Here is a 71,608-nt window from a genome sequence, read left to right as displayed (position 1 = left end):
ACAAATTACATGTCAGGAAACTGAACAGACATGGAGACACCCTTCCCACCACTTCCCTGTAGTCCATTACCCTAAGCCTCAGGGAAAATTACCGCCCAGCCTGCTGTCTTCTTGCAGTCCAGTCAATAAACTGTTCTTACTCTGTTCCAGAGGGGGATTTCATTCCCTGCCCACTGACCCTGTCCCCACTACTGCTAATCCACTGCAGTAAATAGTGAGTTGGGTTTCTCCTACTCATGCCTGGATAGTGAGTTGGGTTTCTCCTACTCATGCCTTGGAGAGTCATCTTCAGAGTCATAGGTAAGCTTGATGATTCAGAACCATTGCTGTAGAAGGACTGTTTTGCTGTTTAAATACATCGCAGTGCATCTAAAACTTTGCTTCTCTGCTACTATGAATAAAGTAGCGTTTCCTTACCATTTGTCTTAGGGTTTCATTGATGTGAAAGGCACCATGACCAAGGCAGCTTTTATAAGGACAGCATTTAGTCAGGGCTGGCTTACAGGCTCACAGCATCAGTCCATTATCATCATGGTGGGAAGCAAGGCCGCATCCAGGCAGGCGTGGCTCCGGAGAACAAAGGGTTCTACATCTCGCTCCAAAGGCAAAGAGGAGAAGACTGAAGACTCTCAGGCAGCTACGAGGAGGGTCTCAAGGCCCACCCCACAGTGACACGCCTACCCCAACAATGACACTCCTAATAGTGCCACTCCCTGGACCAAGCACATTCAAACCACTAAATCGTTCTAGATCACTTTTTAGGTTCTGTGTGTGTGTGTGTGTGCACGCGCGCGTGTGCGTGTGCATGTGTGTGTGTGTACACTAGAAAATACCTGTATCACACTGCTTTGCTTTATTAGATGTTGCTATAACATTTTTTCAGAGTAATTATACTGAAATGTTACATTTTATTTATTCAGTTAAGTAAACAAAACTCTTTGAAAGTGTAACGATCCACTCTGAAGAAGTGTGACAGCTCAGGTGCTCTAGCGTACAGCTCGCAACAGCTCTCTGTAATCTAATGTCACAGAGGTCTGTGCACTAAAGAGACCTGCTCATTCACCATGAAGATCTTAGGTTATTAGTCCAAAATGTAGAGGAGTAAATATTTATTCATTCACTATGCAAACAGGAACACAGCACCCAGGCTTTGTGCGACCATGACACAGCTTGTTTTTCCGTTACTAGCATTTCTGTTACGATAAGGAACAGGAATAGATGCTCTCCTCCAGACTATAGTTCAGTGCTCTGTTGCAGTCAACACATATATATTAGAGAAAGCATGTGGAGCCTGGCTTAGGGAAGGGGGAAGGAGGAAATCAGCTTATGCTATCTGCAGATGACATGAGCTCACTCCTGAGAAAACCTGGAGAACCAAAGTGACTAACTCCACAAAGCATCAAAGCAAAAGAAGACAATGTAAACCTTTCCAAGCAACAGCCTTCATATGTCAGAAGACTCAAGGCAAGAGGGAGTTAGAAACACCGGAACCTCAGTGAGAGAGTCAAAGCTCCTGGTGGCAGAAAGGAGACTTGGGACACAGGGGACTGTGCTTCGGTTCCAAGTAGGAAACTCCACATCCAAAGATGTCAGTTCTCATCTAACTAATAGACAAGGGTAATGAGAGGCAGCCGGGGTGGTTTGAAGGAGATGCCGCCACAGGTGCATGTTTCATTGCTTGTTCCCAGTTAGTGGAACTGTTCCAGAAGAATTAGGAGGTGTGGCCTCTTTGGAAGGGGTGTGGTACTGGGAGTGGCTTTGTGGCTTCAAAAATCCCACAGTCTCTCTGCCTGCTGCCTGAATATCAGGATGTAGCTCTCAGCTACTTCTCCAAAGACATGCCTGCCTGCCTGTCTGCCTGTAACCATACTCCCCACCATGATGATAAAGGACTAACCTCTGAAACTGTAAGCAAACCCCTAATTAAATGTTTTCTTCTATAAGTTGCTTTTGTGCTTGTATCTCTTCACAACAATAGAAGAGTAACTGAGATGCCAACCAAAGAGCAAGGAGCATTTTCATCAAGCTATGTAAGTTGACCAGTCATCAGAGGCCACATAGTGTATGACCATAGATACAGAAAGGCAGAAGAAGAAGGAGGAAAAGAAAGAGGAGAAGGAGGAGAAGGAGGAGGAGGAGGAGGAGGAGAACAAGAAGAAGAAGAACTAGAAGAACAAGATCAAGAACAACAACAAAAAAGAACAAGAAGAATCAGCAGCTCATAGTGACACAAATGTCAGTAATTGTGCAAGCAGGGACAAAGATGGAAGGCAGAATAGTGATTGATGATAATGGTAGATGTATTCATTTAAGAGGGACAAATTACTCTTAGATAGAAGTGGTTGCTTCAATGTCCTGTGAATATACTAGAACTATTGATTTGGATATTTTCAGTGGCTGATACATATAACACACACACACATATATATATATATGATATGTATATGATATGATATTATATGATATATAATGCATGTATATGTTATAATCCCAATAAAACCACTTACATTTTGTGTAGAAAAACAGCCAGCCATACATAATTTGGAAAGCAATAAAAAAAAATCAAGGCAGGGCTAACTCTATGACCTACTAAAACATGGCCTCTACATTTACAATATTAAGGTTTTGGGGTTGAGGGTTGACTCGGCAGGAGGAGCGCTGGCTGTTCTGGCAGAGGACCTGGTCGTAGCTCCCAGAACTCAACTCATGGCTCACAAGTGTCTCTAGTTCCAGCTCCAAAAGATCCACTGCTCTTCTGACTTCTAAAGGCATCGGGCACACGCGTGGTGCACGGACATACGTGCAGACAGGAAATGAAGTAATTTTAAAGACACCCATGCATATTAAAATGAAATAATTTTTAAGAGTGATATCCCTGCTGGGTGGTGATAAGCACACTTGGGAGGCAGAACCAGGCAGGTGTCTGTGAGTTCAAGGACAGCCTGGTCTGTAGAGCTAGTTCCATGACAGCCAGGGCTACACAGAGAAACAAAACAAAAGAGTGATTCCCCCATGCCTGGCAGAAGAGAGAGTGCTAGAGATACCCAAGAAATAAGTGACTCAGCCTGCACTCGCTAAGCCTGGGAGAGCTGTGAGCCCAGCACAATGCTGGGCTCCAGGGGAGGAGAACGGTACATGCCCTGTAGGAAGGAGCTTCTAGATGTCTGTCCTTAGGGCTGCCACTAACCCACAGACGTGAATTATAATGAGGCCTTGCTCTTGCATAGGCCCAGACCTCTATTAAGGGATACACCATACACCTTGGGTGAAGGATTGCGCTTGGATTTACCCCCAGTCGCCCCCCAGGCCTTTGTGCAAAGTGGAAACTGTGCAGCAGTGTGCAGTGCCCCTCACAGTTTCTGCATCGCCTGGGTTTACAGCCCTGCCCTTTCTTCACTGGTAAAGTGAGACCTAAAACCAGAATAAGGACTCAGAGCCGCTGTCTGTGCGCCTAGAGTCTCAAAACCCCACCATGTGTACTGCTCACGAGTCAGAGCTTCTGCCCCACGCCCTGGACAACAGGCCGGGCCCAAGAACTGGAGCCTCCACCCGGTTTCTGTACATGCCCCAGGCAGATGAATCCAGGGCTCCCTGGCCAAGCAGGGTAGGAAGGTTAAGGAGACACAGGAAGGTAAAGAAACCCCTTGCCCTAGAACCTGGCTGGGAGTCAGAAACCTCACCACGCTGCGAGCTTGGACAGCCTCCAGAGTCAGCGTCCCCTTTGCCGAGCCTATTTTAAGCCAAGATGTTTAAAGCAACAAATGAGGCACACCAGCTTAAGTCCAGGATGGTGGTGACCTTGGGCGTTGCCACCTTAGCACTCCTTTCCCATCTCCAAACCTAAGCGATTCCCTTCAAAGAACCACTTTCAGAGGGAAACCCCTAAAGGAGCCAGAATGCTACCTCACAGAGATTACTTACTTTCTAAACTTAACTTAAAATTTAAGCCTTGCTTAATCTTTCAATCATTTTACAAATTACATTCTTTGAGTAACTTGGCTTAAAAAAATGCATAATTGCTTCTAAAAAGCCCACAGCCAGGCCCAGGGTGTACCCTGTCCTGTCCTCCCTTAACTCTCGCTCTCGATATTTATCTCCCCCCCTTCCCCTCCCTCTCTCTTCTCTATCCTGTGTGTCCGTCAGAAATATGGTTTTCTCCACCTAATAGACCCACTAATGTGGATCACCCTGGTTCATCATTTCTAGCGCAGTCGAGGATGCAGGTTTACCTGACGACGCCTGGGATCGGTGGGATCCCATGGCCGTGATCGCAGCGGTGCTGGGCTGTGTCTCCCTGAAGCTGATGACAAGATAATCCTCAGAGCCTAGCATCCTTTGAGGGTCATCCCTCTGTCTGAGCTGCTTCTCCAGCCCTGGCCTACCTTTGGTAGCCTTGTTTCTTGTTTCCCCTCCCCAGAGCACCCCTCCACTGAACTCAGCCCCCTCAGTCCACACCCCGACCCCAGACAAATGGACCACACTTGCCGATGGGCAGCAGTGTCCATTCTTGGTGGCCTCGCTTAGCTTGTGCTGTCACCAAAAGTACACTGGGTCCAACCAATGCAGCAGTGGCTCCAACAGGAAGATGTGCTAATCAGTCAGCAGGGATTCCTGAGAAGGTGCTATCCTCCTGATGCTTCCAGCACCCGCCCCAGTGCTGGAACAGCCTGGGCCACCTTGGCCTGGTTTTCCTTATTAGGATAATCACCGAGCTCTCAACTCTGGAGTGATGGAGGCACCGTGCCCTTACAGGAGTGGACAGGCTCTTGGGGTGTCCCCTCACTGGCCAGCACGTCCATTCTTCCTTCCCGGTCTGTTTTCTTTTTAATGCCAGGACTTGGGTATTGACAAAGCTTTGGTCTGCAAAGGGAACTCAGAAAGCACACCCTGCAGATTTCATGGTGTTCTGCGAGGACAGGGCCCCCTTAGAAATACTCCCCCTCTCTCCAGCAGGGACAGGGTGGTGGAGTGCAGTGCTCCCCCTCACTCCAGCAGGGACAGGGTGGTAGAGTGGAGTGCTCCCCTCTATCAGGGACAGGGTGATGGAATAGACTGCTCCCCTCACTCCAGCAGTGACAGGGTGGTGGAGTGCAGCGCTCCCTGTCTCCAGCAGGGACAGAGTGGTGGAGTGCAGTGCTCCCTCTCTCCAGCAGGGGCAGGGTGGTGGAGTGCAGTGCTCCTCTTCTCTCCAGCAGGGGCAGGGTGGTGGAGTGCAGTGCTCCCCCCTCTCCAGCAGGGACAGGGTGGTGGAGTGCAGTGCTCCCTCTCTCCAGCAGGGGCAGGGTGGTGGAGTGCAGTGCTCCTCTTCTCTCCAGCAGGGGCAGGGTGGTGGAGTGCAGTGCTCCCCTTCTCTCCAGCAGGGGCAGGGTGGTGGAGTGCAGTGCTCCCCCCTCTCCAGCAGGGACAGGGTGGTGGAGTGCAGTGCTCCCCCTCACTCCAGAAGGGACAGGGTGATGGAGTGCAGTGCTCCCCCTCACTCCAGCAGGGACAGGGTGGTAGAGTGGAGTGCTCCCCCTCTCCAGCAGGGACAGGGTGGTGGAGTGCAGGACACAGACCATGACCCTTCTCTTCCTTCGCCCATGTCTCTACCCTGTTTCCTCAGACTCTACTGCAGGAAGGGCCTAGCCCTTCTCAACTCCACAGCCTCCCAGCCCCGACTCTCCATCTGCAGGGCGCTCACACGCAGTGCTGCCCGAACCCAGGCCTCCTGCCACAGCCTCCACCCCTAAGATCCAAAAGGAGGGTTTTCTGAGTCCGGGGTGAGGTGCAGGTGTGCTGCCTGTATGTCAAATGTGCGTTTCCAGGGTCCCTTCCTAGGAAGTCTGATGGTCCCCGACTAGCCATTGATATTAGGCATAGACTGTAAAGGGGTATGAAAAACCCTGGTGGTGGTAGTGGTGGCGGTGGTGGTGGTGGTGGTGGTGGTGGTGGTGGTGGTGGTGGTGGTGAGGAGAAAGAAAAAAGGAAGGGTTGCTTTGTTTTGTTTTGGGGGTTATTTGGTTGGGTTGTTGTTGTTGTTTGTTTTCTGGGTTTTGTTTTGTTTTGTTTTGTTTTGTTTTAAGACAGGGTTTCTCTGTGGAGCTCTGGCTGTCCTGGAACTCATCCTGTGGACCATAATGGCCTCAAACTCAGAGATTCACCTGCCTCTGCCTCCTGAACGCTGGGATTAAAGGCGTGGCCATCACTGCCCAGCTGAAAGGTTAGTTTCTAAAACAAACTGGAATGGTCTTTGGTTAATCCAGACAAAAATGTTTCCACAACAGCTGTTTGCAGAGCTGTATGGACTGGGCAGAGTGAGGAGGGCGGACATGCTCACATCCACTTGTGGGGCTGACAGGGTGTCAATCTCAAGTCGCCAGGCCTGGCCGTAAGCACTTTGCCCACAGAGACATCTTGCTAACCTGAGAAAGCACCAAGACCCAACCGCTGTTTAGAGACAAGGTCTTCTGAGCCCAGGTGGGCTGGAAGTGAGGCAGGGGTTGACCTTGAGTTCCTTCTGATCCTCCTGCCTCCACCTCCACACTGACAGATGTCAGGCCTCTGTGTCACCACCTTGGTTTAGTGATGTACAGGACTAAAGGCGGGTCTCCGGCACGGTGAGCGGACACCCGACCAACTCAGCTCCACGCCCAGCACTGGCCTGTTGTGCAGCAGGGTTCCCTGTAGTGTGTAGACTGAGCTAACCCTCTTCCTCCACCACATTCCAAGTGCCAGGATTCAAGGTGTGCACCTCCATGCCCAGCTTATGTCCCTACCTAGAAGCGCCCTTGAGTGCAGATCTCAAGGGAATCTGGGTGGTTGATGGGCCCCTAGAACTACAAAGCTCTGGGCTGAGAACATGCAGACTGTATGCCAGAAGCTTCCCACCCCACCCCCCACTCCCCATTCTGGAAGAATCACTAGGCTCATTCTTCCTGGAGTCCTGGAGTGAGAACTTCCGGATAATCTAGCTGGAATCCTAGCAGACAGGTGCACACAGTCGTGGAGGAAGGCACCTGGGAATAGTCCTCTCCTTCTCTCTTGGAGGAGGGGAGGGCAGACCTGTCTCCCACCCTACTCACCCAACTATGTGTGGGGTGACCATTGTAGGGTGACCATTGTGGGGTGACCATTGTGGGGTGACCACTGTGGGGTGACCGCTGTGGGGTGACCGCTGTGGGATGACCATTGTGGGGTGACCACTGTGGAGTGACCATTGTGGGTTGACCACTGTGGAATGACCATGTGGGGTGACCACTGTGGGGTGACCATTGTGGGTTGACCACTGTGGGGGTGACCGCTGTGGGATGACCATTGTGGGGTGACCACTGTGGAGTGACCATTGTGGGTTGACCACTGTGGGGGTGACCATGTGGGGTGACCACTGTGGGGTGACCACTGTGGAGTGACCATTGTGGGTTGACCACTGTGGGGGTGACCATGTGGGGTGACCACTGTGGGGTGACCACTGTGGAGTGACCATTGTGGGTTGACCACTGTGGGGGTGACCATGTGGGGTGACCACTGTGGGGTGACCACTGTGGAGTGACCATTGTGGGTTGACCACTGTGGGGGTGACCATTGTGGGGTGACCACTGTGGAGTGACCATTGTGGGTTGACCACTGTGGGGGTGACCATTGTGGGGTGACCACTGTGGGGTGACCACTGTGGGGGTGACCGCTGTGGGATGACCACTGTGGGGGTGACCGCTGTGGGATGACCATTGTGGGGTGACCACTGCAGGGTAACCACTGTGTGGGTAACCGCTGTGGGATGACCATTGTGGGGTGACCATTGTGGGGTGACCACTGTGGGGTGACCACTGAGGGGGTAACCGCTGTGGGATGACCATTGTGGGGTGACCATTGTGGGGTGACCACTGTGGGGTGACCACTGTGGGGTGACCACTGTGGGGTGAGCACTGTGGGATGACCACTGTGGGGTGATCACTGTGGGGTGAGCACTGTGGGGTGACCGCTGTGGGATGACCATTGTGGGGTGACCATTGTGGGGGTGACCACTGTGGGGGTGACCACTGTGGGGTGACCACTGTGGGGGGGTGACCACTGTGGGGTGACCATTGTGGGGTGACCACTGTGGGGTGACCATTGTGGGGTGACCACTGTGGTCTCCCAGCTTCATTGGAGCCTGCCCTGTCTAGTTCCAGTGGGGCATCTCTGTTCATTTTGCTGTGATATTTGGTTCATACATCCCTGCAGAGAGAATAGCCCGTGCAGAACCCACAGGGTCAGGATCAGAGGCAGCTAGCAATCTTCCCGCTTCCGGCCCGAAAGAAGGCTAGCATGGAACAGAACCAGAGAAGGAGAGAGAGAACCAAGAACCCAGAACCCCAACCCAGCAGAACTAGAGCCCAAACAGATGTGCCATAAAACCCGGGCCTACGCGCAAGGCTGCATCTGTGAGTGTGTTCACATAATGGAAACCAGAACCAGCCAACTAAAATGCCACGTGTCCTCTGAATCGGTAAGCAACCACAGAACTATATCAGGCTAGGAAGACAGTTGTCTATAGCAGTGCTTGCTATGCAAGCATGGGGACCTGAGTCTGAATTCCCAGCACCCACAGAAAATGTTGAGTGCAGCGCACACACCTCTCATCCAAGAGACAGGAGGGAGCACCGGATTTCCTGGCTACCCGGTCTAACTGAATAAGTGTGCCCCGAGTTCCCACAGAGACCCTAGCTCAAAAAATAAGGACAGCAGTTGAGAAAGACACCTCATGTATGCATGTTTGCATGCATATAAGTATGCATACATTCACACAGTACACACACATAAATACATATGCACACGTGAACAGAGGCACACACATGAACATGTATGTGCACACAAACAAATGAACACCCATGAACACTTGTACATATGCCTGAACACACACACACACACACACACACACACCATCTCAGGTGATAAGCTCTGGAAATGCTGGCTTTGAGAGTGGTTATGGTTATTCAAGATTGACCCAATAAGCTATGCAGACTGCTCTATGGAGTGTTGCTTGACCTGTCAGATCATTTATGCATTGTTCTCAACTCCCACACTGCTTGCTCCTCGGAGGATTTGAGTAACTTTATAAGGGTCTTGGAAAGTTAAAAGACGGGCCTATATTTGTGGACAGTTGAAATAAGAATGAATTATTGTGACGGTTTGAATGGCACCCAGAGGCTCATGTTTGAATGCTTTGTCTCCAGTTGGTTGAACTGTTTGAGAAGGACTAGGAGGTGTGGCTTTGTTGGACGAGGTGTAGCCTTGTTGAAGAAACTGTATCATTGTGGATGGGCTTTGAGGTTTCAAAAACCCCTATCAGGTCCATTCCCTGCCACTCCCCCAATCCCCACACCCCCACCTGTAGACCAGGATATAAAGCTCTCATGCCTGTGTGATTCCTGACATGATGACCACGGACTAATCCTCTGAAACTGTAAGCACCCCATTAAATGCTTGCTTGGGCTTTTGTTTTTGTTGTTGTTGTTTTAAATAAGAGTTGCAGTCATGGTGTCTCTTCATAGCAATAAACAGTAACAAAGACAATTATCCAGGAAAAAAGGCCAATATATCATGAACCATCAATAAGGTTTAATTGTGATACTCACACAGTTATCTGGGCACATCCCGCCAGTCAAGAAAAAAAGATGTGGTCTTACTATCCTAAAACGGAAGGATGCTTTTCCCTGCCAGCCAGTTTGTAAAGTTCAGGCTCTTAAATGCTGACTTTAGCAGAACCACACTTCAGCTTATCTGTATTTCAAACGACACCAAAAATGTCAACATTAATCTAAGTGCTGGCAGTGTTCGAATGTCACCGATGCTGGCAGAGAAATGTTCACATCAGCACTTGCAAGAAAGCACAGTGGGCAGCAGTGAGATTTTCAAAGGAAGCCCAGCCTGGCAGCAGCGGCAGGAGGACACGGAGGTGATAAACTCTGTGGCATCCTCTGCACACAGGGACGGGGTGGAGAAGCAGGGGATATGGGGAAGGGCTAGTGTGGGGTGGGATCTCGGCAGGACAGCTAAGCCCTAGTCCCTGATAATGCAGTGGGGGAGACAAAGCAGGCTCTCTGAGTACATGCTGCCAGGGGACACCAGTCCCCCCACCCCCGCCCCAGAACCATGGAAGGGTGGAGTAGCTGTGGCTCACTTAGAAATGCAGCAAGCTACACACGATTGCTATAAGAAAACCTTGTATACCTGTAGCTAATCTCACCACAAGGTAAGTTTGACGATAACTTTACGCCCATTACATTGATGAGGAAAGTGCTAATTGGCTACTTGCCTGACTTCTCATGGCTAGGAGCCTGGTCTAAAAGCCACCGCTCAGCTATATGGCCACAGCCACCCGATCTACCCTTCTCTGGGGCACTTCTTTGTGAGCTGGGCTAGCAGCTCCACCCTGGGCTTAGGCTGAGCCTTTTCATGTCACCCCACGACCCCTCTACAGCAGTTCAGAAGGGCAAACTAATGGACTGCTCTAGGGAGCTACGACCAGTGGGCACCACGAGCTGATGAGAAACCTGCAGAAGGTTTTGAGAGCCCTTTAGCCCTGGGTCCTGCGCACAGCCGAACAGGAGAACCTGACTTGCCCCCCACCCCCACCCCACGCTGGTCTCATTCTCCCTCTCCTCATAAACCACCTGCAGCAGAACCTCAGCTAGAACTGTGGTGCTTTGAACAAGAATAGATCCCATAGGCTTGTATATGTGAATGTTTGGTGACCAGGGAGTGGCACTACTTAGAAGGATTAGTGTGACCTTGTTGATGGAAATATGTAACTAGGGGGTGGGGGGCGGGCAGGGCTTTGAGGTTTCAGAAGCCCAGGCGAGGCCTGGTGGACCGCTCTCTTCCTGCTACCTGATTCACATCTGGATATACAATCCTTGGATGCTTCTCCAGCACTGTGTCTGCCTGCATGCTGCCGTGTTCCCACCATGATGATAGTGGACTAAACCTCTGAAACCATAAGCAAGCATCAGCTGAATGCTTTCTTTTGTGAGAGTTGCCGTGGTCACAGTGTCTCTTCACAGCAATAGAACACTGACTGACTAAGACATGAACTAAGAGAAGCCATCGTCACCGAAGAAAAAACACCACAGAGAAAACATGCTCTCAGAGCCCCAGCAGGTTCAGACCTTCACTGACGTCACTGGCTGCCACCTGCCAAGACCAGAGAAGCCACAAGGCACAGGGCACAGAGGAATGACTGACTCCAGACTCAGCCAGGGGCAAGGAGTTCCTGGGACTATGGCTGCCAAGTTACACATTTTCTGATGGATGACTGTGCACTTCAAAGACAATCAAGATAGATGTCACCAGCCCCTGGGGCTTCCAGACAACTTGTGGAGGTCTCAGAAAAATGTATTTCAGAGCATTCTTTCGCTCCTGAGCAGTTGTGGGAGTCTACTGAGATGGCCCGAGAAAGGATGCTTAGTTTCCCAGTCAGTGGAGCCCAAGCCTCTCAGTTTACACACACACACACAAAAATGACTCCATGATTCCATTTTCATATTTTAATGCTATTAGCTCCTGTAGCTATTAAATACGCAAGGGGGGGGGGCAAAATACCCCCCTAAAGACCTGAGCTTCACCTTCAGAATCCACAAGGTGGAAAGAGAGAACCAACTCCAGAAAGATGTCCTTCGACGCCCACATGTGCACTGTGGTATTTTACTATGTGGTACATACGCACACAGTGGTGGGGAGGGGGTTATTACACCCAGGACTGAGTCCCAGCCAGACACACTGGGGAGGGGGTTCTTACACATAGGACTGAGTCCCAGCCAGATCACATTGAAAACGTGTTGTTCAGAGCTCCCCGTCTCAGATTTTTTCTCAGGCTACTCTGGCCCCAAGGGAACAGTCTCCATAGGCCAAGAGAGGCATGGAGTGGCCACATGACCTGTTCAGGCCTCATCCCTAGTCCCAACTTCCAGACCAACCCAAGACAGAGAATGCTAGGGACACAGAAGAAGAGGAGACGTGACCAAATAAGTTTCTTCCGACTTCATGATATTTATTATTATTATTATTATTATTATTGACAGGATTTCTCTGTATAGCCCTTGGCAGTCCTGGAACTCACTCTGTAGACCAGGCTGGCCTAAAACTCAGAAAGCTTCCTTCCAAATGCTGGGATTAAAGGCATAAGCCACCATGCATAGCTTTTTAAAAAAGTAATTAAAAAATAATATTTACAGTATTTTAACTTGTTCAGTGTAATAACAACATTGACAATAACTTCAGTAGGAAAGAACTCTCAATTTTATAATGAACATCAATAATGATGGGTCTTGGGAAAGGAGAGGGCTCACGAGATGGAGGAATTTCCGCCAAGCCTGACAGTCTAAATCAGACCCCTGAGTTCAACAGAGTGGAAAGAGAACAGAGTCCGGAAGGCTCGGCTCCCAAGAGAGTCTGGATTGTCAGGGTGATAGTCAGCGCTGATCTCCCTCCCACTTCCAAGTCTCTTTCTTGTTGTGGATGCTGGAAGAAGGGGAAAGAACTGCAGCTAATTAGGATATGGTGGAATTATTCACAGGGACAAGGGCAATTTACACCATGGATAAAAACTCTTCTCCTGCCAGGAGGTGGTGGCGCACGCCTGTAATCCCAGCACTCTGGGAGGCAGAAGCAGGCGGATTTCTGAGTTCTAGGCCAGCCTGGTCTACAGAGTGAGTTCCAGGACAGCCAGGGCTACACAGAGAAACCCTGTCTCGGGGCGGTGGCGGGGGGAAGGGGGGGTACCTCTTCTCCTGCTCCAGCAGTCACTAACCTCCAATGGCCCTTAAGGAGAGGAACAGTTAACTGTTCAAGTCACATTGATTCTACAACCAAGTACCCAGTTGCTTTCATGAGGTGAAACAAAAAACGTAAGGGGATGGCCACCATTGCTGAGAAAGAACTACATGCCTTCTCCTTTAATCTCACTGTAATCCTCTGAAATGGCTACCGGAAGCCTCGGAAGCCTCGTTCTACAAATGCAGAAACTGAGGCAACACGCAACAACACACGCCCAAGGTCACATGGCCGGGGAAAAGCCTCTCCAGTTCTCTCAAAGCTCAAGAACAAGTCTACTGCACCACCGAGGCAGCCCTCTGCTCAGGCAGCCTCATAAACCCTCTGTGACTACGTTCACCATACTCCTCAGGGGGACCGAGTCTGGGCCTCCCACAGCTCCAGGATGAGCCAACCTCACAGAGCTGATCCCCTCCGGCCACACCCGGCTGCAGAGGACTGTGCAGACTGCAGGTGTGAGCAAGGCCAGATGACACACATCCCGTCTACTTGTCTGCTGGGAACAGGAGCAAGGTGTCCAGGCCCTGTGGCTGGAGCCGTGAGCACGCCTTGTCCAGGGCCCACCGGGCACAGAAACCTGGAGGAGGAGGAAGTCTAAGGATGCCAAAGCCGGGTGAGCTGGCTCAGGATGGGTCTTCCGTCCTGTGGGGCTGGGGCACCAAGATGGATGCCTCCGCAAGGGCAGCTGGAGGAGTTAGAGAAGGTTAGACCTCTGTCATCATGGTTACCCGCAAAGAGGACTAGGCCAAGGCTTTATGCAGCATCTGCATCCCACAAGTGAGACACAGAAACAGCAAGGTCTCGCTGGGCCTTTCAAAGCATTCTATTGGCCAAAATGTGACAGAGTGGGCTACACAGTGAGTTCTAGGACAGCCAGGGCTATGCAGAGTGACCCTGTCTCAAAATAGCAAACAAACAACAAACAACTCTTTTATAAAAAGATTATAGAACCAGCTCTGATGTAAAGAAATAAACAATCGATTCCACTTCTTGATAGGAAAAACGATATGTGCCTACAGGGATTACCGGCCACTGTTCTTGCAAACAATCTGCCACAAAAAATACAAGTGGCCCAGTTGCATAGACTTTTCTGCCTTCATTTCTCCTTATTCCTGCCTGGAACGCAGGTGTGGTGGCTGGAACTTCAGCAGCTATCTTTTATCCATGAGGTAATCTGGGTAATGAGGGCTTCACACTGAGGAGAGAAGGAGAGAGAAGGAGGAAGGTTTCCCCAACAGAGGCTCTGTCACACCAGGTACAACTCCACCCAGAGTCACCTGGCAGGCATGAAGATTACTGGTTTCAAGGTTAAAGAAAACAGTGTGCTCAGATGCAAATGTAGACAACCAACATAAGGAATTACACAGACAGCCTCCATTGCAGCTTCCTAGTGTGGGAATTGCACAGACTGCCCCCATTGCAGCGTTTTCTAGAGTGGGAATCTACGGGCCTGGGGGTGCTTACCTAACTTACAAGAAGCCCCAGATTTGAGAGCCCGGCACCACATAAACCTGGGCATGGTGGTGCACAAGTGTAATCTCATCTCCCAGGAGGTGAAGGCAGGAAGGTCAGGATCATGAAACCATATACAGAATTTGAGGCCTAACCTAAGCTCTGAGGGACTCTGTCTTCAAAGCAAGATGAGCTGAAGAGATGGCTTAGTGGTTAAGAGTGACCTCCGTGCAAGCATGAGATCTGAGTTTGGATTCCCAGAATCCACAAAACACTGGGCGCTGTCGCCTGGAGAGCACAGTGGGACTGGCTGTGGTGCTGAAGGGAAAGCGAGCCAGCCCCAAGGCTGCCAGAGCAGGAGAGCTGGCTCTGGAGGCCTGCTGTGTCTCCCCTTGACAGACAAAGTGCTTTGAAGGCCCAGCAAGGCCTTGCTGTTGCTGTGACTGTTCCTCCTCCTGAGGGCATGGGTGACCTAGCCAGAGCAGTGCTGGTGGGCTCACCCTGGAGATGAGGATGAAGGAGAACAGGAGGCTGGCCAGCTCAGGCACCAAGGCCAAGAGCCACGGCTTTGAATTGGCCCCACTAAAATCTAAATCATCTGTGAACTGCTGGGTCAAGTAAAAGCGTCAGGCAGATCCTCCTGACCCAAAGGTGCAGGGTCTCCATGACACAGGGCAACAACAGAACAACTGGAAGGGGTCCCACTGAGGACCCAATATATCCCAGAAGCCAGAGACCTCGAATGACGAGAAGATGTATGGACAAAGAGGTATAATGTGGAACACACTGCAGCTTCCAGGATGAGATGTTTTCTATGCTTTGGTGTGTGTGTGTGTGTGTGTGTGTGTGTGTGTGTGTGTGTGTGTGTTATCAGGAGGTTGCAAGGGTTAACGGTGGACACCAGGGAACTGGGAAGATGAGTGAGATTGGGGTGCACGGTGTAAAACTCACAAAGAATCAATACAACTAGGTGCTGTGGCACACACCAAAAGTACTGAATGTGTGGCATGGGTGCAGAGCCATGGCCACAGGATTCACTGGCCTGCTGGCCAAAATGAAATAGTTCAGTGATCGATTCGAAAAATAAAGTGAGCTAGGCAGTGGCGGTGCACGCCTTTAATCCCAGCATCTGGGAAGCAGAGGCAGGTGGATCGCTCAAAGTTTGAGCCCAGCCTGGTCTACCAAGGGAGTTCCAGGACAATCAGGGCTACACAGAGAAATCCTGTCTTGAAAAACCAAAGAGAGAGAGAGAGAGAGAGAGAGAGAGAGAGAGAGAGAGAGAGAGAGAGAGAAAGGAGGAGGAGGGAGGGAAGTGGAGGGAAGTGGAGGGAAAGGGGAGGGAGGAGGAGGGAGGGAGAGGGAGGGAGGGAGAAGGGTCCAGAGATAAGAGCTCTGGCTGTCCTACCATGAGTTCCAGGTTTGACCGTCCAGCACCACATAGCAGCTCGCAAGCACCTGTAACCCCAGGTCCAGGGGACCCAATGTCCTCTTTTGAGGACACCAGGTATGAATGTAGTGCACAGACAAACATGTAGTCAAAACACTCCTACACATAAAATAAACAAATCTTTAAAATAATATAAGGTGAAGAAGAGATTGAGGAAGACATTCTGACATCAACCTCTGGTCTCCTCCACATTCACAGGTGAATGCACACATCTACACACAGGCATCACACACACACACACACACACACACACACACACACACACACACACACAGTACAAGGCCATCCTCAGCTACATAGCAAGTTCAAGGCTAGACTGTTCCACTTGGGTGATATTTATAATATATATTAGCTCTAATCCTGATTGATGGTGAATGTTCTTTATAAGAGGACCCATTCTAAGTTCAAGTGTGAGGAATCCTGGGGTTACAGGAGAGACAAGGCAGCGCCTCTGTGCTTTCATATGCATATCGCTTGAGGAGAGACTCGATCATCGATCACAGCGGAGCTCGAGCTCGGGAAGGGCTCCCAGCATGGCGCCTTTTAGGGGGAAGCAGCACAGAAAGTTCAAGACTCATCAAACGCACGCTCCCACCCCTCAAAGCTTTCTCACGGTCAACACCCCACTCTCAGCGCTGTCCTCTACCGCCACCATCTGAGTAACTTGTCTTCTCCTTCCAAATCCACACAGCAGGCAAACATCTGAAGCGAGAGCGGGTGTGCACGGGGACCCTCCCAAGTGCCCAGTCAAACGAGAGAAGCGAGCTGGGTGTTGCAGACGAAAACCGGGCACACCGGAATGAGTCTGCCGCCACAGAAGCCCCCCTTCCCTCAAGCACAAGGGAAAGGACAGCTGCCCAGCACAACAGGTTTCTTCTGAAGAAGTCCAGCTTGGCTCGGCTATTGTTTCACTGGTTTTCGTGTAAAGTTTGGCAAAACTTTTAGATATATTTTAAATTATTGAAATATTTTTATTGCCCCTATCTATTTTCAAGGAACACTTAGCTATCTAAAAACAAATGGACCCTTTCTGAACATATTTAAATATAATTAAGCAGGTACGGCGGCTGCACAGACTATTACTGAGACTTCCTGTAAACAAATTACTCACTGCGCTGCTTTGGTAAGCCCTTGGGGTCCTGACGTCTAATTTTTTAACACTAATGGTTTTTTTAAAGAAATTCCTCGAGGCACAGAAAAACACAGTACCTGGTGGCGGGCCTCCAAATCTCCTAGAGCTCCGCGTCTTCCCCTTCCGCGCTGCCCGGAGCAAACCTGTTGCCTGCGCTGCGGTTTCCCCTGCCCGTTCCGCTGCTTAAAGCCCCGGCGGTAACGGGGGCTTCCCGGCTGCCCGGGCTGCGCTCCCCTGCCCGGCGCTGGCGCAGGTGCGGCTCCAGCCGGCTGCTTGCAGCCTGTCCAACCTCCCACCCCGCTGCGTGTCTCCATTCTTTGCCTCCCGCGAGCAATCTAAGTGAGCTTCTGCTCCCATCCGCGGGCTCTGGAAACGTCCCTGGAGCAGGTCCGTTCCTCACTTTCCGTAGCTCACTGACCCAGGCTCTGGCACTGCTCGCCATGGAGACATAATTCTTCGCGTCCATTCTAATACAATAGCCGCTCCCCAGTCCCCGCACTGCCGGTTTACTAGAGTCGCTATTTTTACTGTTCATACCTCAGCCCCTTGGCAGAAGGATCGGTGCCCGCAGCCGGGATCCTTCTGCACTCGGACTGACTGCCCCAGTCCTCCGCCCGGCCCTGGCCACTACTTGGGGTGGATGCACTGGGTGCCCGCCGGGGATGCGCGGTGAAGCTGGGGCGAGCTTGCCAGGATCGCGCTCGTACCAGGATTCTCTCCTGGATCGCGCTCGGACCCTAGAGGATGCTTACCTGGTTTGCATTCGGACCGGAATTCGGGCCCCCAGAATTGCACTAGGACCCGGGCTTGAGCTCCCTGGATTGCACCTAGACTCGCCTCCCGGGTCCGCCCGATCGAGAGGCTTTGCTCGGCAGCAAAGGAGTCCGGGACTGGGCGGTCAGCAGGGCGACCCGACCAAGTTATCCCTCCCTTTCCATTTAAGGGGAGCTGCCGAGAGTCTGTGCACTGACCTGGAGGGGCCTGGGCGGTCCGAGTGACTCCTCCGGGCCAGTTTACCCGCCCATCGGCCAGGGTCTCCCGGGTGCTCTCCGTTGCTTTTCTTTACGGAGAGAATTTGCGCTGCGCGGAGATCCACGCGAAATAAAACTACTTTTCCCTCTGCTGGCGACTGTCGGGAACTGCATGGCAAGTGAAGCTGGGCGGTTTGCCTCTCTGCTGGCGGTTCAGCTTAGGATCTTCCCTCCAATATAGGGTTTGGACTCGCGCACTTCCTTTAAGCAGTTTATTTTATTGTACTGTGTTTCGTTTTATATGCCATATTAAAACAAAGCAACTCATTTTAGGCCTTAGAGTAATTTCTCCACCTCACTTTATGTTAATTTTTTAATGTAGGAGTGTTTTGCCTACAGACATGTTTGTTTGCGCATTATATGCATGTCTGGTACCCAAAAGAGGGCATCGGATCTCCTGGACCTGAAGTTATAGATGGTTGTGAACTATTTGTCTGCAAAGCCAGTTTCAGGACAGCCAGGGCTACACAGAGAAACCCTGTCTCGAAAACAAACAAACAAACAAAACAAAAAGAAAACAAGTAACAACTCAAAGCAGAGCAGGCGTCTGGCGTCTGGATACCAGAGCGGAGAGACATCGGGCGGGGCAAGGCCAAGGAAGAGTGTATTTCCCTTCGTTTTTGCTCTATGCGTTAGTGAAACAAATCAAAGAGTCTGGAAACAGATGTAATGTGGTCACTCACACTTCAATAATCTCAGGCTGTGGCAACAGGGTAAGATCAAGGACTGCCTGGATGACATAGTTTGGGGCTATTCTGGACCACATGGTGTGTCTCAATCACAAAAATGAAAGAAAGAAAGAAAGAAAGAAAGAAAGAAAGAAAGAAAGAAAGAAAGAAAGAAAGAAAGAAAGAAAGAAAGAAAGAAAGAAAGAAAGAAAGAAAGAAAGAAAACCCACTTTGTTAAGATGAAGCGATACTGCATTTATCCTCTGGACTCGTCATGAAGATGAACGAGTTAGCAATATAAATTATCCTGTTAAGAAAAGTACTTGGGCTGCACGTAGTAGCGCACACCTTTAATCCCAGCATCTGGGAGGAAGAGCCAGGAGAAGCCCTGAGTTGGAGGCCAGCCTGTTTGTAGTTACAGTACAGACAGGGCTACACAGATACATAGAGAAACCCTGTCTCAATGAGGGAGGGAAGGAAGGAAGGAAGGAAGGAAGGAAGGAAGGAAGAACGGAGGGAGGGAGGGAAAGAGGAAGAGAAAAGGCACCTGGCAGTAACGCTCATTACAAATTGCTTCCCATTTTATTGTGAAAAGACCAGGGTCAGTGGTAAAAGACCTTAACACAACTTGCTGTTCATCTTGAAGAAATATCACATGCTCCACTTTACAAAATTAATCATGCTTAATATGAGCTAAAGAATGTGTGTGTGTGTGTCACTAGCATGGTGAATGCCTTTAATCCCAGCCTTCCGGAGGCTGAGGCAGGCAGGTCTCTGAGTTGCCAGCCTGGTCTACATAGCAAGTTCCGGGACAGCCGTAGCTATGTAGAGAGACTGCTCAAAAGATTAAATTAAATTGGTAAAGTGCATCCGTTTAAAAAAATGTGTGTGTGTGTGTGTGTGTGTGTGTGATAAAGCACGCTGGGGCTAGAGAGATGGTTCAGTCATTAATGATGCTTGGTTGCTTAGTGTTTAAGAGCACTGATTGAGCCTGGTAGTGATGACACACGCCCTTAATCCCAGACGGATCTCTCTGAGCACAGGTCTGGCCTGGTCTACAGGCTGTCCGGGAACTTGCTACACAAAGAAACCCCGTCTCGAAAAACAGGAACAAAACAAAGAAACAAACACCCGTTGAGTGTTCTTGCAGAGGACCTAGTTTAGTTCCCAGCACCCACATAGCAGCTCACAACTATTTGCAATTCCAGTTCCAAGAGATCAGAAACCGTCTGAGTTTCCCAGGCACTGCACCCAAGTGAGGCACATACATATAACCAGACAAAGCACTCAGACGCATAAATTCCTTCTTAAAAAAAAAAAAAAAAAGAAAGAAAACTAGAAAGTAAACCGCCTGGTGGTAGTTAATCGATTAACCTTGTTAAGCTACCCGGAAAAATCTTGGTTACAAGCGCAAGCCAGTGAGGCCGGTGGAGCCCTGGGAGCCTGGCACCATTCCGGGTACAAGAACTTCGCTGTTGGTGTAGTGGGGCTGGGGACAGAGACCGGGGTAAGAAGACAAGACACAAGTCGGAAGCCAGATGACTCCAGACGCGACGCGGAGGAGACCGGAACTCCTGTGCCGCGGATGCGTGTTTCCGGAGGGAGTTTGAGCGCAGAGGCCTCGGATAGTTACACGGAAGAGCCGACTTCCGGCGTGGAGCTCTTTCGCAGCGTCTGCGCGCCTGAGCTCTCGAGCAATGCGGCAGAAGTATTATATTGAAGCGGCTGCTCGGGGCCTGGTGGGAAGCTGCCCGGGCCAGGCCCGCTACCTCCTGTAAGAGAGGGCCGGAGGACGGACGGGCGGGCGGACGGGCGGACGGGCGGCCACGGTGCCCGGCCTCACCCCCGTTTTTCTTTTGCAGATGGGCCTACAGTTCGTCACACGGTAGGAGAACGCGGGCTGCGGTGGCTTCGGCCCTTGTCACCCCAGTGGTACAAAAGAGAAGGGTGATCGACTTGTCTCATTTTTTAAAAAAAAATATGTCCTAGGCCTCTCTCAGTTGCATGAAAACCCCACATTATTTAATGTCCTAATCCTTAGCCTTAGACACATTGGTCAGTCTTTTTTATTCTGAAATGTGTTTTAGCACCTTGTCTGTGTTTGTCTGGTCACCGGGTCCGTTCCTGATGCGGGGGAAACCAGAAGACGGCGTCGAATTCCCTGGAACCGCACTTAAAACGGGTCCTGAGCCCCTATGTGGGTACTTGGAATTAATCCTGAGTCTCTGCAAAGAGCAGCCAATACTCCTAACTCCTAAGCTATCTCCCTTGCCCCTTGATCTGCTTTTATTTTTACATTTTATTCTATTAAGTGTATAAAATTTGCCCTCATGTCTGCAGCGGTTGGGAGCCTGGAACCTAGAACTGGATGTACAAGTGTAAGCTGCTCCAGCAGGGTGCTAGACATTGAACCTGGGGCTCTGGGGGTCAGAGAACAACTTTTGGGAGTAGTTTCTAACCTATTGGATGGGTTCCTGTGGATGCAACTCGGGTTGTCTAGTGTGGTAGAAGTGCCTTGACCCCCTGAACCAATTCAACAGCCCCACACTGGTCAGGGTTTTAGTAGTTCCTGCCAGTCTTCTAGGCATCTACCTCTTATTCCTGTATCTCAGCATACTGTGTTGGTTTTCCTAATCTTCCAAGATCCCAGAACTCAGTTCTTAGATTTTTTTTTTTTCCATTCAGTCTTGAGATGAGATAAAATATACTGAGACCTTCCTGTCCTCAACCCTCATTTTTTAAATGAGTTCTCACCTTAGTAAACAGTGATCTTATTGAAGATATTTCTTGACACCCTAACACCACCTCTCCTCCTTGGTCCACCTTGTACCAACAAATCACGGTGGCTTTAAAATACCTCCTAAACTGACCCACTTTTTAAATCCATTGCTTGCAACCTGGTCCAAACAATTAGCACTTCCCTCCTGGATGACTGCTGGCTGCCGGAGGGCATTCTGCAGTCTCTAAGCTGGAATGCCATGCAGCCTCTGTGACGTACTTCTGGCTGGTTCACTCAACTCCAGCCATAGCAAACCTGCTTGCTGCTGTGTTCCTGGGCTTCTGCAGATAGATGCCTTATCGTGCCTGGAATACTCCTTACTGCCCTCGGTCTTTTCTCTCTACAATCCTCATTTGTGAGGCTTCCCTAGACATCCATCTTTAAATTACAATAACTTTACCAGCCCCTGACCCCCTTCCTTAGTCCCATCCCTTGGCCCAGCATCAACATGTGATGTTTTGTGTCATCTGGTTGTACTGATGGCGAAGGGAAGGGAGGAGGGAAGAAGAGTCCTGTGCAGACTGCTCTGTGGTAAATGTGCTGGTAACTAAGCAACAAAGAAGCAAAGAAGCAAGGGGCCATCAGCGAGCTGCCTGCCTGCTGCTGACATAGGGGCGGGGAACTGGAGAACTCTGTACAGGGCATTATTGCCAGTTTGCTTTTACAAATTTTCATATCTGAAGTTTGTCTCAAGAGTCTGTATCAGCTGATACCCTATGTGGTTTTTTCCCCACTTATGAGGCTAGTTGTTTGAGGTAACAAAATACTCTGACTTGCAACCCGTGCGTTGTTTGTTTGTTTGTTTGTTTGTTTGTAGAGGATAACAGCACTTTTCAGGAGACATGTCCACACTGCTTCCAACTGTTGGTTCTGGATAACTCTAGAGTACGCCTCAAGCCCAAAACCAGATTGACACCAAAGATACAGAAACTTCTTAATCGAGAAGCAAGAAATGATACACTCAGTTTTAAAGAAGCAAAACTGTTGAGAAGGTATAAAGAGTCCACAAGTGTGCTGGTAAGGCTGCGGCTCCTGTCCGGACAGCAAGCTGTCATGGTGTCTTCTTTCCCTTAGGGAGAGACAGTCTGAGCAGGACAGAGGTACAGTTGCAATCTGGACCGTCAGAGTGCACACATAATGTCTCTGTGACAGTGGTTCACCAAGGCTTCTGAAAGCCCTGCTGTCCTACAACTTGCTTTGTTGTCCAGACTAATTTCAAATTCAGGGTCTGCCCACCTCCCCAGTGCTGGGATTAAGCGTGTGCATTATCACACTGGCTGGTTGTTTTCATTGATAATTCCCCCAAGCCAAGGACTGATGCTCTTACTTGCTCTCGCCTCACTGTCAAGCACAGTGTTTCCAGTTTTGAGAACTCCTTGCGTTTAGCAGTCTAACTCACAGGCTCAGTCACCACGTAATAGTTTCTTTAGTAACAGATGCTTTCCTCCTTTCTAACCTTGGGTATGACGCCCCAGGGTCAGCATGTGTTCGCCCAGCAATGTGCTTAGTGTATAAAATAGAATAAAACAAAAATTCCCAAGAGCTTACTAGATGGAAACCAATACCAAATATGTTTTATATCTTGTGTGCTCTGCATGAGCATTACCAACTTGCTCAAGTGTATGTGGGCACTGAGATAAAGTCTTGCTATGTAACCCAGACTGGCTTTAAACCCACCGTGTAGCCTAGGCTGACCTCAGCCTACTGCCACAGGAACATATTAGAAAACAGTGCAATATACTGGAAATATATTTCCAACAGTTGAAAATGTTCCTATAGGAAGATTTTCAGTGTTCTGATGGTTTACTTTGCTGAAGTTTATACTCTACTGTATTTAGTTCGAGATCACCTGAAAGAAAGGCCCATCAAGGGTATGCTTTCCTGACTTTCATAATCTGCATGTAGTGCTTTCCTAAAAACTGTAAGGCAGCAGAGTTCCATCTCTGCAGATGCTGGAGCTACCTTTCTGTTGCTGTGATAGAACACCTGACTACAGCATCTTATAAGAGAAAGTGCTTAACTAGGCTTCCTGCTTCACAGGGCTAGAGTCCCTGCTGGCCAAGAGGAGGAACAGCGGAGGGCTCATATCCTGATCCACAACCTTAAGGCAGAGAGAGGCACTGGGAGTCACCTTCTTTTGGAACCTCAAAGCCTGCCCCCAGTCCAACTTCCTGATCTTCCCCAAACACTTCTACTACCTGGGGACCAACGGCCAAGCTTGAGCCTGCGTGGGCCATTCTCAGCCACATCACCACAGAGATCTGTGCTTGAATTTCTGTCCGTTTGAAATCTGAGTACCTCTCACGTAACTAGCTTCCATGCTGCTGAGACACAGGCTGTGTTTAGATACAGAGTGGACCGTGTCTTACCAGTGCATCCTCCGGGCTGGAGAGGAGGCTCAGCGGCCTCGAGCCCTTGCTGCCTGTTTCCCCCCCCAGTGGCCACTCCCACAGCCATACTTTCTGTGCCTCTAGCTTCTTCAAGGGACCAGTTATGTACATGGTGCAGATATTTTCATGCAAGCAAACATTTGTACACATAAAATAAAAATAAATATTGATGGAAACGGAAGAGTTTTATTAGACTAGCATTTACAGAGTCACTATGGATTCAAAGGTGCTACCTAAAATGTCAGTGACTGGCCATGGTTTATTGAGAAGAGAACTAAAGTTCCCCAGCTCTCCTGCTTTTACAAAGAACATCCAAATGTTAGTGAATACCCTCCTACCCCTACTTCTACACAGATTGGTTTCATAATGAGTTCATTATCTTTTAAAAATTATTTTATTTTTGAGATCGCAATATGATTTCACAATTTTTTTCCTGCCCTTTCCTCCCTCCAAACCTTCCAGATAGCCCTCATTCCTCTCTTTCAGATTCATGGCATCTTTTTTCTTTGCTACATGCATGCATGCATGTATGTATGTGTGTATATATATATATATATATATATATATGCGCACATATATTCCATCTGTATATGCTATGTATGTTTTCAGGGCTGGCTGTTTAGTATTGGATAGCTGATTGGTCTACTCTCCCCTGGGGAGAACTGTCCCTCCTGCTCTCCACATTTCTTAGTTACCTATAGTTCTTTCTATAGGATTAGGGTCTCTGGGTATCTCCCCCACCCCAACCCTGTTGTCTTTTTTTTTTTTTAAATATTTATTTATTTATTATATGTAAGTACACTGTAGGTGTCAGATCTCTTTATGGATGGTTGTGAGCCACCATGTGGTTGCTGGGATTTGAACTCATGACCTTTGGAAGAGCAGTCAGTGCTCTTACCCGCTGAGCCATCTCTCCAGCCCCCCTGTTTTTTTTAAAAGTATTTTAGGCAGTTTTATTGTTTTGAACTTGTCTCTGTTACCTGATTCCTCCTGGTAGATGGTGCGCTCCAGGGGATAGTCTCTGTGCTAACTTGTCTCTGTTACCCTTACATACGATTGAGGAAAACACGGTTATTGGGTTACATTACCAGAGAACTCATGGGACCAACTTCTTTTCTGTGGTAGCTGATTACCTGTAGAACATGCAACAGAACAGTGAGACACCATGGCCAGAGTAGAAGCTTCCTGTCAGCACTGAAGAGCAACGCTGCCACTGCTGCCCACAAGGCCAGCCTGCAGACGCCACAGAGAATGGCTCCAGGTTCTGCCGACCTTCGTCAGAGTGCGCATGGTTCCAGAGGCAAGAACCCCTCCTTGACCATCAGGTAGGCACTTCGTTAGCTGTTCCTGAGTACTCCTGAGTACTCTGTGCATTACAAGCGGGGGCCCATTCTTCTCCATGCCCTTTAGCTGTCTTGATAGTTCTAAGCCCCACTTTTACATCAGTGCATATGGCTCCTGTGCAGTTTCCCAACACCTGACAAACATCTGCAGCCAACTTCCAAGTCTTCCCTTCCTCCTGCTTCTTTTTTTTTTTTTTTTTGGTTTTTTGGATTTGGTTTTTCCAAGACAGGGTTTCTCTGTATAGCCCTGGCTGTCCTGGAACTCACTGTGTAGACCAGGCTGGCCTCGAGCTCAGGAATCCGCCTGCCTCTGCCTCCCAGAGTGCTGGGATTAAAGGCGTGCGTCACCACCGCTCGGCTATTCCTCCTACTTAACTCTGATGAACAAAATGTCCTTTTATGCATCCGCACCTACACTGGCAGAGGGACTGGCAGCTTCTACACTGTAGTTTGTTGCCAGTTTCTCTTTCCTACTGTCTGTCCTGGGCCTCAGTAACCTTTTGTCATGACTGGGACAGTGCTTCCCTGATGAAAACCTGGCTAAAGTGCAGCTAGTTGTTAGCAGTCTTTAACCCTGACTCTACTGCGCTGGGTAAATACAAGACCATGGCTTCCCAGCTGTACTGGCTGGTTTTGTGTGTCAACTTGACACAGGCTGGAGTTATCACAGAGAAAGGAGCTTCAGTTGGGGAAGTGCCTCCATGAGATCCAGCTGTGGGGCATTTTCTCAATTAGTGATCAAGGAGGGAGGGCCCCTTGTGGGTGGTACCATCCCTGGGCTGGTGCTCTTGGGTTCTATAAGAGAGCAGGCTGAGCAAGCCAGGGGAAGCAAGCCAGTAAGGAACATTCCTCCATGGCCTCTGCATCAGCTCCTGCTTCCTGACCTGCTTGAGTTCCAGTCCTGACTTCCTTTTGTGATGAACAGCACTGCAGAAGTGTAAGCTGAATAAACCCTTTCCTCCCCAACTTGCTTCTTGGTCATGATGCTTGTGCAGGAATAGAAACCCTAAGACACCAACCCCGCACTTGCCTGTCTTGTTGTGTTGCCTCAGTTTCCCCTGTGTTGTCTGAAGCCCTCACACTATGTTTCCAAGGGGTATTACTCTTTACTCTGTCACATTCTCTGTCTCTGTTCATCTAGATTTCCACAAGAATATGGATTTGCCAGAGACTCATAAGTTTTCATTTTAGGAATCCTCAGTACTTCATTATGATAGTCATGAGTTTAAGTGCAATTCCATAGCCACTGTGTGAAGAACTTAAAATATTTTGTTACAAAAGAAACTGAGTGTGATCAATGTCTTGAACATAAACAAAAATATCTAGCCAGGACTGGTGATTTCTGTTTAATGATTGAAATTTTATATTGAGCCTGAAGTCTATAATTCTGGGTTAAAATGTCAAGTCCAGTTATCTGTATATTACTGGTTTTGGTCAATATTTGGTATAAATTCAATAGAAATTACACTTTTTGTGTAAATGTGGATAAAAGAAAATTTTGGTGCATTTAAAGCAATTGAGTTGCATTTAGGTCCTGAGGAAAGGGTTCAGTTGGTAGTCCTTGCTGTGTAGACACAACTGAGTTCAGGTTCCCACCATGCTCGTGCAAACTCAAAGTAGATGGTAAATGGCTTATTCTGTGGATGTTTGTGGAGTGTGTCCTCTGTACCTGGCACTATCCAAAAACGCCAATAGTCTAGTGCCCGTCCTGTGGCACTGCCAGCCTCGTGGGGAGGACGCAGTGGAACGGTGCCTCCTTAGCCTTTCACTTTAGAGGAGTGGAGACTTCAGTTGTAAGAGTTTCCATGAATGCTGATGTCACGTGTAAATTCAGCCCGATAACATTTTACCTCTAGGTTTATTGTTCAGGTATCATGGGTACTTCTAGAACGCTCCAGTGTGCCTCCTCAATGGTGCCAGAATTCGCTATTCCATGGGGCTTGTTGTTGTTGCTGTTGATGGGAATTACTGTGATGAGCACAGCCAGTATCCATGGAGCTGTCGTGCAGTGTGATATACAGGGCAGATGATGTTGGGCACAGTGCTCTTGGCAGGAGGAACATGTTGTCCTTTGGCAGTGTGCCTGACTTGTTCTTTCCTTTCAGAACTCCTACATCTGGACAGTCAACACCCATTGGCTCCTCAAGGAATGGGAGCAGAAGAAAGAAACACTTCTCTCAACTAAAAACACTGCTTAGTCAGAGTGCATCTGACCAGAACCCAAAGCTGGACTTCAGGCACTTCTTATCTTCTCTGTGAAGAGAATGACCTCTGGAAGAATTAACTGAAGTTAGTTAACAGCTCTGTCCTCACTTTGATGCCTGAGCACAGGGAAACTAAGTCAAAAGCAAGCTGTTCTTGTCATCCTGCAGCTGTGGGAAGTGCCTCATTAAACCGAGCCATTTGGGCCTCCCTGGTGACTGTGAAGATCAAAAGTCAACGTCCGAAGGCAAAGACACCTCAACCTCCAGAGCAGAGAACCCCAGGCTACAGGCTGCCCTCCCCGCAGACTACAGGCTGCTGTCTGGGCGCCACACGAGCGCCCTCCGCAGCAGACAAGTAAATGTAATAAAGGGCTTTAAAACCCAGTTTCTATGATAAAGACAGAATGAGTACTGAATGGTAGTATTTAGTTTAGTTTCTGAAGTTTTATTACCATTTCTTTCAAAGGGAAACAAGGTTTCTTCCATGTGTCAATAACTAGATTTCTTTTTGTTGTTGTTGTGTAATTTTGTTTTTTGAGAAAGGGTTAGCCCTGTCTGTATAGCCCTGGCTGTCCTAAAACTCACTCTGTAGACCAGGCTGGCCTCCAACTCAGAAATCCACCTGCCTTGGCCTCCCAAGTGCTGGGATTAAAGGCGTGCGCCACCACCGCCTTGCTAATAACTAGATTTCTAATACAGAAAAATCTTATGTATTTCCTCAGTCATGTGCACAACAATATTAGTAAACTGTGAGCATTTTGCACATTTTGAAAGATAAAATACCTACCCCCTCCATGCCCATTCTAGAGATTAAACTCGGGGCCGGCCTTGTGTGCTGAGCAGGGCTGTACCAGAGTTAGGCCAACAAGTGTGAGCACTGCAGCAGTGAGCCAGGCCAGGCGCGCCTTGTGTGTCTGCAGAGTCCACCCTGTTACTACCGAGCCTCTCCTGAGTTAGATCATGAATTCTGAAGAGTGAAAACGGGATTTTGCTGTGTGGTTTAGGCAGCATACGCCCCCTACTGGTCATGAGACTGCTTGGCAGGGTCTTGAAATTGTGAGCACTCCATCACCCCTTTCTCCAGACTGATGATGAATACATTAGTTCTGTTCCAGCTGCACTGAGCTTATGGGACTGCCAGAAGAGCTGTTTATTTATGAGCAACATGGTGGAGTTGACAGAAAAAGTGAGTCACTGGGGAGTTCTTCAATGCATTGTTTCCTAGTCTTAAGAACTGGAGTAAAAAATTTTGAGCATTAGTTTTCTTGGATACTGATAGGATGTCTTCATAGGAAGATGTTTTTTTAAAAAATCCTAACACTTCTGCAAATAGTTACTGAAGAAATGTGTTTTTCCCTTTGCTAATGAAAGTGCATTTGTACAGTTTTAGGGATCATAAAAAAATGAAGGACAATTTCATTTGTCAATATACAAAAAAGCACATATTTAAAAAATTTTCCAAACTTAAAAGCAAAATTTCTAGTGTGCTATGTTGTCATATTCACTATCTGTCCACACAGTGCACCTGTGGAATGAAGACAGATCAAAACAAGAAAATCAAACAGTATTTTAAACCACTGATGTTTGATAATGGAACTCAATGGAGCTTTATAATAAACTAAGTTCCTGAAATGACAGAAAACAAGCATGGGGAATTAAGGTCATTAACTGACAAAAATAGACCTCTTAGATGATTTATTTTATATATGACTTATTTCATATAACAACGAAAACTGTAGGCCTATTGTGCTGGTTTATTTGAAAAAGTGATTATTTCACTGACTGTTAAGATGCTAAAAACATCCCAGAGGGCTAGAAGGATGATGGGTAACAGCACCTGCCAAGAGAGACCTTATGACCCGAGTTTAACTCCTGGCCACACACGGTGGGAGGGGAGGAACAACTCCTGCACGTCGTCCTTGACCACACATCAACTGTGGTGTGTGCACATGAGGTGTGCAGAGCACCTGCTGCTCTTCAGAGGACCCAGCTTTGCCAGCACCTACATGGTGGCTCACAACCCTCCCAGACCTCACCTCTCACCTCCCTGGGCTTCAGGCATACATGTAATACACATGCATACAAGCAGGCAGAACATGTAATGCATGTGCATACAAGCAGGCAGAACACTAATAATACATCCAGAAAGGTCATAATGGAAAATACTGTTATTTAAATGGTATGCTTTGAAAAGTGTACTTCTCAAAGTGCTGTAACTCCAGCACTACACCACATTACCGAAAATGCTAGTTAAGGGAACATGTAGTGAAAAGGCATGTTAGTGAGCCCAGTCACTGGAAGTTAGGTTTCAGCAGGCTCGGAGTGGGAGACTACATCCATCAGGAAAGACCGTTTCATGCTACTGATCTAAGATTTTACTAGAGCTGTAATTGTTCTGTCCTCCTAATGGGCAAAAAAGACGCAAAGATGCAGGGGCTGACAACTGCGGTCTGTCTTCCTTAGTGACTCTAGCTCAGTGAAAAAGCAATGGTGACATTCGCTGCTAACTTGGGCATCCATGTCCAGTCCATTGGATGTGATGAACTGGTCATAAAGCTCACCTGAGGCTGTACAATAATAAAGGAATTACTCAGAAACAAGACACGGGCTGGAGAGATGGCCCAGCGGTTAAGTGCACTGACTGCTTGCTCTTCCAGAGGTCCTGAGTTCAAATCCCAGCAACCACATGGTGGCTCACAACCATCTGTAATGGAATTTAATGCCTCTTAAGACAGCTGCAGAGTACTTACATATAATTAATTAATTAATTAATAGATCTTTAAAAAACAAGACAAAGAGTGTTAACTGCAGCTCAAATTTGAAGCCACAACCATACCCAGGTTCCCCCTATTTATGGCAGTGTAGTGAATATGGTGAAATTATACAGCATAAATAGCATTACAAGTGATCTAATAGTTTGGTCCCAATACTCAGAAAGACTGAGTTCAAGGCCAGCCTGAACTGAATAGTGAGGCACTGTGCCAACAAGCAACAGTAGAGTTCACTGAGAGAAGACAACTCATGACTGTATTATTTGGGAAAAGCTATATATTAATGTATGATTCTTAAAATACCTCCTCCCCTTCAACTTGTACTTCCAAATAAGTAAGGTGAAATTTTATTTACTGAACAAAGAAAATGCAATATACCTTGGTGGTAGTAGGTGATTCTCATGGGCAAGGGACTGACTGGGCTTCATCCCCAGGAGCATATACACACAAAGACAATTAACTGAATATGACAGTATTTCTAGATATGTTTGAATTAGCCAATGATTCTAAATCACATGATTATTTAAATTAATTCAAATTCTAGTTTTGTATTTTTCCGTGAAGTGCAGAATTCAAATGATTTGTTATATACCCTACTTTAACAAGTTATCCATTTGGATACTTAGGATATAGTGTTCAGGGGCTGGACAGACAACGATTAAGAGGTGTAGAGCTCTTGCAGAGGACCCAACAATTCACACTGTATAACTCCACCTGACTTGTGACTTGCAGGTATACATATACAAGTACGCACAAGAACCCTTAACAAGACAAAATGGTCATTTAAAAAGCAATGTTCTTTAAAGATCTTAAATTACCTAGAGGATATATCTAAGAGATGTATGTCTCTAACCTTGGATATTGTGACTGTAAATCTGGGCCCAATAATTTGCTCAGAACAAGTTCCTGGCTGAGGCTAATGGTTGTTATGTAATAGTTAGGAAAATGCAACTCTGAAATTTGTACTGCTCCATTCCCACTAGCTTTTATACATTGAAGACACACATACAACGGAGTAGTGATCTCCGTGCCCCCAGAAGATGCTCCGTCAGACGTCACCTGAAAATGCCCCATCAGCAGTTCATTCTACCTGCTGTGCTGGTACAGCCTCCCTCCCTCCTCCCTCTCTCTCTCTCTCTCTCTCTCTCTCTCTCTCTCTCACACACACACACACACACACACACAGGACAGATGTAAAGGCACCTTTTCAACTTCGCTAACCTGGGAGGGAGTAAAGAATTGTGGAGAGTAGATTTAGAGGAAATGAGCAGAGGAGTCCAGCCATTAACATCAAAGCAGAGAAGGGGAAGAAGGAACAGCGAATAAAAGAGGGAATCAATAAAGACAGAGGCGAACAAGGCAGCGCTAGAGGTGGGACTGAAGAAGAGTAAGAAATGTGACCAGTCTGAATCAAGACTGGCACTGAGCTGGCTCAGGCAGGGAGAGACTCAACCCCAGGCCAGCCTGTGTGCTTTGAGAAAGCAAACACCCTAATGGGTAAAATAAAATAACGAGGCAGGCAAAACTGGCTCCCTGAGCAGAAATTCAGTATTAATCAGGGGCGTGTGAATGAAGGAGCGACCTGGGGAGTGCAGAGCTGGCATGCAAACCCTTGGGCGCCCTCACGTGTCCACTGGGCTCACCTCTTCACAGTCTCCAGCTACGGGCCAGCTTATAAATCCCACTATCTAGAGTAATGTGAACAGAAAGCATGGATCATCTAGATGAGGTGGACAAACGCCATCTCGGGATGGGAGGGGCGAGGCCCTATCCAGAGGACGGTTACCTCCCACACTCCAGACGCCAAGAACCAGAGCATTCTGATGCATTTGATAGTCACTTTTTAGTAAGCTTTAACTAAGTCCTCTATGCGTGCGTGTGTGTGTGTGTGTGTGTGTGTGTGTGTGTGTGTGTGTGTGTGTGTGTGTGTGTGTTACATCAGAGATCTAACTAGGGACTTCTGCTTATTTACAAGCATTCTACAACTAAGCTACATTCCCAGGTGCAACTGAGTTATCAAACAAGCTCTAGCCAATACTGCCCTACAAATTCCCACAAATTTCTAATATTTCTCAGTTTTACTTTAAATCCAAAGCACGAGAACTAGAGTGTTGGTTTAGCTAGCACCACAACTTATCATACTTATATACTTATCATACAGGGACCCTGATTTTAATCCCTAGCACTAAAAAAAATTAACTTGGGTTGCCACAAGGAAGCTTCAAGTATCAGTTGAATCTGTGAGAAAGGAATCAACTATGTAATGAACTGTAAAACCTATACTTCATTATTATCCATAATTGCTTAAATATTTTAGTGTTTGTGTGTATGCATGGTACACCTGCCCAAGCAGAGGCTAGAAAAAATGTTGGCTTTCTTCCTCTTGTTCTCTGTGGCATTGTCTTCAGCTGGCGAGGGCGTTCCTGGTGTGGCTGTCTCCACCCGCAGTCCTGGCACTGTAGCCATGCCCAGCTCTCTGTGCAGGTGCTAGGGAACCCCTCAGGTCCTCATGTTTACCCAGCACGTGCTCTTACCCACTGACCTATTTCCCAGGCCCTATTTAAATATTTGAGAAAAGAATCAAGTTGGTGCTCAGCCATCTGCAGTTTCATAAATAACCTCTGCTGATACTGATAGTCCTACAAGTCTGGACCACCGACCCTGTACAGAAACCCCTTTCTGTTGTTTCTGCTTCACTGACTACTTCTAGGACTTTGCCAACTCCCCCCCCCCCAACCTGTCCTTTACCAATGAATTGGATTCAGAAAATAACACACAAAAGTTCTTCAAAAAGAACATAAAACTTTATTAAGATCTTACATTGTCATCAGATACAGCCAAAGAAAAGGGTTTATAAAAGACGGAGCATCCTTTTCCCATGTGCTCCTGACACCTCGGACTAGATGGCAACAGATGCTGTGTATACACAAATCCATTAAGTAACCCAGTGTTCCCTTTCTGTACAGAGAAGAACTGAATTCGCACTGTCAAAAGCTTTTTCTAGCACAACTGAGAAGCAGGGCTCATCTTTAGGAGTAACTCTTAACAGCTAGTAAAGCAATGAAGGGGCTTTGCATTACTTCACATCCTGTCCTTGTCAGAGTGGGAACTGAGGAAGGCCGTCCTCCCTCCCCGCCATTGTCCTCACCAGACTTCAGACCAGTCCTTGAACCACACACCATGAAGCTACTCCTGACAGCACAGCAGACAACATTCTCTCAACTCTGAAAATCATGATGGCTAGATCATCCTAGCTTTGTTAGTGCTGAAGGATTTCTTATAGAAAAATCCCGATTCCGAATGCTGTGCTCAGCTGTTCCAAGGCGACAGGAGGGATGCTTTCCTCAGGGAAGGCTGGCTACAGAGCACAGCTCTTCTCCAGGCTCCCAGCTCCCCCTGTGGTCATTACTTACTGTAGTGTTGTAGGAGCAGAGGGAGCACCGGGAATCTGCTCAAATTGCCACTCCGACAGCTTTCTGCACTCACTCACTGTGTGTGGAGAAAAGAGGAATGGTGTCCATTCACGGCCCAGGACCTGGCTACAGTGTGACACACTTCCCTTCAGGACCAGACCAGACTGCTCTCACTTTTATGTGCCTCAGGTGCATGGTGGAGAAAATGCGCATGATTTACAGTTTGGTATTTTACACCTCGCACCCAAGCCCAGTTCTTCTTTTCTTTTTCTTAATGCAGGGTCTCACTCATGTAACTACTGGCATGGATCTCACTCTACAGACCAGGCTGGCCTCAGAGAGCTTCCTACCTCTGCCTCCCAAGTACTAAAATTAAAGGCATGCACCACCACGCCCAGTTTAAGCCTATTAAGTTTAGTCTTCCTTTCAAAAAGGAATGTTAACTACTGTAAGGCTGAAAAATTTGCTTCTAGAACAAACTGTAAAGTCTGTGTTCAATTAGTGAGCTAACTAACAACTTGAGGTTTGGGGTTTCGGGTTTTGAGTACTAGCACTTATCACAGATCTCATCACACTCTTTAAAAAAATAATACATTTTATCATAAATATTTAGATCAGATAGTGGCATCAAAAGAGTATCTAAGTCTGTCTTCATGGTGAAAATATTTCAGGAAACTTCTAAAACAGTTTATATCTTCCCAAGAGTATACCATTTATAAATTAGTTTTAAATGGAAAAGTATCTATTTTAGATGGATAAATCACTGTGTCAGCAAATCATAAATAAGTTCAAGATACTGAAAATAAGTTAACACACAAAGCTTTTGCTTTCAAAAACATCAACAACAAAAACTAACTTACTTGGCATACTTTCACAACAGGCATAATCAGGGTGTGTAATGTGCATCTCCTTTGCTGACTCCTTTCTTCCATCCCTACCCCTAAGGAAAAGACAGCAGCACTGGCGGAGCCCCCAGTGTGAGGGTCTGGCTGCAGCACACACACCCCTCGCTGTCACAGACAAATGGTGCACAGGATGCGCATGAGCCACTTGTCAAGTGGCCTTGGCCCCCAGGTGAGCTTCAGCGGTGCGCACAGAGAACAGCTATAGGTTCTGGGAGGAAATGTGTCCTAACTCCCAAAAGCTGTCTACATCACTGGAAGACAGGACATGCAGGGGATGGGGTGATGCCGTACATGTAACTGGTTTGGAGAGGTCAGTGTTTAAAGCACTGTTCCCAAATCTACTGGCTATTAAAGATAAATTAACTATCATTTCTTCACATGTAAATTCATTTCAACTATAACCTCTAATACTGAGAAAGGAATAGTGAAGCCATTCAGAGTAGTGAGTATAATTGGCCTGTGAATTTTAAAAGGTGTTCTATTAACTATTTACTTTGACTCTGATTACATGAGAAATGCAAAGCAATAAAGGAGAAAAGTATCTCCCTTCTGTTGTTATGAAACACAAACCTGCAGGTTCACAAAGTAACTTTAAAAAAGCTGGAGAGCATGCACCTGCTCTAGCACACCAGGTTCAAGTGAAGATAAAGCACACTGGCTGTGTATTTACATCTGTAAACATACAAATATAAAATTCACCACATCTACCCTGTATTACAGCAGTGCTTAATTCCAAAATATAATCATTCAAAAACTTTACGGAAATAAAATGTTTCGGGCTACTTAATTGAACATTATGAATACTGAGTTGTTGAGCTAATCAAGCTAAGAGCTATTGTTTACATTACAAGGACAGGGATTCAGCATGTCACTGTCTGACCTTCCTTTACTCCCCACAGCTGGTGTTTTGTAAAGGGATCTGATGTAAGAAGACTGACCTGACAGAAGCAGTCACCGGAGCTGGAGTTGTCCTCCTGGTAGGACATCAGAACTTACAACATTCTTAAAGCATTAAATGCACTTAGTTCTAAATAGTGTGATCAAGGGCGTCTCTAGTTCTGGGATGGCACAACTACAGTGCTGCCAGGAAACGTTCTCTAGGCTCTGATCTGACCCTGCACATCGCACCACGTCTAGGGGTAAAACTCAAAAGGCATGAGGACACAGAGCCAGTATTTGGGTGGCAAGAGGAAGGTGACGTTGAAACATTTAGTCTCTTCTATAATCAAGTCCTAACGATCCCATAAACAGTCTCACATCAGCTCCTGATCAGTTCTTCTCATTAGGAATTAGATAGTGTACAGTGATTAGATACTGAAAAAAATAAAGAAAAATGATTGAAAATACATGAAGAAATAGAAACGGAATTTCTCACAAGGCCTTGGATCAAAAAAAACTTAAAAAAGATTTTTTGAAAATAATCGCTAAGCTCATTAATACACAGAAATCGTCACTTGGTTTTAACTAAGTCATGTTAACTCACTAATAAAATAGTAAAACAAACCAACTTTTAACATTTTGTACTTCCTTGTCATTTCTTGTGTTAGTACCATTCTCAACAATGTACAAAAATAACTCTACAGGACTATTCACCTAACCTGTCTCCATGTCTGCCACAGTCCTGGCCCTGGAGGAGACTGGCCATCAGTCTTCACTGTAGATGTCCCCGGCAAAGGGCAGGTGCATGTGACTGCCAGTGACATTGGGCAAACGAGATAAATCTGGCAGGCTCTGGATCCGGGCTCTGAGTTCTTTGCGTACCATGGAAACTCGGGCTAACTTGCGCTTGTATTCCTGCAACAACAAACCACTCTTGTTAGCTTTCATGTTGAAAAGGCAATATAGCTTTCTGCTGATTCTCTGCAGAAAATTTGTATTATTCGACTAATGGCAAATAAATGATCGTTCCACCGTGAGATTTAGTCAAATGGGCTACAGAGGTAGTAGAGGGGGTGAATAAAAATGCGTAATATCCATGCAATACAAAACCACGATGAGCCGGGCGGTGGTGGCGCACGCCTGGAATCCCAGCACTCTGGAAGGCAGAGGCAGGCGGATTTCTGAGTTCGAGGCCAGCCTGGTCTACACAGTGAGTTCCAGGACAGCCAAGGCTATACAGAGAAACCCTGTGTTAAAAAAACAAAATCCAAAAAACAAAAAACCCAAACCAAACCAAAAACCCACAACGAAGTCCACTTAGTATGCATTTTCTTAAACTTAAGCTGAAGTTTCAAAGTGTTCTCTGTGATTACTAGTAACCATTGCAGTGTATTAATAACTGGGGTTTTGTCTCCAATACAAACCAGCTGCTTCAGAATACATTATAATTTCATTGGTGGTAGGTTTAAAATAGTTGTATGTAACCGAGGCTGGCCTTGGATTCAGTATGCCGCTGAGGATGACCTGATCTGAGGATGATTCTGATCCTGTTGCCTACACCTCCTGAGTACTAACATGACAGCAATGAATCACCGCACCCAGTTTATGAGGTGCTGGAGACACGATGTGGGGTTCTTCTGTGTGCACCAGACAAGCACTCTACCAACAAGGCTACAATCCCAGCTCAAGTCTTTTACCACTATCTATACAACTGCCTTACTTAAAGTTAAGATCATGACTGTACTCCACTATTATCAATAAAGGCTATAGTACTATACATATTTGGAAATTCTGATAACCTCACTTAAATGCAACTTGCAACATTTGTAAATGATATGCACTCTATGTATTACCTTTAAATGGGGACCACAGATCACCACACTGTGCACCAAAAGCAGGAAAAGGATTTTAAAAGGCTGGCAACTCAGGGAATCAATCAGTGAAGATGATCTAGTAGGACAGTTTAGCAGCAAGAGCCCACTGTGTGCAGTAGGTATTTCTCACCCTAAGTGAATCCTGTGAATCCTCAGTTAAACCCTCACTAGAAGAGGATGTGGATGTTCTTACACTCTTAGCTAAGAGATGAGGCCTGGACCCTTCTTCAGTGTACCTCGGTGTTGGCTGCGTGCCTGAATTTCCTCAGCGATTTTCTTTTTCTTTTTTTGTTTTTTGTTCAGGGTTTCTCTGTGTAACCCTGGCTGTCCTGGAACTCACTCTGTAGACCAAGCTGGACTCAGAAATCCGCCTGCCTCTACCTCCCGAGTGCTGGGATTAAAGGCGTGCGCCACCACCACCACTGGGCCCTTCAGTGATTTCTAAGGAGCATATCCCTTTGGTTTGTTTGTTTGCTTGTTTGTCTTTGTTCTTAAGAGAAATACTGGGCCCACTATGTATCAGTATCTGAGAACATCCACAAAAGGGTCCAGACCGTATGAATCTTATAAAAGCCTCCCAAATGATGCTACTATACAACCAGAGCAGTGAGCCACTTCCCTGTGTTTTTGATGCCTAAAATACAACCAACCAGGGAGAATTTATTCTTAGTATTTATTTCTAAGCCTCCTCTTTAACAATACAATTGCCCTAACAGGGCAGAGGATTTGTCAGATTAGTATAACCCACAGCTCAAAGGGAATGAGAGGAAAGAATCTCGAACAAAGAACCGGGCACATTAGCTGCAAAGCACACAGGCAGCCACAACCAGCAGAGGTTTCAATAGCCTTGCCTTTCCAACCACTTCTGACAACAAGGTCGCTAACAGATGCTTCACGACTACAGCCTCACGGGTGGACCCTGTCTTCTTTCACTTGCCAGGGACCTAGTCTTAGAATACCAACGTGCAGCCCACCAAGGTAGCACAAACATTTAAAAAAGCAGGAGTAGGTTTCTTCAGTTTACACACTTCTAAGTATCAACTGTGAAGAGGAAGGATGAACCTCAGCGACAGAGTGCTTGCCTAGCACGTGCAAAGCCTGGGTTCAACCTGCAGCCACACTGTGCATCTGAGGGAGGGGAGCCGTTCTACAGTCAATCAGAGCATCCCACTGCTCCTGACAGCATCCCACCATGTAGCCAACCCAGAGTGACAGAGTCAACAGAAAAGAAAACCAATGTCGATCTTTTCTTTACAAACTCTACTCTTTCCCATCTTATCCTGTTGTGTTTCACGGGTGGCTGGTTTTAAATGCTGAAGTATAGCCAAGCGTAGTGGTACCTTTAGTCCTAGCACTCAGGAAGTGGGAGCAGGTGGATCTCTATGAAGTCAAGACCAATCCTGGTCAGTAATACATAAGGTGTAACATAACGCTATAGACTATATGCTTGAAATAGGATCTGTGTGTGAAAGCAAAGGTAAGAACTGGACAGAAGCTTTTGTATTTGACATTCTGGGGTTTTATAGCCCTGAGTGTTTTTTTTTTTTTTAATTTTATTCAAAACTGAAAATAACTCTATCCCCTAATATAACCAACTTGTTTCTTTTCTGTGTGTTTTATTAAATTACTCTACAACCTTAGTCCCACAAACTGTTCTCTGACTGCCACATGTGCAACCTGGCACACAAATACATACATACACAAAATGCATTTAGTTTTGAAATGATATGAGCTTTTTTCAGAAGCCTAGACAACTTTCTCCTGACAGTTCCCTGATCTAAAGCACTATCTATCGAGCTTTGGCCCTGTCATCCTTTATGTCTTTATCAAAACCACTCTCATACATCTAGGCTAACTCACTAAAAACGCTCCACTGTAAGAAATGTAGGACTTAGGAAATCCTGTGTTAATTCAGGTTTCAACTCATACAGTAAGAATAGAACCAACACCTTCTGGGGCAGCCAGCAGTGTGGGAACCACTCCTAACCTTGTCTGACCCCACCCACTCACCTGCCAGTCTCATCCCCACAGAGGCAGTCCTACAGTCTTCCAAGTTCAAGTTTCATCCAAATCAATTGCACTGGTTTAACCCACTCCCTCCATTCTTACAATTTTTAGCTCTAAGCCAGGTGGGGTGGTGCCCACCTTTAATTCCAGCACAGAGGTGGAGGCGGCTGAAGCTAAGAGCTTGAGGCCACCAGCTTGGTCTATGTAGAGAGAGTTCCAGGTTAGGCAGAGATACAGAGACCCCATTTCTCAATGGAGGTGGAGGGGGCTGGAAAATGGCTCAGCTCTTAAAGGCTAGGTCTAAAAAGAAACAAACAAACCAAACACATAAACCCTGACACTGTTGCTGAGCTGTTTCTCTGTCTGGAGCATTTCTCTGACCACTCTTCTTCACCTGTGCACTAAGATGCGTCGTCGTCTTTACAGAAGGAGCCTTCAACTTGTCATGCTTCAACAAAGAGTTAGGGCTCAGGCTTAAATCCGAGGAGATGCTTTTACCGTGTGGAAGCCCTGGGCCCGAGCCTGGCCTGAGGTAGTAGTGATGGGAAACTAGACCCTTGGGAGATGCGATCAGCCTCATAAGCACTGGCAAGTTGATTTCAAACTACCTAGTTTTCCTCTGTAGCCAATCCTTATGTATAGAAGGATTGCATAAAATCCTTATGTATAGAATGACTGCTTAAACTCTCTTGACCAAATATGGCCACCAGAATTGCCTCCTCCTGCCTCAGCAGACCTCTGTCCTATGCTCACTTTTCAAAGCTCCTTCTTTCTAACCGTAAGTACTACAGGGTTGTTTCCAAACTTCATTATTTGTCCTGGGGAGGTAAGAAATTTTCCTGAGTCAACTTTTTGTTTGGTAACAAGCAGAGTACTGACTACTAACATCAAGTCAGGACAGGAGATAAACTCCCTCATCTTCTATTGACCCTGAGCAAGCCTAACCTTTGATTATCCTAGTCTCCGTGCTTTAGAAAGTAAATGCAGTTTTACAGATCCATAATGCTTCAGCTGTGATCATCACTCTGCAATAGCATCTGAATTAGCTCAAAACAAGCTGCAAGAGCAGTGATTCTCAACCGTTCTAATGCTGTGGTCCTTTAATACCTCATATTGTGGTGACTCTCAACCGTAACATTATTTTTGTTGCTACTTCATAACTGTAATTTTGTTACTGTTATGAATCATACTGCAAATGTGTTTCCCATGGTCTTAGGCAACCCCTTGGAAAGGGTCATTCAATCCCTAGGTTTGAGAACCATGAGCTAGAAGAGTAAACTTCCCAGGTTAGACGGGGACATGCTCACTAAAAACCATAGCACTTGGAAGACACAGGTAGAGTAGCCTAAAGTTTGAAAGTAGCCTGGTTTATACAGTGAGTGCCAGACCAGCAGGAGCTACAGAGTTCTGGAGGCCCTTCTCTAAGAGGAAAAATAAAACAAAGTAAATCAAGAGTTATTTTAGGCATCATACAATTGCTCTAAAACTCTAATTTAAAGGCTTTAAACCTTGTACATTTATTCACCTTTCCTTGAAAATGATCCTATTTCTGCTCACTCTTTTCTATACAATTGTGACAAAACCCAACCCAAAGCAAAGCCAAAACTCCACAGAACCAGGTGTAGTGGCACATGCCTGTGCTCCCAGTGCTAAGACTGAGGCGGGAAGGAGGTTGAGCAGCCTGAGCTAATGAGACCTGGTCTCAAAAACCTACCCAAATAAAGTAGGTATTTAAAAACAAACAAGCCCTATCAAAACAAAGATGAATTTCCACTACAAGTCCCAGATGCCAGAAAGACTGAGCAAAAAGAGAAGAACCTGCCTATAAAGCCCCACCCACTTCTTGGGAGCCCTCTGCTGTAATGTAAAGATACCACAACAAACTGGAAACACCAGGATTAATCCTTTTGAGCTGGGTTTTTGTGACCTGTTGAGCAGATTTCAGAACACTATAACAACAGGCTTAGGCAAGTCACTCCTTCCTCTTTGCAACAGCTATCTCTAGGGTTCTCTAAGTGTAAAACACCCAGATTGACAATACCCAATGACAACACCTATACTTTCATAATAGTGACATCATAGCACAATCATCAAAGATTTTTCTCTCCACAAAAATTCTTAAAGAAAATAGAGCACTATTTCCATATAATTTTAGAAGCTGCATCTATATAAATATCCAAGATGTTTATCTCTGTAAATCTGTGTATCATTATATGGTATCTGATCACTTAAATTGAGCTGTGAATTCAAGATATTTCATCTAGCACACTCTAACCCAAATGAAAAATACCAGTCATTATTCTAAATACTCCATTTCATTTCCGCATGTAGAGACTACATGCTATACAAGATGAAACTTGTCTTAGTTAGGGTTTTACTGCTGTGAACAGACACCATGACCAAGGCAAGTCTCATAAAGGACAATATTTAATCAGGGCTGGCTTACAAGCAGGAATCAAGGCAGCATCCAGGCTGGCATGATGCAGGCAGAGTTGAGAGCTCTACATCTTCATCTGTTGGCTGCTTACAGAATACTGACTTCCAGACAGCTAGGATGAGGATCTTAATTTAAAGCCCATACCCACAGTGACACACCTACTCCAACAGGGCCACACCTTCTAATAGTGCCACTCCCTGGACCTAGCACATACAAACCATCACAAAACTTAAGTCATTGCCATTAAGAACCTTCAAAGTCAATAGAAAAATGAAAAACAAAGGTTCAAACTTAGATTGGCTCAGTCCATATGCTTCCCATTATGCCCAGCTGTTTCTTGAATCCTAAGCTAATTGAGCAATGGGTGTTCTGAATGTTAGCTAACTGAAAGCTCCCGAATCGCCACAGGATCACAGGCAGGAAGAGTGAGCAGTCATGACTTCCTAACTCCCGATCCGAGGAGAAAGCTGTGATGAACCAACCATCTCTGCCTTCTTCAGTAGTAGACGCACCACTTTCACCTACGTGAAAAGGTCAAAGTGGTGGTTTTTATATTCACTAACAACAAAAGAGTTAAAAGGTGGCCACAGGCAAGTTCATTTAGAAATGGTGCCTACTCCAGGAAAGCTGACCCCACAAGCAAGCCTCAGTTTTAACCTCAAGAGTAAGAGAACAGAGGTATTGGTGGGACAATGGGAGCTGATAGTTAGCACACAACACCGCTGAGCTCTCCACTACCCAGGCAACCTCGAAAGCAAGGTAATGCAACTTGAAAGAAAAAAAAAATGATCTGCTTCTACACATACTGATGACTAAGTGGAGATGACATAACTTGCTAGCTTGAAGTCTTATTTTCCGATTACTATTATGTCACAGAACCTTAGGATTGGTAAATGTCATGTGACATCTAAATAGGATGTTCTGTTGTTCTACAGTTTCAAAAGAAGTATGCCAGGAAGGTAAGTCTGGGCTAGCGTTTGGACTAAAAATTATACATAGTGGTCTGTGCTCCATCTGTTCTATCCTCAGTGAGTTGATACCATGAGGTGTACACCAAGAAAGTTCTGCATGAAGTTCCTTCATTCACAGATTTCACTTAGGTCGACACTAACCCAACTTTCTCCTCTTCCTTGCCACCTCCAACAGCCAACTACTTTCTTTGCTTTCAAGTGTCTTTGAACATAAAACCCCAGGTTGGTGGGTTTTCAACACTTCCTGCCAGTTTCCTGGTATGTAGGGCAACTATACCATCCAGGCTCCTCTTCCAACCTCTTGCCAGCACAGCTTTGCCAAGTCCGTTACAGTTCTGTTGCACTAGAATTCCCCATGTGGCTTCTTTAAGGCTTTCTCTCTGGTGTTCTATGAGGTGAAGGATTTGACTAGGTTTAGACTGTATTTTGTTTTCTCAATCTTTCATGACGTTATAGTTTGCCTAGATCAGGAATTTGGTTTCTGCCATTCATTCTGGAAATCCTTAGTCACGGGGGCTTCACAACTTTCCTGCTTCTCTCTTCCAGTATTCCAGGCATGTAACAAAACCGTCTCAATCCTTGGATGTACTATTTGTGGGTTTGTCTTCCTGCTCCGTTTCCAGTCTGCATTTGTTTAGGGAAGTTCTCATTGGCCTCTCACACCCTCACCACTTATTTCCATGGCTGCCCTAAACTGAGTGAGGTGCTTGTCTGAAGAACTAGGTGAAATTTCTTCTGTTTTCATTTTGGGATATTTTTACCTCTACCTGTATTACCTGTCCAATGAGGAATGTGTCTGCTTTACCCACTTAAACCCTTAGCATATCAATCATTTATGTGGTCATAAACTCCTGGCCTGGTTATTTTAAAAAAACAAAAAACATACCCAAAACAGGTTAAGTCTGGTTCTGATGCTTGCTTTGTCTCTGTTGTTTTAACTGGACTTTAATCAATGTAGCAGGCAACAGTGAAGCAACCATGCTAGGTGGTGAAGCTTTAATTAGGTTGTATAAAGTTACGTCTTAGGGTGGCATGCTGCACACCTGCAGGCAAGCACCCACATGCTGCACTCAGCCCCAGCTCCCACCCTCCTCCTACTTTGAGGCATTCTGTATTTTTGTCTGCCACCACCCTGGCCCTGGCTTCTGCCTGTGGATAAACCGTGGACAGCTCATTCACTTGTTAAAATGGAATCTCATGTTTACTAGTTCAGCTCAATGCCATCCTATCTATATCACCTGGCTAATAGCTATACTACTACTTTCCTATATTTGATATTATCTAGTAAATAGCAAATCTTAACCATAGGTGAAGTTAGCTAATCTTAGGTAAGTTTTCAGAGGCAGCTCTAAGTAACTTACTGTATACGCAAATATGCATATACATTTAAAATATATGCATTTTCAAAGCTGTTGGCAACAAAAGATATCTCATATTCATATGCTTCTGATGTTGTTTATCTTTTTTTTAATCCAGAAAAACTAAACATGGTTATAGTCCTAACAGTCCATTAACTAGAATACTCTTTGGAACTAAAATAACTAACACTACAGCACAATAAACTTACTGAAGTCTTATCACATTCAGCTTCTTAATTCTGCACCGTGCCATGTTTATTATCTCAATTTGAAGTGTACTGATTTTTCCTAAAAACTCCCAAGTGTATTACTTTATGCTGGAACAAAACTCAGAGGCTTCAAGAATGAAACAGACATTCTTCCACAGCAGTTACTATTCTACAAAGGCCAGTTAAGTCTGGCCAAATTCTCCTGAGATTATAGTACTCTAAACATCACTGGGCTACCCTTAAATGTCTAATCATTACTGTTTAAGAGGCTCATGTTTTATCTCACTGCCAGTCCTGTGAGTCCCCTCAAACAGCACAAGCTATTGCTATCACTCTTGGTTGCACACTAGAACCAGACTGTAAGACAGAAGAAACTGCACTGTCTTGTTAATTGCTGTTACTGTTTTGTTCCATTGTCTCAATCCAATATCAAACTTCAAAATCATCTACCCATGCTGAACTTCCACACAAAAGGTCACTTTGCTACAGTATACACTAGTTATCAAACAGGTTCGTGTTCCTGTCAAATCTGGATTCTACAGTCCACACTTAAGTTCTGAACTGCAGGATCTATGGAGTAATAGAAGTGCTGGCACTTGTGAAAGACAGCGAACAGACACCCTAAGTAGCAAATGTTGGTTCACTCACACCGACTGTCAGCTGGACTGTCAGCTGCTGAGACCGTGTGCCATGCCACACAAGAGACACAGCACACCTGAGCTTGCTGGGACTCAACATCAAGAAACCTCAGTGACACAGTTTGTAGATTCAAAAAGGAATAAAAAGACAAAAGATTTCTATACATCTCTTGTTTGACAGATAAGTTCATGAGATGTACATGCCCATCAAAATCAGCACACAGAAACATTTAATCTACTAAAAATTGTTGCCTTTTACTCTTCTTTAGGTCTAAGGGTTTCCATTTAAACTACATTCTCTTTATTTTATAATTTTCTTATAATGAGTATACAAGTTTTATATGTTGAATACTAAAGGACTTATAAGCCAAAATGTAAACAATTTTGTAATTAAAACCTTAAAAAAAAAAAAACCTGAGGGGAAAAAAAATCCAATCCTGTGCATCATACATAAATGTTAGTACACTGTATTCAGAAGGGGTCTCATACAGCTCAGGCTGGCCTCCAAGTCACTATGCAGCTAAGCATGACCTAGAACTTCTGATCTTCCTGGTTCCACCTTCCCAGTGCTGGGATTACTGATATGGACCACTGTGGTGTTGGGAATCAAACCCAAGGTTTCGGGCATGCTAGGCAAGTAAGCTACTATCTAATGCATCTCCAACCTAATCATCCATCCATCCATCCATCCATCCATCCACCCACCCACCCACCCATCCATCCACTCACCCACCCATCCATCCACTCACCCACCCATCCATCCATCCATCCATCAAAGGGGGCAAGCATGTATCAGGGCACAAATACAGAGGCCATGGAACAAGTCGAAGGAGTCAGCTCTTGTCTTCCTCCACATGGGTTCTGGGGATCAAACTAGGGTCAGGCTTGGCAGCAAAGCGCCTTTCCCTGCTAAGCCATCTTGCTAGTCTGCCAATACTTTGGTTTATACACGTTCTAAAATATTTAATATAGTGTGTCCATACACTTGTGGAGATTAGAGGACAGTTTGCAGGAATCAGTTCTCTCTTTTCGGTGTGTAGGTCCCAGGGACTGAACTCGGGTCATCAGGCTCAGGAGCAAGCACCTTTACCCACTAAGCCATCTTGCCAGTTCCTTTTAAACATATTTATAACTGTATCCTGTCCACACCATAATACATGAACATCTCACTTTGCTGTACCATGCCCCATTTTTAGGTCACAGCCATGATGTCTTTGCTGTGGTTCTTACATTGTTTCTTTCTTGCCTTGCTTAGAATTCCTGACTACTCCTTTGATGATTCCAAAACAAAAACAAAAGACAAACAAACCAGAGAGCAATTTTCTCATACCCAGTGCCCACAGCATGTGCCTAGCTGGACACTAACTGCTTAGGGCTGTTCCAATAGCTTCTCTGCTCTGCCCACTCTCCTACTACACACAGCGCTGCTCCACCAGCTCCTGTAGTGCTGAGATAGCAGTGGGCTGACCCAGGGCCTCGTGCATGCAGGCTACAAACAGCTCAGTGCCCAGATAACTGCTGCCAGGGGAGGCAAACATTCTTCAGTGTGAGAAGGAATAAGAGAGTGATAGGGATGAATGTGATCAAAATCATTGTATACAAGTATGAAATTTTTTTAATAAACACTAAAAAAAATTTTTAAAGGTCAGTGCCTAGAAGAAAAGATTTCCATAAATTATTTATGCCATAGAAAGGATTTATTTGCCGGGCGGTGGTGGTGCACGCTTGTAATCCCAGCACTCTGGGAGGCAGAGGCAGGCAGATTTCTGAGTTTGAGGCCAGCCTGGTCTACAGAGTGAGTTCCAGGACTGCCAGGGCTACACAGAGAAACCCTGTCTCAGAAAAAATAAATAAATAAATAAATAAATAAATAAATAAATAAATAAATAAATAAATAAATAAAAAGGATTTATTCACTGAAATGTTTGAGTATTCTCTAAAAACTAGAAAGATTCATTATATATTTTACAATTTTACAAACTTACTTTGCTTACTTAAATTATCCTTAAGATTTTCTTTTTCCTCAGAGGCCATAACTTGTCTATCAACCATATACTTTAAAATGTTGATTTCCCTAAAACTTCAACCCACAGAGTAGGTAAAGTGGTCCATGGAGGAGGGGAGAGGAAAATGCTGTAAGTAGGTGCACTGTTAGCAATCAATAAAGCCTAAGGAATTAGCAAACTAAGCAAGAAGCACAGATTCACATTTGTAGAAAATGCACAAGAGCTAATTAAACATTACATTTAGGCTAAACAGGTCTGCTGTAGTCTCTGCTAAGCCCTGCAGGCATGCATGTTTGAAGAGTCCTTGAAGACATTCATACTCCCTGCTAACTCACCTCATCTTTAAAGGAAGCCTGTGTTTCCTGCAGCTCCCCTAAGCGGGATGAAATGACAACAGCATGCACACTGTTTGGACAGTAGTCACCAACACTGGGAAAATCCACTTCCTGTCAGCTCTAGATGAGCCCAGAAAACCAAAGTCTTGACTTCTGACTCCCTCTTCACTCACCCTAAGCGACAGTTTGCAAACTAGTTAAGCACCTGTGATAGTACATCCCTTTCTTCAACAAGGACCTAAAACAAACTGACAAAACCAACTCCACTCATAATTAATGTGGGCATAGTGGGATATGCCCACTCCAGCACTTGGAAGACTGTGGCAGGTTCCAGGCCAGTTTGTATGCAGAGGGAGATCTTATTAATGAGCAAAGAGAGGACAATAAGGAGAAAACCACTAGACAAGCAAAGAAGAGTAAAGCTTCCTAAAAGAATAAAGCAAACAAAACCCAGCATGTATACGACAGAATACAGAGGAGAAACATTTTAGAAATGGCTAGGACGGGAGAAAAGGTGAGCAATATGGAGGAGCACTCCAGAACGTTTAATGTATGTAATAAGAATATAATGAGAAGCTCTAAGTAAGTCAGAAGCAAATCCAAAATTCAACAAAGGTCTTTCTGCAAAAAGAACAGGTCTCCGAAACCAATGAGACACCAACATCCTGGTATGCGCACGCCAAAACCACGACCCTCTAATGCAGAGGCAAGGTTGCTTAGCAACACCGCTGTTTACTCAAGACAATGCTGACATAGTCAACTAGAATAACCTTTCTTTTCTTTCTTATTGAGACAGGATCTCACTACAGGCTATCCTAGAACTCACCATGAAGACCAGACCAGCCTCAAACTTAAGAGATCTGCCAGCCTCTGCCTCCCAAATGGTGGGATTAAAGGTGTGTGCCTCTATGCCTGGCCTGGATAACTTTTCAAGCCAATCAACAAAATTTTGAAAACTAATAAAGCACCAGTAAGAGGAACTAAATTATTTTTGACAGAAGCTATAGAATGGATGGACCTAGAAGTTGTCATGCAAATTAGACAAACACTTCATTATTCTAGTAGTCAAGGTTACTGACAAAGGAACTGGTAGCTAAGTAAAAGGGAAGTAGAAAGTGAAGTGGAGGGGCTGGAGAGATGGCTCAACAGTAAAGAGTGGCCATTTTCACCTTTGTTCAAACCACTGAGCCAGGCTTGTAGCCCTGTACGCCCTGGACCCAGGAAGCAGTCCTCCTCCCAGCCTCTCTTCCCAGTGCCTGTCACTCTCATCCACATGGTGCACAAAGTTTACTACAGCAAACCAAGAGAGGGGAGGTAAAGAAGCTACACTTCACATGCTTATTTCAATACAGTCTTTTAATTACTGCTATGAACTCCTTATTATATCTACCTTGTACATCAAACTTCTTCTCCTTGGGTATAAATGACAGGAAAAAATGACCCACAACATGATAAAGGGATAAGCACTCTTAATTAAAATGCAAAGTATGAAAATAATGACAAGAAATAAAGCTTTACACACACAATAAGCATGATTCTTGTAATGACAAACATGAACAATTATTAGAAAGCAACCAAAGTCACAATTTGCACAACTAAATATAACCTATAGGTCAGTATACACATACAGGAGGTAAGCTTGGTAGACTGGCATTTCAAAACACTAGTAAAGAAAGCTTCATTAATTCAGAGTTTTAGGAAAGAGGGCTGGGGCAGCATCCCACCATGCAGAGAAGGCCAGCCTGTTACTTCCTACAAAGGTCAAGCTGAACTCAGGCTTTCCTGCTTCAGTCTCCAGTGTACTAAGATAAAGAGACATAAGCCTAGTAATTATTAATCAATAGAGATAATTATCGCCTTCAATTTGTCACATCTATCTCATATGCGAAGCAAATTCCAATACAACAGGGGTTGTATCTCTGCCTCCTGGCACTGGTTCACAGGTTCACATCACTTACATACGGACTTGCTTTGTTCAAGGCTGGCCCCGAACTCGAGATCCATCCACCTCTGCCTCCTGAGTGCTGGGATCAGATCAAGCACTTTATAAAGTATGGTTTTGTCCACAAGCTGTACTATGGAAGCTGAGCAATCAAGAATCTTGCTAATATAGAAAAGTTTCTCATCTGTACACTGCTTCCTCTCCAAAAACATCAAATGAAAATGTCACTTTAAATCATTCTACTGTGATAACACATACAATCCCAGGACTCCTGAGGCTGAGACAGGAAGCTTGAGGTGCCTGGCCAAATCTATCAATCTACCAATATCTGTCTATCTATCTGATCAAATCAATCTATCCAACCCATTTCAGATCAAATCAATCAATCTGCCTACCAATCTACTAGGTGTGCATAACAAACTAGTGTGTCACAAATTACCTAGTATAAAAAATTTTCAGTGATTTCAAATGCTTTAATAGTGGCTTCCTCGAGACATTAAACGGTCACTTCTTAAACTGATACTTTTGTTCCATTCTCAAACAAAGAGTAATTGGTGACACTAATACATAATCAGTTTAACTGAGACTCCTTCCGGCTGTGCCCTGAGACATCACAGCTGATCCCAAACCAGACACTTTCACCTTCCAGTCCTTAGTCGGTCAGGTGATAATGACTTCTAATACAAAGCATGTGCAAATACCAACTTGTTGTCACTTCTTACAAGGAGAGTGACAACTACCCAATGACAATCTATAAGGAATTCTTGCTATTTTAAACTTCCTGGTTTATGTAAATAGAATTCTTAAACATAAGATTATGAGCCGGGCATGGTGGCACACACTAAGCACTCGGAGGCAGAGGCAGACAGAACTGAGTTTGGGGCCAGCCTGGACTACAAAGTGAGTTCCAAGTCAACCAGGGTTACACAGAGAAACCCTGACTTGAAAAACCAGAAAGATTTAAAACAACAACAAAAAAATCTTGTCACAGCTGGGCAGTGGTAGTACACATCTTTAATCCCAGCACTTGGTGGGGTAGAGGCAGGGGGATTTCTGAGTTTGAGGCCAGCATGGCCTACAGAGTGAGTTCTATGACACAGAGAAACCCTGTCTTGAAAAACCAAAAAAAGTAAAGAAAAAAAAATCTCGTCACAACTGAGGTGGTTTTCTCAATATAAACTCAAATGTACTGAACACTAAACTCTCTCCAAGACTTTATGTCAAGCCAAGTGATTAGATGGAACAGGAAAGACAAGAAAGCTGGAGAAACACTTGTTTTGCAAAGGGGGTATACTTCTTTCTGTAAAAACAGGAAGCCAGGATGGCTTTTCAAGTAGAACGCACTGATACTGAAGACTGTGTCTGGGCTCTAAACAATCCACTCGCACCGTGTGAAAATGTGGGAACTACTTTATCTCCCTATGCCTGACTTCCATGACTATAAAGTATGGCTAATAACGCACCCTACAGCGCAGACTGAGCAAGGTGATTATATGAAGTGCCTACGACAGTACTCCGGAGACGTGGTAAATGCTAGCATTGCCATCTTCGGCTCTGCGCATGACTATTATCCAGGAAACTTGGCTATAATGCACCAGCTAAAGGGCTGGGGGTGGGGGTGATCTATTTTTTACATTTACACGTCAAATATAAATTCTATTTTTGAATCCAATGACAGTCAACATCCAAAGTGAGAAAGCAGGTATTAAAGTAGAACAATAAAGCTTCGCTCTTCAATTTTCAAAAACATGAGACAATGAGGCTTTGGAGTTTGATTTTATTTTTAACCGGAAGAATATGCTAACGGTGATGGCATCAATAGAAGATACGCCGTGTCCAATATCTGCAATAGAAGCTTGACAGAGGTTAAAGAAACTGTACCAAAAGACTGAAGACAACACTGTTGACATACTCACCCTTAGTGCTGCAAATAGTGAAAAAAGGTAATGTTATGTTAAGACTGAAGGCCACTACAACATCTCAAACAAGTAAGTCAACTACCAAATTCATGTTCTAAGAAACTCCACTGTGTCTTTTCCATTTCAAGTGGACAATCTCTTCAAGGACAGAGCATAGCTCATAATAATTGAGCAAGTTTATGTGAGCAGACAGGGAGCAAACTGAAAAAGGACAGTGCGAAATGAAGAGCTGAGCATTTGGGGAGGACTAATTAAACAGCTCTCTCAGAACTGTGAGGCAAGCCAACACAAACACCACCTGTGGCTTATTGAAAAACTAATGAGCCAAGGGCTAAATAATAAAAAATAAACCTAAGAGGCAGTACCATGATATGCCTGCGAATTTAGAACAAGCTGTCTGTAAATAAAGGGACTCAAACAGAACAGTCTTACATAGTACTGGAATTAGAACAATTCAAGTAAGAACTAGTAAATCCAATGGTCTTTTAAATAAAACCAACCCCAGCTCTCCTATACTGGCAATGACTACTCAGCTCAAAATACATTATGAGGCTGTTTCTTTATTAGCTCCTGGGCTCCCAGACCAACAGTGACAACCATACCCCATCTATCAACAACCTTCTCTGGAACAGCATGTGTAAGCCCAGAGAGTTTGCATGTGCAGGAATATGTAAAGTGTGAGAATCAAGAGGTGGAGAGAATAATTAGAATACTTAAAAGATGGTGGTATGTGCTAGAATAAGAATTTGATAAACCAAACAATTTATTGCTACTAACACAAGACTTCATTATAGTTGTTATGTTCTTATTATTTTTGTGCTTGAAGGATTTAAATTTCTGTTACATGCAATTTCATAGAAATGATTTTCAAATGTAACAAAATCTGCTAAGACCAAAATTTCAGGTTTACTTAATCAGGCTGCTGTGGTTAAAGGGCAGGGAAAAAAAATCCTTGATAGCAACAAAAAGCTTACCTGAGCCACTGGCTAGAACAGTCCATGATGCAAGAACTCTAAGATGCACAGATACATTAAAGTATATTAAAATTAAAATAATATGCACTAAAGAAGAAAAAGGTTACGCACTTCCAATTTATGTTCTTTCTCTGCAAGGGCTTCCTTTTGACAACGAAGAAAATCTGCTAACATTCGAGTGAGTTGCTTTCTATCGTCTATTTCTGCCGCCAGTCTGCCATTATAATCGGCCAGCAGCATACAAGCATCTTCTACCATCTTAGAAAGCCTTTCTCCAGACTCTTTATCTAAGAAAAGCAGAGGGTAAAGCAATCATTACACAGAAATGACGCTGGGCGGCTCATACCCTGCCTCCCAACAACTCCGTGGGCCTCACCTTCTCTTCTTACCTGTTATTTTCTCAAGCAGAGATACTTCCTGAACTTCAACAGGCAAAGAAGCTATCCTTTGATGGACTGCTGCATCACCTGAGGCTGCATTTTCTAAATCTTGTAATGCTCTAACAAGGTCGAGAGTCTAAAAGATTATACAACTTCAGAACCAGAAGAAAGCAAGCTCTAACAAACACAGAGGACGTGACACCTCTTTCATATTTCTAATCTTTATGAAGCATTCACCAGTAAAAAGTCTGAAATACACTTCTTAAGACAACCCTTTTAAAAATACATCTTTAGACAATTTTTTTCATGTGCTTTGCCTCTGTTATGTGTCTGTGCAACATGATGATCATGCCTGGTGCCACCAGAGGCCAGAGAAGGGTGCCAATGCCCTGGAACTGGAGTTACACATGTTGTGAGCTGCCTAATGGGTGCTGGGACCAACACTCTTAGTTCTCAGGGTAAGAGAGTAACTGAGGTTAAGAACAGCTCTTAACTGACAGCCATCTCTCCTGCCCCAATCCTTTTTCTACATGTTAAGAAACTGGCCAGGCAGTGCTAGTGCACACCTTTAATCCCAGGAGTTGGGAGAGAGAGGTGGGTAGTTTTTTGTGAGTTCCGAGGCCAGCCTGGTCTATATAGTGAGTTCCAGGACAGCCAGGAATACACAGAGAAACCCTGTCTCAAAAAATGAAAAGTAACAATAAAATCTTACACACACACACACAGACACACACAGACACACACTACTTCAAACAAAAGCAAAAGCAATTTGTTAACCAGGAGAGAGAGATTAACTTAGTGCCTTTCTTATACCCAGAACACTGAAGTCATCAAAGCCCAAAGGTAATAGAGTTGAAATCCCAGAGCTGCTTTGGGGTTTACCTGTGGTGGCTCACTTGGGGACCCTAGAGAGGAACAATTTTCATTCTCATCCACCTTTATTTGCTCATAAGTCCTCTTCCTCGTCTTCTTATCTCCATCTGATTTAAAAGACATCAAATTTTAATGAGGTGTTTTCCTGAGAGGATCACACAAAGAGATCAAGATCTTGTACTTACACAGAGCGTGCTTAAGTTGCTCTAATACATCATTTTCATAAACAGATCGTTCTTCCCAAATAGATAACACTCTCCCAAGGTGCTTCTTACAACTTTCATCAGTTTCACTAAAAAAGAAAAAAAAAGAAAAAGAAAAAGAAAGAGAAAGAAAAGGGGGAGGGGAGGGAAGAGGAGGAAAGGGAAGGGAAGGGAGGGAGGAAAAGAAGGAAGGAAGGAAGGAAGGACGGAAGGAAGGAAGGAAGGAAGGAAGGAAGGAAGGAAGGAAGGAAGGAAGGAAGGAAGGAAGGCATTAAAATACTAAAAGTAAAAACGCAGTGAGTGCTAGCACAAAGTAATGATTTAAAATGAGACCACACTGGCTCCCAGCGAGCGCTCCCAAACACGCTGCCCAACACAGCAGCAGCTCAGGAGAGGCGTGACTGACACACTGCCTTTGCCTCCCTTAAGAACTCAGTAATAAAACCGTACATCAAAATGGCTTTAACTGTCAAAGGCTTTAGGAGTAGACACTAGGGGTTTACAAAGATGATGTTCCCAAGTGAAGGAGCTAAGAACAGCTCCAGGTCACTTTTAAATTTACTGAACCCATCATATATTTGGCACAGGAATCAAATGGAGCATTACAGCACCGCTTGTCCACACACAACTATTAATGAGAATAGGGTGCACAGTCTCCTGATCATCTAGCCCAGTTAGAGATCAAGAGGAGGACCTAAGAATTAAGAGTAAATCTGAAGACAGGCTCTGCATGGGACTTAGGTGACTTTATTTCCTTCAGCACTACATAACCTGGGTTTTGCATTTGTCTCACAAGCTGAGGGACCGGAGTCCAATCCCTGGGACTCACGTTATAGAAAGAATAAATCAACTCTAATCTACCTTTGTGTACAATGATATATGTGCACACACAAATAAATAAAATAGAAACATTTTAGAGTACATAAATTAAAAGATTTCCATGCACAAAATTACCTGAAGAAAATCTTTTCAAAAAAGTTTATGATTATTTTAACTTGTCTTATTTCTAAAGCACTTAAAAATGTTAGGAAATACACAGGTACAGTAGAAAACTGAAGAAGCACTGTGGTATTAAGTCCAGTATATCAGACATAAGATGGAGATCCTCAGGCATACAACTCCAGTTCAGTTCCTTCCTCTACTCTCTGTGACGTTCATACAGCAGGGTACAGCAGACTTCTGGCCTCTTACAGGAAAGCTGAGACTCAAGCATTCCAAATGCCCCTCAGCTGCAGCACAAATGCTAACCCCTCACAGAAAGCAAACCCCCACAAACTGTATGAAAGCTTTAGACTAACACAATCTGTCTATGTGCTGTTTCCAAACCTTACCTCTGTACAGACAGGCTCCTACCTTGAAACATGCTTGAATGCCTCCACTATTACTGGTGCAAAATCTTTTGTAAACTCTGGCCCCTTCCTTTTGCTGTTCTGAATGACATCATTGGCCAAGTAGAGAAAAGTAAGTTTCCTGTTGGGTTTGGCTAAAAACATAGAAAAAGAAAACAATTACAATACTAAAACATCCTCATTTCATTTAGACAAACTTTCTTAGGACACGAACAGTTCCAACTTCTCCTAAAAAATTCATCAAGTCACTGCTGCTAACATCTCCAGGTAGCTACTCAACCACTTCTCAAGGTCAGTCATACATGGGGAAAAGAAGTCTTAAAGGGATCAGTGATGGATGGCTCTGTCCCCTTGCAGGTTTATCATGGCACCTGGGCCACATCCTTCCTTTCTGATCTCAGCATCATTCCCAAGTGAAATATATTTTATATACAGAAATGCTCATACATGCACAAAACTACATCTCAGTAAGTCTTTATGTATTAAGCTTTACAAAAAAAGGAATATAGCTATTTAATAAGATGGCGATGAGTCACATTACTAAGACAGCATTCTAAACATGGAGTCAAAGGTATTACTAGACTCAAAACCATTAAACTATTGTGAAAAAGCAGAGTACAAAATATAGACCAGGTTGCAAGACACACCACTCAATTATATATGTTTGCCTTATGCAATAAATAGCTGCCTTTTGTTCAGTGAGACAGAATGATCAAAGGTTAGATTTTTTTTTCCTTTAGATTACATGACCTTATATCATTGAGTCCATTTTGACAAAGCATTCTTCTACTTGCTATAATCTGTGGTATGCTCATCTTTCTAGGGAAGCCACAAGATTCCAATAGCTGTGGTCACAGTATGTTTTTACCAGTTAGTATTGACAATAAGATTCACAAGCAGAGGATATTGTTTAACTTTCATCAAGACAAGGTTTGCACGTTGACGAGTTCTACAGACTGGAATACAGCTCTATAGAAACTTGCTTGGTATGCATGAGACCTTGGAAGGAGATGGGGTTGGGGGATGGACAGAATTGGTTGGATAACTATGAACAAGAATTCTCAGAAAGAAACTGCCTGCAAAGGAGTGTTATCTTCATAGGTTGTAATGCTGTAGACCCAAGAGTCTAAGGACAGTTTATCTTTAATTCCCTTGCTCATCCTTGCCCACCTCTGTGCAGACCTAATATCTTGTGACTAACAGAGAAGGATCCCTTGGAATGCATGAACAGATCCCCTAGTTTCCAACAATTAAAGAACTAAGAAAGAAGTCAGGTGTGATGACACACTCAGCACTCAGGAGGCAGAGGCAGGAGGATCTACTTGAGTTCAAGGCCAGCCAGCCTGATTTACAAAGCTAGTTACAGTAAAACCAGGGCTACACAGAGAAACCCTGTCTTGAAAAACCAACCCTTCCCCCCAAAAAGAGCTAAGAAAGAATGCTGTCAGCCGGGCGGTGGTGGCACACGCCTATAATCCCAGCACACTGGGAGGCAGAGGCAGGTGGATTTCTGAGTTCGAGGCCAGCCTGGTCTACAGAGTAAGTTCCAGCACAGCCAGGGCTATACAGAGAAACCCTGTCTGGGGGTTGGGGGGGATGCAAAAAATAAAACAAAACAAAACAAAAACAAACAAACAAAAAAAGAATGCTGTCAGGTAACACTAAAAGCCTATAGCAGGGTCCACCCTGTTTTGCTATAATCTGTTTTCCTGAGGTACTCACCACAGTATTGAAAATTACTGTGATTTTCTAGCTTTCCTTGTTCTGTTATTATAAAAATTTATGAACTAGGCATGGAGGCACATGCCTTTACTCTCCCCAGTCAGGAGGCAGAATAAGAGGATCTCTGGGAGCTCCAGGCCATCCTTGTCTATACAGTGAGATCCTATCTCAAGGAACAGGCAAGTGTGCTGCTGAGGAGCAGGCACAAGCAGACCTCTGGGGCTGGAGGACCAGCTCAGCTGCATAGTCCTCGCAGTTTATTTCCAATTCTTCCTCTTGTGGAACCAAGTTTAAAATATGAGAAATTCTGAGTACTCCCTTTAAAGCCAGGTGTGATGGTGCACACACGTAATCCCAGCACTTCTAACTGCAGGCAGGGGCAGGCAAATCTTTGTGAGTTCAAGGTCAGCCTGGTCTACAAATTGAGTTTGTTTTGGGACAGCTAGGGCTGTTACACAGAGGATCCTGTCTCAGGGCAAAAAAGGGAGGGAGGGAGAAAGAGAGATGGGAAGAGAGGGAAAGAGAAAGAGAGGGACAGAGAAATAAAGAGAGGGAGGGAATCATGAGAATGCTAGGAGGAAAAAAAAATCACAAAAAATTATTTACAAATAAAATTAGACAGTTTTTAACATAATGGCATTAATGCTTTCACACAGGCCTGTAACAGTGGCACCTGGGAAACAGCTGCAAAGACTGAAAGGTCAAAACCAGACTAAGATTCAGAGTAAGACACTGTCTAAAAACCTAAAACCTTAAACAAAAGAGCTAGGGTTGTGTCTCAGTAGTAGAGTACTTGCCTAGTATGTATTAAAACTTGGTTTTCCATCTCAAATTCCTAACTCCCTGAAGAAACTGGGGTGGCAGACCATCAGCCTCGGCCATAAATCTGGCCTGGTCTTACACTTCTGCTGTTCAGATTCCCTAAAGATACCTAGTTTCCATAGCTTCAACAGTTTTTATGTGATGTTTACTGCGTACAAGGGAGCATAACTGGCATATACACACACACACACACATACACACCAACTCATCCTACCTGTTCCTACCCTGTTCATGGGTTAAAAATGTTTGAAAGCTACTCACACACTAGCAGACTATAAACCCAACACTAAAATGCATGTTCTTCCGTCCTTCATTTCCTCTTCATAAATAGTCACACCAACATGAAAGCAATGATGAACACAACACCCACTGTGCCTTCCTTGTGTCTTGCTATATTTTCATCAATAAAGTATAAGCCAAGTAAGTAAGTGTCACTCATTATCCGAATCATATAGTACTATCATTGTACATCCTACTTCTCTAAGAAAATCATATGCTGCTCTGGGTGGACAAGTATAAACCCTTTCCCTAGAGCCAGTACACACACACACACACACACACACACACACATGTGCGTGCGGTCAGCCAGGAGTGGAGTGGGGTGAAAAATCTATTACAAAGAAAGGTTTGCCATAGCCGTGCTGATAATTCCACACTCAGAAGGCTGAGGCAGGAGGACCACAAGTTTAAGGTCAGTGTGTAATATGTTATGAGACCTACTCTAAAACAAACAAACAAGCAAACAAACAAACAAACAAACAAACAAACTATACTGGGTTGCAGGACAGATCAACAGGTAGAGACTGACAAACCTGACTATCTGAGTTTGAGTCCTAGGACCCATGTTGTCCATGGACCTCCAGAGAGTGGATATGCCCAGTAAATATATGTAGATGTTTTTTAAAAGCTTATTAAGCCTAAGTCAAGTGTGGTGGTGCTGATCTATAAGCCTAGTTGTTGGGAGGTAGAAGGCAGGATGATCTAGAACTCAAGACTTGTCCAGTAAACAGCAAGTGTGAGACCAACCTGAGCTAGAGAGGCCTGTCTCAAAAAAAAAAAAAACACAACAATACAATTTAATTACATTTTTCTGAATGAATTTTGCCAAGGGATTAATTATAAATGACGAAGAGATCATGTGTTTCTTCCATCATTAACTCAGGTAATTATTAAGCTTCACTGTTTAAAAAATTACTTATAGCATTTCTGCAAGTGGATGGTGGGCACACAAATACACCTTGTGGAAAGTGCAATCAGGAAAGGTCTGTATCTCGAGTGGAAACAGTGGTCCTAGCCGGGAGGTGGTGAGAAACTTCAGAAGACAGGGGTCTTGATGGAAGAAGCTCACTGGAGACATTCCCTTGAATCTGGCTGCCCCTCCCTGCTCCGGCTTCCTGACAACAGCTCTGCCACCTCAAAGTCACCACAAGCTGCTTCTCCACAGTTCCAAAACCAAAGGAGCCAACCAACATGGACTGAACCATAAGTAAAAGAAAAGCCTTCCTCCATTTCTGGTTTTGGTTTGTGGGTGTTGATGAGACAAGGTAGGCCTTAAATGTGGGAGTTTTCCTGCCTGCAGCCGACTCTCCGATCCTATGTTTGCCAATCTTGTGCAACCAACAGCACTTTCATCTGCAATTCCAAACTAGTAAGGGTTTCAAAACTGACAGTTTTTTTGTTTCTGTGTTTGTTTGAGTTTGTAGACAAGGTTTTTCTGTGTAGCTTCAGCTGTCCTAGACTCAAAGATCTGCCTGCATATCTCCTGAATGCTGGCATTAAAGGTGTGCATCCCCTCTCAGGGTGAGGCTGAGTTCCTAACACTTTTATATTCCCTCTTTGGGGAATTTTTCATTCACATCATGCTGCCTGGTTTCAGCTGAGATAACTCCTTTTTCTTATTAATTTATATTTATGAATAAATTATCCTTTTTGTGCTTTAGATATGTTCTCTGGAGCTATTGCTTAAAATTGAAATTTGGCATTTCTATATTCACAAGCTTTAAGAGATTTATGTAGCTAAATCTATTTTCTACATGAATCTTGGCTAATAACCTATTTAGAATAATCATTTGACACGCCAACAAGTAGTGATAAATGTACATTGTTTCATGTCTGCATAGCATAACTGCCTTTTGTTTATTCACATGGGATCAGCTTTCTCTACAGCACTGGGTAGGATAAAGCCTGCTTGTTGATAGTCCTTTGGTTCTGAGGGCTCTGAGCGACCACAGCATCCACACAACTGCATCCTCCTCAGTCACTCTTCCCCTCCATTCTGTGGACTTCTAACCCCTGTGCAACATGGCTGTTTTGAGTAAAACAAGTTTACAGTCTGCCTAGAAACTTTTAATGGGTACTACTTCCACTACTGACCTAGGCTCTTCTTCCAAGTCTTCTTTTCCCAATAGTATTTAGAATTAGTTCTAAACTTGTTTTTAAAGAGATGCTGGGGCCGGGAGGTGGTGGCAGCGCACGCCTGTAATCCCAGCACTCGGGAGGCAGAGGCAGGCGGATCTCTGAGTTTGAGGCCAGCCTGGTCTACAGAATGAGTTCCAGGACAGCCAGGGCTACACAGAGAAACCCTGTCTCAAAAAAACCAAATCCAAATAACAAAAAAAACAAAAAATAAAAAGACTGAACAAAAGTAAGAGTTTTATAATATCACCCAGTGAATCTATGAATCAAAGCCAGATGTAGTGAGGCTTACCTTCTTTTTTCTTTGTTTTTTTTTGTTTGTTTGTTTGTTTTTAATTTGTTTTTTTTGTTTTTTTGTTTTTTTTTGTTTTTTGAGACAGAGTTTCTCTGTGTAGCCCTGGCTGTCCTTGAACTCAGAAATCTACCTGCCTCTGCCTCTGCCTCCCAAGAGTGCTGGGATTACAGGCATGCGCCACCTCTGCCCGCTGTGAAGTTTACTTTCAATCCCTTTGTGTGTGTGTGTGTGTGTGTGTGTGAGAGAGAGAGAGAGAGAGAGAGAGAGAGAGAGAGAGAGAGAGAGAGAGACAGAGAGAGAGAGAGACAGAGAGACAGAGAGAGAGAGAGAGAGTCAGCAAGCAAGATCTCTGTAAGTTGAGAGACAGCCAGGGCTACACAGTAAAACTAGGTCTCAAAAACAAAACAAATTTGAATCAACTTTTAGGGGATTTGTTATCGTTTTCTGAGACAGGTTCTCACTATTCTTTGAATCTAGGGTGGTGGTTGTTTCTCAAGTGCTGGTTACACCTGTCAGTGAATTCATTTTTATTCACCCCAACTAAAGACAAAAAGCTCTCAAACAGAATGAAAACCACAATTATCAATAGACGTCAACACCAAGGAGATGTGAGAAATATCTGACAAAAGCTTTAAAACAGTCACTATAAAAAGGCAAATCAGCATGAAAATATGTCTAAAAATATATTTCCCATCCACAGGACACAGGTGTAGTGGTCCCAAGAAAGGAACCTGAAACTGTGAGTGCACACTGTAGAACGGATGTCTCAGATCACCAACAAACTCAGAGCTCAAAATCTAGGGAGGTCCGGGGTGTCACAAAAATAGGTAAGGAAGCAGGAGTGAGGATAACACATAACAAGGACTGGTGAAAACAGTCTCATCTTGGAGAAAAATCAATCCAACTGGAAACTCCCAGCGCTGGACGACTCAGAACCTATCACAACATAAACCAAAGTGGCTTTGAATTACAACAGAGCCATCTGGAATTAAAGTTATACACCACCACACCAGTCAATTGAAAACTCTTTAGCATGAACAGTCAAGGAAAAAAAAGAGGAACACCAGTCATGGGTATCCGAGAAACTATACAAGGACTCATTATCTGAAGAGGGTCACAAGCTCCTAATGAGACCTGTACTTTTTTTTTTGTTTGTTTTGTTTTTTGTTTTTGTTTTTTCAAGACAGGGTTTCTCTGTGTAGCCCTGGCTGTCCTGGAACTCACTTTGTAGACCAGGCTGGTCTCGAACTCAGAAATCCGCCTGCCTCTGCCTCCCAAGTGCTGGGATTACAGGTGTGCGCCACCACTGCCAGGCTGAGGCCTGTACTTTTAAAATGAAAAAAAAAAAAATCAAAATATTGCACAACTCTCAGACTTTATTTTCTGAGATACAATCACTAATTCATTTAATACATACCTAAAAATATCTAGTAAGCTATTATGTAAAAAAAAAAAAAAAAGACAAAAGGTTCAGCCTTCCAATACGAAGAAATTCAACTCAGACTTGTAAGACATAGACACATATATAAGAAATACTATAATAACAATATAAGAAAGAACTAGGAAAGTGATACCCTCCACTTAGTAATATCCACCCAATAAGAATAAAGCCATATACTTAAGTTCCTGCAGTTTACAGTAAGGACATGCCTTCTACTCCTGAGGCTTTAAGGACTTAGGCCGGCTTTGCTGCAACAGCTTAAAGTGTATGTTTCGACCACAGAGCCTGACATGTGCTTTGCTAAGATGGCAAATCCATTCATCTCTGTGTGTCTATGTTTAAGGGGGAAGCCATGAGCGCAGGATTCAATGCTACCAGGGGCTCTGGGGAGCCATGGTGTAGGTGCATCAGGTGCCCTGTGGTAGTGGGACTACTGTAATAGGTGACAACTCTAAAACTTGAGCAGACATGGCAATCTACAAACCCCATCTAGTGAACTCAAAAGAACTCAGCCAGAGACAACCAAGTACAAGACGGCAATAGTGCGGTGCTCACCCAGAGACCACTAGTAGGGAACCACCGCGGCAAGGTGCACAAAGCAGTGAGCAGTCACTGCCTCCTCCACAGGAGACTAAAGTCAGCTTCTCATGGGAAACAATGAACACAAGACTGAGACACCTAACGCCCTGAAAGATGGGAGGTGTGGTGATCCTATCAACCAACAAAGTTGCTGCTGCCTGAGGTCCCGCACAGGCTTCGGCGGGATTACCATGAGATGTGCATTACCATTACCACCACCACCACCACCACCACCACCACCACCACCACCACCACCACCACCACCACCACCACCACCACCACCACCCTGCAGGATTTCTTTTGTAAATCCATCTAAGCCCTTTCCTATAATTAATCCCCAGCTGTTTCTCCTCTCTAGGTACCTTGGCTCCCAGGAATAAAAGATCTGAACATTTGTTTGTTTGTTTGTTTGTTTATTTATTTATTTATTTATTTATTTATACTTACTTGGATCGGGGGGTGGGACAAAGAGCCCAGGTTTGGACAACTTGTAGGATTCAATTTTCTCCTTCCATCATGTGGGTTCAGAGGCTCAAACTCAGCCTGTCAGGTTTGACAAGTGTCTTTACCTAACAAGATATCTGGGTGGTCCCTTTGTCTTAAAGACAAAGAATGGGCAGACACTACCCTCTATGGAACAGAGACATTCACTAATGAAGGCTTGCATAGCAGAACCTCCTAAGCCTACAGGACTGAAATACCTGATGACTACTGTGGAACCCTCCCCTCCTGGCCTTTCTGCCTTCCTGGCTGCTTGAAGCATTCAGGTGGTCCCACCACATTCTCTTTCTTCTTCTCCTATGGGCCACCATAAACCAAGCTTTGCTCTACTACATACATGCTTCTTGCCCTGATATCTGCCTGACATTGGGCCCAAAAGTAATAGACCAAGCACAGACTGAGACCTATGAAACCGTGACTCTTGTAACATGCTGCCAAGAGGACTTTACCACAGGGATAGAAAGTAAACAAACTATAGCTTTGACTTTCTTTTCTTTTTTTAATTTGGTTGGTAACTTTGAGTGAGTCTCACTATGTATAGCAGGCTAACTGTGTCTCGGCTTCCACAGTACATCGTTATTTACAGATGTGCAACATTACACCTGAAAAAAATGTGTGTTTACTGACTCATGCCCAACCCAGAAAGATATAAACTGTGATGACAACTACATGAAAGTAGGGGACAGAGCTGTACGACACATTTGATTTGGATGCTACTGGAAGGAAACTGGTAACAAAGTTGTCTGTTCCACTGCAGAGGGGAACTGTCAACAGAGTATGGTGGCTGGGAAACAGGAAAGAGAAAGAACACCTAAGTATACACACATTCAAGTGTGAAGTGGTAGTATTCTTTTTAAGATGAAACTCACTTAAAAAAACATATTAAGATAGAATAAAAAAAAAGCATATTCAGTAGAGTTTAGCACATATGTAAGATTATTGTGGTGGTCAGAATGGAAATGGCCCCCACTGCTCATAAGGAGCAGCATTATTGGAGGTGTGGCCTTCCTGGAGTAGGCGTGGCCTTGTGGGAGGAACTGTGATACTGGGGATAGGTTCTGAGGTCTCTGAAGTTCCAGCCAAACCTAGGATCCGAATGTAGATTTCTCCTCTCCCTCTCCAACACCCAGTCTGCCTACATGCCTCCATGCTTCTCACAATATAACTAAACCTCTGAACCTGTAACCAGGCCCAATTAAATGTTCTTTTATCAGAGTTCCTATATTCATGATGTCTATTCAAAGCAATCAAACTCTAAGACAATTAATTATGTAACCATTACTTCTAGGTAGTTCCAATACATTTTCAGTTCCTCCAAACACCCAACAAACATACCCATTAGGCAGTCATTCCCCATTTCCTTCCTCCCCTCACATCTGAACTACGGCTTTCTAGTCTATGATCCTCTCCAATCTTGTATTTCATATAAACAGAAATATATAGCACGTGAGGCTTCTTCTTATTTCCAGGATGTGTGCCCGGCCTGTCCACTCTGCTGTGTATCAGCACTTTCCTCCTTTGTAGGCTGAGTATTACTTCAGTAAACGGATATACCACATTTGTTCATCTACTATCTGGTGGTAGAAATTCCAGTCCATGATTAAGAAAATCACTGGGTTTGGGGCTAGAGGCTCAGAAAGTAAGAGCCCTTGCTGTCCTTACTGAGGATCCAGGCTCAGTTACTGAACTAACAGTGGGTTGCTCACAATTGCTTTCAATCCCAGAACCAGGATTCTAATGCCCTCTTCAGGGCTCCAAAAGGATCTGCATGCACAGGAACATCCATTCCTCCTCCTCCTTCATCATCATCAGGAGGCGTTGTCTTGCTTGTTGTTTGTTTTTTGTTTGTTTTTCAAGACATGATTTCTCTGTGTAGCCCTGGCTGTCTTGGAAGTTGTTTGTAAACCAAACTAGCCTTGAAGTCAGAGATCCTCCTGCCTGCCTCCCAACAGCTGGGATTAAAGGTGTGGAAGACTACAACTTTTAACTTTAAAAAAAAAATTCTAAAAATTCATTTAGCTATGAGTGTGTTAAGGTATAAAGCAGAACCAATGTCATCTAAACCATCAGCTGTAAACATACCAGCTGACTAATATTCATAAATATAAAATGCTCAGACAACTCTGAAACAGAGTAACACTAAGGATATACAGATCCAACAGCGTGTGTCAGAGAATGACAAAGCCATTTATTGTGAGGAATCAATGAGCTCATGGGATTAGGAAGGGTGTTAAGGCCCCCTTATCTGTAGCTGACAAACTAGAAACGCAGCAAAAGCCAATCTTGTAGATCTAGTTGAGCCTGAGAATAGGAGTGCTCAGTGTTCTGAAGGCTGTGGGCACATGTGTCTGCTCAAGGCTTCAAGAATGTCTCAGTGGATAAACTCTTGCAAGACTGGGGATCCATTCCCAGCACTCACATCGTGGCTTCACAACGATTCCTTAACTCCAGTTCCAGGAATCAAACACACTCTTGACTTTCATGGGCAGCAAGCACACACGATACACAGATACGTGCAGGCAAAAAACTCATTATCTTTAAAAAAATGTAGGGAACCTTCTCTCAAAAAACAATCAAAGATACTACCTTATATCTCTGGAGTGCCAGAAACTCTGAAGACTGAAGCAAGAAGACTGCCAAAAGTCAGGCACTGCCAAAAGTGAGCTCTCTAGATATCTATATCTCAAGATGATAGACCCACATTACAGCAAGACTAATACAAACAAAAACCAATACTTTATAATATATTACTAAGAAAACTGGAAGATCTGGTAGTTTGAAATACAATCCTTGACTACTCAAGTAAATTAAATTTGTTTTAAAGAATAATCTATGTTTATTCTCAGTTACTGAACTAACAGTGGGTTGCTCACAATTGCTTTCAATCCCAGAACCAGGATTCAGAACCACAATCGCACCAGGAAGCCTTGAACTGTACCTGCAGCCCACAGACAACACTGCAGAAATTAGTCACTCCTCTTCCTAATATTCTTTTAGAAAACACACTTTTTGTTACATGAAATCAATTTAGTAATTTGTAAATACTTATTAAATGTAGTAAACACAAATATACATCCCACTTTAAAAACAAACCTAGTGCTGGCGGTGGTGGAGCATGCCTTTAATACCAGCACTTGGGAGGCAGAGGCAGGCAGATTTCTGAGTTCAAGGCCAGCCGGGTCTACAGAGTGAGTTCCAGGACAGCCATGGCTATACGGAAAAACCCTATCTCAAAAAACAAAACAAACCTAGCATGGAATTATAAGATTGTAATCTCAGCCCTGGGGGTTAGAGGCAGGGGGGTAAGGCATTTAAGGCCAGCCTAAACTACGTGAGATTGTGGTAAAAAACAAAATCTTAAAGTAACTTGTGTAATAAAGGGATCCTCAGCCCAGGGAGCCTGTAAAGTCCCGACCCTAGGCGGTGCAAATGGGGAGCAACTGATGTAGCTTATGAAGACTAGACCACCAATCAGAGAGAGAGAGAGAGATTTATGGAACACAGCAATATCCTACAAGAGCCTTCTGATCTGGAGCCAAAGACAACTGGGAGGAAAGAAGATGAACAACAAATACTGGCTACATGTTTGATACTTTGAAGATTTTACACGTGGGCTGCTGAAATGGCTCAGCGGGTAGGGACGCTAGCCACCACACCTGATGGTCGCCACCACACCTGATGGCTGTAGAAGCTGACTTCAGACTCCACAAGGGTGCCGTGGCATGCCCAAACACACAAGGATGAAGAAGGAAAAGAAATAGGCTAACACGTTTTAAGTGTTAGTAAAGATTATCTGTTGAAGATGGTGATGTCTACATGGTGTTTATAGTTATTTGACATGTTTCATGATTTGTTTTTCTAGATCAGCCTACAGATTGATAATTTCAACTTCCCATCCAAAAACTGTTACAGAGTCACTTTACATTACAGTTCAGATTCCTGGAAAGATATGAAAAATCTATAAAAATGAGGAAAAAGTTATGTAGCTACAATTCAACAATCGTCTTCAAAGATAGAAGTTCATATGAAAATATCAACTATTTTCAACTATGAAAACTTCAGTGGAAACTTGTTCAATTTTAACTCCAAAATAGAAACAACGAACAGTATCACACAGCACAGAAAATTATCAATTTATAACAGAATCTCTTCAGGGACACACACACACACATTTTGAAGCAAATGCTGTTTCTAAAACCAAACAAATCAGAGCAAGTAATACATAATACTTATTTTAGTAATGCCATTTCTTGCTAATCTAAAGCATTATCAGTGAATACAAATTCAACAAATACTTAAGGACTTCCATCAAAAGACAGTAAGTTGAGCTAAAACAGCTAAAAAGTGAAACAGAAAAACCCAGCGGTGCCCGTTATCTACTCCGTCCCACCACTCCCCACACAGAACAACAGGAACGTCTCCTAGTGCGTGGTCGCTGGTGCGGCAGGGCAGGATCCTAACCAAAGGAAGCGGCAGGGCACTGGGCGCCTGTGGGGCAGGCCAAGCCAGCCCACTGTGAGGGAGCTAGTCACCATTACAAGTTAAGTGCAACTGACTTGGAATACAGTGCTCACTCACTGGTTTTCAGTTTAGGTTGTTTGCTTTGAGACAAGGCCTATTTATGTAACCCAGACTGGACTTGAACTTTTAATTTGCCTACCACAGCCTCCCAAGTTGGAATTATATGTAAGCATGACCAGACCAGAGAAAAATGTATTCACTCTAACTGTAGGTATATGTAAACACTAGATTTTGCTCGTTTTTCTAACTTTTCTAGATGACAAATTGGTCTGTTCCTGACTGCTTAACTCAAGATTTGGTTATTTCTTAATTCAGTTATGCTGTATCACAAAGTTCAATCAAGAGAGCTCAAGATTTTGACACTGTAAAACGCTGTCATCTACAAAACTCACACTCAAGAACCATGCATTTGGGGGGCTGCAAACATGGTTTATTAGTTAAGAACAACTGCTGTTGCAGAGGACCAGAGTGCAGCTCCTAGCACGCCACATGGTGGCTCACAACTATCTGTAGCTTCGGTTTCAGGAAAGACGGCCTCTCATGGCACCCTTGGGCACTGCATGCACATGGTGCCCATATATAAATGCAAGTGAAACACTCATAAATTTAGTATTTTAAAAAAACTATAGAGTAGCGCTGGAGAGGTCACAGGCACTTCCTGCCCTTGCAGAGGAGCAGGTTCCATTTCCCACACTCATACGGTGGCAGCCAACCATCTAACTCCAGCTTCCACACTCTCCTCAGGCCTCCGCAGGCACACAAACGGTGAACAACATACATGTGCACCCAAACACACAAATAAAATTTTTAATTTTTTTTCTAAAGAATGGTGCACGGGGCTGGAGAGATGGCTCAGCAGTTAAGAGCACTGATTGCTCTTCCAAAGGTCCTGAGTTCAAATCCCAGTAACCATATGGTGGCTCACAACCATCTGTAATGAGATCTGATGCCCTCTTCTGGTGTGTCTGAAGACAGCTACAGTATATTTATTTATAATAATAAATCTTAAAAAAAAAAAAAAAAAAGAGCCGGAAGGTGGTGGCGCACACCTGTAATCCCAGCACTCTGGGAGGCAGAGGCAGGCGGATTTCTGAGTTCAAGGCCAGCCTGGTCTACAGAGTGAGTTCCAGGACTGCCTGGGCTACACAGAGAAACCCTGTCTCGGGGAGGGGGGAGGCGAGGGGGGGGAATAGTGGTGCAACAGAATGACCAAGAATAAAAAACCATACATTTAAAACAAACAAACCAACAAACACAAAGATCACATACTGTCATATTCACGACTGTGTTGGGCAGCATTTATACTCAGCCTTGACTGGATGCAGCCCTCGGCTGCAGAATGCACGCACCTGTATCTAGGTCACTGATTAACAACAAAACAAAAAACCTTGCTGGGCATTACTAATTTCCATGAATATCACAATTTAAAGGCCATCTTCTAACTACCAGAATGCCCCTTTCCACTTTTTAAGGGCTGGAAACATCCTCAATGGTCTTCTTTCCTTACCACACAGGACTCGACCACGTGTCTCTTCACTGCCGACAGTTTCATCTACCAACGTCGGCATGCTCATCTCTCACAGCACAATGCTAATGGCAATCGTTTAACTACTGTACACTAGGAGACTATCACTGTACACGGAAGACCAAGGCTCAGGTTGGGAATAAATAAAGCAATATGGTGTGCAAGGCCTTGGGGTCAGTCCCCAGTACTCCACACCCCCAAAAGTAAAAGTTATTTCTATTTTTGTGATAAGGCTTAACACACAATTTTGTGCCCATAGCTCTATTTCAGAATATATGCCTGGTAAGAGAACAATGGAATCAATCAACAGGCATATAATGTGTGTGTGTGTATATATATACACACACACACATATATATATACATACATACACACATACTTTCAACTTCATTAGAGTTCACGTTCACTCCTAAAGCAAGTGTACCTCTAACTCATCCACTAATCAAGCAGTATTGTTAATGTTTCTCACCATACCTAGCTTATCATACTTAATTGCCAAACTAATCAACCATTGATATCATTAGTCTATTGTTTTCTAATTACAGTCACTTACTAATCTTTTCAGGTTTCTTCATGCAGAAAGTGTATAAACAATCCTGTCCCTTTTCTCCTGATTTCCTACTGTCTCAGCTCTGTGTGGGTTGCACGTGTTTATGAATGCTTCCCTCCCGACCATAAACCCTTTGCTGACTTTGAAATTTCTGACTTCTCAAAACTCACAGGTACTTTCCAAGCCCCACGGAGTTTCTCTAAGCTTTGGATTCCCAGCTGGAACCCTCTCTGGAAGCCAACCGATGTAATAACAAGGTTGATAATAAAAAGGTGAACAGTGGCTCAATTTTTTCCTAAACGTTATTATCTTTTTAACCACAGCAAACACTTCTGTCCTCCATAAGTACCCATGTCCAAGTAAGGACACACAACACACATACAACACTGAGTATAATAAGAAAGGGGGCTGGAGAGATGGCTAAGAATAGCACTTGCTGCTCTTGCAGAGGACCGGGGTTCAGTCCCCAATACTTGCATCAGAAGGCCCACAATCACTTGTAACTCCAGTTTCCTAGGAAACTCAACGCCCTCTTCTGGCATCAGTGGGCACCAGGCACACAGAGAGAGCACATACATACATTACAGCAAACAATCGCACAGATAAAACTAATTTTTAAATGTAACAAAAATAATAAGTTAAAGTCCGGACATAGTATACAAAAGCCATGCATATGTCTGTAACAATAAAGAACAGTGCCACTATTCAATGATTTAACAATTAAAATACAGATTAAACCACTGAAAAAAGACAGGCTCTCACTATGCAGTCTTACTGACCCGGAACTCACTTTGTAGATCAGAAAGACCTAGAGCTCTGAGCCCGTTTCAGGTAAGGCATTTACAATCCAAAAGCTAAAAGAAATGTGCCAGCCAAGATCCTCTTTCCTGACAAGAAAGGGCTCCTTCCTCCGCATCCTTTAGACTCACAGTTCAAACACTGGCACACCTGTATTAGTAATACGTGAGCAAGTTGATCTATCATAGAAATGGCACAACTCCCGACCCCACGTACTTTTTTTTCCTTCTCCTATGCTCTCCATGAAAAACTACAGGATGAGAAAAACGCCGACTGAGTATCAGACTCTTGCCAGATGCTGGGCCTAAACCTCGATAATGATCCAATGCTAGATTATGGGACTTTTTGGTTATTTATACTTTTTGTCTGTCACTGCGGCCCAAGAACCGGCCCTGTGGGACGCATCAGGTGAACGAAGAGCTGAACACAATACTCCCCCGTCCCACAGACACCAGACAGTACTAGCGAGCCGCGACCCCCGTCGTAGGGGAGCGCGGATGGGATGCGCAGGACTAGGGCTAAAAGCCGAGCACCGGGAGCACGACCCCTGACAGTCGAGCGGTTTACTGAGTGCCAAGGGCAAGATGCCGGGAACCCGGGAAAGGACGCGGGATCCAGGGAGCCGGGGTGAGGCGCGAGATGCCAGGAGTGGAGAGCGGGGAGCCTAGGGCAGGGCGCAGGATCAGGGGACACCGGGGAACATTACCCAGAACCCAGGGGAGGTCGCAGGGTGACGGATCGGGAAGCCCGGGAGTCCGGACAGAATCACTAGGAACCTGGGAAACACTGAGGAGCCCGAGCAGAACTCGGGAAGCCTGCTCGAGGGGGGCTGGAGGTGGGAAGCTAGAAACCCGAGGAAAGACTGGGGAGCCTCAAGTAGGCTCCTGGATCCAAGAACCCAGGAGCCCGGGGCAGGACGCGCGCGGCCGCTCACCTTTGCGTAGCTCCCGCTCCCACACCGTGACGATGGGCCGCGAGTGTTTGCGATGGTGGATGAGCCACAGGGACAGGGTCTGCACGCTCTGCTGCGAGTTGCTCAACTCGGACAGCTTCTTCTCCAGCGCCGCCTCGGAGAAGGCGGACATCCCTCCGAAACCTCGTTCGCGCCGTCCCACGCTGTGGAGCCGAGGGGAGGAGAGTGTCGCCGCCCTCGTCGCCGCCTCGCCCCCACACCCCACCCTTCCCCACGCCCTCACCACCACCACCCCCGAGTCCGAGGCCGGTCGCAATCTAGCAAGATGGCGCCCGGCCGGCAGTGACGTCACACACCGGGCCCTGCCCCTCGCGCTGCTCTCCCTGGGAAAGGAGCCGGTGCCTGGAGGCAGGAGTGGGAGGGGGAAACCAAGCGGAAAAGGAAGAAACTATCCAAGGAAGGAGAAGGGGGCGGGGCCTGGAGGGCGGGGCCACGCCACCTATGAGCTGTACTGGGCTTTCTGAGTCTGCCTTGTTTCTAGGGAAAACTGCTCTGCCACATTAACGGTAATGACAGAGCTCTGAGCAGGTTTGTCCATTAATATAAGTGATGTAGCCACTTTGGAGGACAATTTGGATAATCGATTACATAAAATATCTCATAATCCTGCCAATGACTACTGACAAGTGTTGGGGGCCAATTTAGATAATAAAACCCCGTCAAAAAACAAGCTGCACCTGTAGCTTATTGGTACCTTTGCCTAGCACACATGAGGCCCTGGGTTCAAACCTTAGTATGGTAGTTAAATGAGCAAATATACAAATGTGGGACCCTAGCTCAGTGGGTTG

At 45.0% G+C, this 71,608-nt stretch overlaps 2 protein-coding genes across 7 annotated transcripts; one reads left to right on the top strand and one right to left on the bottom strand.

The window, feature by feature from the left end:
• The first annotated feature begins 20,137 nt into the window (after positions 1–20,137).
• Positions 20,138–27,656, top strand: C13H18orf21 (chromosome 13 C18orf21 homolog). 2 transcript variants are annotated; one of them, XM_052155635.1, is made up of 5 exons: positions 20,143–20,293; positions 20,382–20,404; positions 22,116–22,315; positions 24,814–25,013; positions 27,137–27,656. In XM_052155635.1, exons 1-5 carry the CDS (start codon positions 20,217–20,219, stop codon positions 27,288–27,290), a joined length of 654 nt encoding a protein of 217 aa, XP_052011595.1. In that variant the 5' UTR covers positions 20,143–20,216; the 3' UTR covers positions 27,291–27,656. The 2 variants fall into 2 exon arrangements, with proteins under 2 accessions (XP_052011596.1, XP_052011595.1); XM_052155636.1 differs by lacking the exon at positions 24,814–25,013 and having other exon boundaries at positions 20,138–20,293.
• A 5,132-nt stretch (positions 27,657–32,788) lies between these two features.
• On the bottom strand, positions 32,789–71,032 carry Rprd1a (regulation of nuclear pre-mRNA domain containing 1A). 5 transcript variants are annotated; one of them, XR_007972990.1, is made up of 8 exons: positions 70,782–71,030; positions 54,683–54,812; positions 53,312–53,418; positions 53,136–53,233; positions 52,263–52,389; positions 51,985–52,160; positions 34,280–36,118; positions 32,789–33,495 (listed from the first exon to the last, which is right to left on the bottom strand). XR_007972990.1 is itself a non-coding variant. In XM_052155162.1 (8 exons), the coding sequence occupies exons 1-7, from the start codon at positions 70,930–70,932 to the stop codon at positions 35,969–35,971; spliced, it is 939 nt and encodes a 312-aa protein (XP_052011122.1). In that variant the 5' UTR covers positions 70,933–71,030; the 3' UTR covers positions 32,789–35,638; positions 35,923–35,968. The 5 variants fall into 5 exon arrangements, 4 of the variants coding, with proteins under 4 accessions (XP_052011122.1, XP_052011123.1, XP_052011121.1 ...); XM_052155162.1 differs by having other exon boundaries at positions 32,789–35,638; positions 35,923–36,118; XM_052155163.1 differs by having other exon boundaries at positions 35,923–36,118.
• Positions 71,033–71,608: the final 576 nt, after the last annotated feature.

This window comes from Apodemus sylvaticus, chromosome 13 (assembly GCF_947179515.1).
Source record: "Apodemus sylvaticus chromosome 13, mApoSyl1.1, whole genome shotgun sequence".
Taxonomy (NCBI): Eukaryota; Metazoa; Chordata; class Mammalia; order Rodentia; family Muridae; genus Apodemus; species Apodemus sylvaticus.
This window is presented reverse-complemented; position numbering and strand designations above follow the sequence as displayed.

What these genes read in the sequence shown, in the direction of transcription:
- C13H18orf21 (XM_052155635.1), top strand. Translation starts at nt 20,217, where the DNA reads ATGCGGCAGAAGTATTATATTGAAGCGGCTGCTCGGGGCCTGGTGGGA. An exon ending in GGCCAGGCCCGCTACCTCCT is followed by an intron (nt 20,294 to 20,381) that starts GTAAGAGAGGGC and finishes TTTCTTTTGCAG; the next exon opens with ATGGGCCTACAGTTCGTCAC. An exon ending in AAGAGTCCACAAGTGTGCTG is followed by an intron (nt 22,316 to 24,813) that starts GTAAGGCTGCGG and finishes TTTCTGTGGTAG; the next exon opens with CTGATTACCTGTAGAACATG.
- Rprd1a (XM_052155161.1), bottom strand. Translation starts at nt 70,932, where the DNA reads ATGTCCGCCTTCTCCGAGGCGGCGCTGGAGAAGAAGCTGTCCGAGTTG. An exon ending in GCATTCAAGCATGTTTCAAG is followed by an intron (nt 53,419 to 54,682) that starts GTAGGAGCCTGT and finishes TTTCTTTTTTAG; the next exon opens with TGAAACTGATGAAAGTTGTA. An exon ending in AGAAAGAACATAAATTGGAA is followed by an intron (nt 36,119 to 51,984) that starts GTGCGTAACCTT and finishes TTGTTGTTGCAG; the next exon opens with GAATACAAGCGCAAGTTAGC.